A 72,089-nucleotide genomic window follows, 5' to 3' on the forward strand; every position below is an offset into this window, starting at 1 on the left:
GCCATCTCCAGTTAGACCTGACTGAGAAGACTTACAAGGCACAGCCTATTAGGCTGAGCTGTGTGAGGTTTTTGGGCCGACTCAGGATTCAGCCGTGTGGGTGGAAATGTCGGTGGTCACCGATTTGTGTCTTCGTGTCCAACACTGCGCAGTCCAGGCCACAGGGAGAGCGATGGGAGCCATAAAGACGGACAACGAGGCTCTCCGCCTCTGTTTCCTCGAAAATCCCAGCTCTATCCCCACCTACAAAAAAGAAGCATTCGCACAGGTTGCTTCCCGGGACTCGCGGTTTAAGATGCATGAACTGTCTGTGCTCCGGCCCGCCCCACCGTCTCAACACGGTCGTTTGGCTGGTCCAGGAAGCCTTTGACCTCGGCTGCAGCTCTGCTGGCATAGTCCGTGCAGCACACCCACATCTAGAAAAGGAAGAGAGCAGCATGATGAGCAACTGTTATCTTCTCCAGTGACGCAGCTGGATGTTCCCTGTTCTCCAGCTCAACCTGTTCTGCTTTTGAGCTTGCACCTGAGGGCCTCCCACGCCCCTGCCTCCCCGCTACCACGACTCGGCCAAAAGGCTACCGAGAGGCTGTTGCCCCTCTAAAAATTGGGATTCGGGATTCGCCCTATCCTGGCTTGATGTGCTCTGAACAGATATCTCAGAGCGTTTGGTTCATGTCTGTCTGTCTGTAGGGCGCATATTTCTACATCCCGATGTATGTGTGCATAAGTGACGACAGGAAAAGGGCTTGTGTACGCGTGATAAGCTTGTCTGCAATATGGGAACTACGATATCCCATAGTGAGACATCAAAATGAATGTTATGAAATATAACTTTAGGTTATTTGCATAACCCCGGTTCTCTGAGTAATATGAGTGAGATGTCTCACCAGACAGTAGAGGTTTGCTAATTTGAATGGTGCTTTATTCTCCGCCCACTCTACTTATAGTAGGCAGGACTACCTGCGGTGGATGAATACATTTCACCAGCCATTCAGGATTGGTGTAATGAGATCGGGCTTCTGAGATATGACACGGAGGCGTATATCCCATAGTGAGACATATCCCTCATATTACTCAGAGAACCGGGGTTATGCAAATAACCTATAGTTTTTATGGCTTAGTTGGTTGGTACTCGATACAAGTGCAAAGTTTTCAGTCTGCTTTTATTTTAAATAACGTTTTTAAATCAGTGTAATATTGAAGGGAACCGCATATGTAGTTACTCACTGATCACCTGCTTTATGAAGACAAGTCGGACCTACTGTTAGTTTGAGTTCTTACAGGTTATGTAACACACACACACACACCAGAATGAAGCTGATGTCTCTTTAAGTCTGAACACTTATTCAGAATCAGAATCAGAATCAGAAATGTTTTAATGGCCAAGTACAGTTTTTAGGACAGTACAAGGAATTTGACTTGGTAGTCGATGCACGAAACAAAAAACAAAGAAAACAAAGAACAAAGAACCAAACCAGCAACAATCTATCTCTAAAAGCAAGAAACGTCTGAGTGGGTGCGTGCGTGTGTGTGGAGCGAATATCTCCCTGAAGCGGGAAGAGTTCGACCTGAAACTTCCAAATACCCCAAGTGTGTGCATCTGTTATTTTGGAGTAATTTGGTCATTTCCAAATGTTTTTTTTAATTTTATTTCACTTCTGGATGGCAGCTTTCGACCGCAGAGTGTGAGGGGGCGCTAGCGCACCATATGATGAGAGACGACTTCCGGCATCCATCTTGATCACAGTTGAGTCGACTTCCGGTATCCATTTTGATGGCGAAACAGATGAACGGTGATCAACCGCGACACATCTAAAAAAAAAAAAAAATCTATCCACATTAATCAATCTTATTTTTTTAGAGTAATTAGATGTAGCAAAACGGTCAAAATGTTAATTTTATAATTACGGCTCCCTCGATAAGAGAGCGCTACTTCCGGTTTCAGGTTCATGATGTCACCGTGTCGCAGTTTGTTTGGGTAAAAAAAAAAAGGTCAATATTAAAAATGTTTTTGTACCACTAAAAGTCATTTAAGTTAATATTTTATAGCAATGCTTGAGGACAACGCCACCTGGGGGCCTGCACCCCAGGATATAACCCTTTACAAGATGGGCACAACGTCCAGAATAAAACCCACAGGCAGAGAACGTGGTTCCAATCAATTAAAACTACTTTATTAACAATAATTAAAACAAACTAAACACAGGAAAACAGATGGTACGAGGACCTGCAAAGGAAAGAAAGACAGGGCTGGGGCTTACCACGACAGCGGTAACAAAAAGGAGAGGATCCAAACTCAACAACACCCGTGAGACAGCAACCAGAGAAAGTGAAACACATGGAACCACCACCACGGAACCGCTGTCGCCTACAGGCTCCCAGCACACGTCAAACAAGAAGAAAACACAATCAAACATACAGAAATGGCAGCCCTCATACCATCAAAAAAACAAATGAGCACAACCCAAATAAACCATAAAAACAGCACAAATGGAAAATAAGAATGAACAAATATTATATCAAAAACTCAACACATTGGGTTATGAAAACACAAATTATAATGGAAGTAAATGATAAAACGTTGAATCTGCGGCTTTAAGCAGCGGAGGTCAGCTACTGTCCCAGGCACAGAAGGACAGAGTCACAGCAGCCACAGACACCAACTTGAGAATGCCACAGTGATGTGAAATGGATAAAAAGGAGAACCAAAACAGCAGTGTGGACTCAGAAATAGGCAGCTGATGACCACATACTGTAAAATAAACATATCAATAAATCAAGAACTAATCTAAAAGAACAAATACAAGTTTGGGCTGAAATTGTACTTACAACCCGGCTGTCAGGTTGAGTAAACATACGGCTCAGACTCCACAAAGGAGGGCTGGAAAAGAGTTTTAAATTAACTTCTCCAGACCATCCTCCGCTCACCATAAGGCAGACAATCCAGCGCCCTACCTGCAGGATTAGTACAGCGCACACACACGAGCTCCGGGAAGCAGCTCCGCTCCCAGCCACACCACTACAACGGAGGGAAACCGGGGTAAACACAGCGCCCAGAGGATCAAAAACAGTGCACACGTCAACTCCGTGAAGGAGGAAGAGGGAGACAGAAGAAGAGGCCAGCTGGGTGCATTTATATGCAGTGCACTAATTACTTAGTGGCCGCACTGCCCCCCTGTGGTAGGGAGAGTAACTCCCTCTTGCCACATCTACCCCCAGGTTTTGCATCGTCGTCCCGACGATGACCTGCAGGTCGGACACTAGCACCAGGGTCGAAAAACGGCTATTTGGGAATTAGACACAGGCTGCGTTGGCCTACCATCTGTGCCCACAGCTGAGGGGAGATGGTTAACATTAGAATGGTGTCCAGCTGTGGAGCGAGCAGTCCACCGTAAGCCCTGCTGGCTCGGGCCGGGTTGCTCTGAAGGGGCCAACGTGTCGTACCTTGAAACAGGAGGTGCTTCTGAGTTGTCGTGAAACTCCCGCTGAGCTACAGCATAGGAAGTTTTCTGACCTCTACAACTAGGTACTGTAGCAGGTGGCGCAGATGTGTCGGGAATCAAAAGCCACAAATCTCCATCACCGAGGGAGTCACTCTCCACCTGTCCCAGGCCACATGGTGAGGGAATCCTCGGGGGAACAGGAAGAGACTCCGGTCTAAGGACAGCTTTTAGCATGTCCCAATGTACTGTTCGTGCCTTCTGCAGGTCATGCTCTGGAGCAACTGTATATACAGCCCCGTGATTTTCTGGAGCTTTTAACACCTGATGGACTACCGTGCTCCAGATATCCTGGATTTTGTGACGACCGCGAGCACTGTGATCTCTTAAGTAAACCAAATGGCCTGCCTGGAACGGTGCGTCACGAACCCGCTGGTCATGAAAACCCTTCCGGCGGCTAGCCGCGGCCAACAAATGTTTCCGAGCATCCTTGAAAGCCACCTGAAGCCTGGCTTGATGCTCAACAACCCAATCCTTTACTTCTCCACGCACAGGATCTTGAACTCGCCCTAAAAGAAAATCAATGGGAAGACGGGGCTCTCTACCAAACATTAAGTAGAACGGTGACTCTCCTGTCCCTTGATGTGGTGTAGTATTATATGAAAATAATAGTTGAGGCAAACAGACCCAATCCCGTTTCCTAGAGACTGGAACAGTGCGCAGAAGGTTGTGAAGCGTTCTGTTGAACCGTTCGCACTGCCCATTACCGGCAGGATGGTATGGGGTTGTGCGAGACTTCGCCACCTGGTACAAACAGCAGAGCTGGTGGAGTAAAGCACTTTCAAAGCTCCTACCCTGGTCTGAATGGAGCCGTGTCGGGACACCAAACTTATAAAACCACTCTATCAGAAGCACCTGGGCCACTGTAGAGGCCCGTTGGTCTCGAGTCGGGACAGCGACGGTGTATTTGCTAAAAACATCAGTCATTATAAGGACATTTTCAAAACCACTACTGGAGGGCTCCAGCAGAGTGAAATCAATGGCCAATATCTCATTGGGCTCTGAAGCAAGCAGATGGCCCATGAAGCTGTGAGGCACTGACCCAGAGTCTTTAGCGACTTGGCACCGCTCGCATTCCTGGACCCACCTTTTGATGTCTGCTGACATCCCTGGCCAGTAACAGCGTTGTCTGATCAAGTCAGCTGTTCGGTCAATGCCTTGGTGGCCATGGTTTTGATGCAAAGCACTCAAAGTCTCTTGTCTAAGGGCTGCAGGCAAGACTAGCTGGAGGGTTGGAAGACACGCCGGTAAAGAACACCTTCCTGTTCAACAAAGCGGTCCCACTGGCGCAACATTGCTATTGCAAGCTTAGAAACCTGACGTCGATCTTCCTGCGTTGGCCGAGCCTGCCTTCTCCAAAATACCAGAACCTCTTTTAACAGAGGATCAGCCTCCTGCAGGGCACACATGTCAGTAGAAGTAAAAGATGGAAAAACAGACATTGTCTCCTGGGTGGCCACCGTCTTAGGGTCTGGACATGCTACATGCTGGAGGGCCTTGGGGACCAAGGTACCTGGAACAATAGCCTCCTCCAGGCTAGTGGCAGACAGATATTGCCGGGAGAGTGCATCGGCATTTCTGTTACTGCGACCTGACCGATACTTTATATCGAAGTCAAATGCAGCCAGCTGAGCAGCCCAACGATGCTCTGTGGCGCCGAGCTTGGCAGACTGCAAATAGCTCAGTGGGTTGTTGTCTGTAAACACTACACACTTTTGCCCAAGCAGGTATTCACAGAATTTCTCCGTCATGGCCCACTTGAGTGCCAGAAACTCCAGCTTCATGGAGCTGTACTTGTCCATGTTACGCTCGGTTGGTCGTAGAGCACGGCTGGCATAAGCTACAGGTTTAAGTCCTTTGTCCGTCTCCTGTGAGAGCACTGCCCTAAGGCCACGAAGGCTAGCATCTACTTCCAAAACAAAAGGACGAGAAAAGTTGGCGTACGCAAGCACCGGGGCCGAGACCAATTTTGCTTTCAAGGCCTCAAAGCTGGACTCGCACTGTGGTGTCCAAGCTGCACCCAGGTCAAGCCGAGCAATTTCCTAGACCTTTTGCCTGTAACTTCAACCACAAACTGGTGCAAAGGACTGGTCAGTTGGGCAAAGCCCTCAACGAAACGCCGATAATAGCTGGCAAACCCCAAAAAGGAGCGCAGCTCGGAAACATGACAGGGACGCTGCCAGTTAGACACAGCCTCAAGCTTTTCCGGGTCTGTAGACACTCCCTTACTTTCTCCAGTTTGGCCTTTAGACTTTGGTTTTGGAGGCGTCCCGGTACTACCTCCAGCCTCTGCAGATGCTGGGAAACAGAGGAGGAGAAGATGACAATATCATCAAGGTACAGGAGAAGGGACTGACCTTGCTGATCTCCGAACATCCTCTGCATCAGCCGCTGGGAAGTACTGGGGCCGTTACATAGCCCAAAAGGCATCCTATTAAACTCAAAGAGTCCAAAAGGGGTACAAAAAGCTGTTTTAGGCCTGTCTGGTTCTGACACTGGCACCTGGTTGTACCCACTAGCAAGATCAATGGCTGAGAACCAGCGGGCACCACAGAGTGCATCCAAACTCTCCTCGATGCAAGGTAGTGGAAAAGCGTCTTTTCTTGTCTTACTATTCAAAAGACGGTAGTCAACGCACAAACGTAGACTCCCATCTTTCTTTCGGACCAAGACAATGAAGCTGATTGATATGAGCTCTAACAGCTTCATACTCAGAAGGTGGAATACGACAATACCTCTGGCGAACAGGGACGTCTTCAAAAAGTAGAATGTCATGTGCAATAAGATTTGTACAGCCCAGGTCTCCCTCATGGGTTGCAAAGACTGAACTGTATTTTTGCAACACAGACCTCACCTCCCCCTGCTCTTCTTCAGTCAACATTGACAGATCAACAGGTGGGGCCACTTCCAAGGTGGAACTAGTTGCTGACTGTGCAGCAACTGTAGCCATAGTAGGCCTCACTTCAGTTACCCCTCTGGGTAAGCGAATAACCTATGCTCCAACAAGTGCACCTAGACAGGTCCGTGGGTACAAGAGAAGGTTAGCACTACCTACGTTAACCACAGGAATATAAGCCATTCCCTGCATAACTTGGACCAAACAAGGAGACACCAACAATCCCGCTGGCAGTCCAGAGTCCAGGGGCTCAAACAGCACCGGTAGATCGGTTAAGTGTGAGGAGCACGTGCTGGCGACAAACTGCATCACTCCACCCGGGACTCGAAGTGCCCGTTTACCATGTAATGGGTCGTGCACTACACCGGGATGAAAATACTGAACTCACACAGAGCCATTTAGAGAGTTGTTGTTGCAAAACGTTTATTTTTCGTGGTACTTCTGTGTCTCTCTTAACAACCTGCAAGACGTGCGCGAGAGATGGATGGAGACACACGCACACACACAGTATTTATAATAAAAATATACTAAATGAATAAAATAAAACCAAAAATAAACAATATTTATACAAAAATTACACCAAATGACTCCAGAATCACACTAAGATGGCAACAAAAAACTATAATTATACAAAAAAATGCACAAAATGACAACTGATAAATAAAAAAACACATAATGACATTAAACCAGGAAAATTGCACCCACATTTTGCACCTGCAAATATACCCCCCTATGCTCCCACATGAATGCATACTTCCGACGGGCACTGTACTAGTAATAATAATAATGATAAATATAAAGGATGAGGGATAAATGAAGAAGAGATAGAGAATAAAGGATAAATGTGATAAATATAAATATACAGTGCAGCAGGTAATGTGTTCATGGAGCTGGTGATCTGGGGGGGGGGGTCAATCAGTTTGACACCAGTTACAGAACCTTGATGTCATTTGTCACAAGTCTAGATACAAAACTCACAACCAATGATCAAAATGCACATTTTTCAAAACTCTAACACTTTTTACAATTTCTTGGATACAATTCACATAAACCAAAGATCATTTGTCCATTGAACTATAATCACCTGTTCAAAATGACACAATTTAACATCAAAGTATAACCATTTCAAAATGCAATTCACACATTACCTTTGAGATGATGGTCTATTCATTTCTTTACAATCATTTTTTATTGTTTATTTATTCAGTTTATTTCCGACATGGTTACAACCACTTTTTTTTTTTTTTTGTACATGTCGAAAAAGGAGACGAGAGAAGCAGTTTGCTTATCTAAGTCCCGCCCCCTGTTTTGAACACAGAATATATACATCAAAGCTTGTCTCTCTGGTCAAACATTCTTAGGTTGTTCTGAACACAATTTCATTTCTTTTTTTTTTTGTCCTTTTTTATGTTGGATGTATTGTCATCTGTAGTCAGTGTTGTCTTTCCTTCTTCCCTGCAGATTTCATTCCCAGACTTTGTTTGCGTTCCTCCAGTTCAAAAGAAATGTTCATGTTCGAACTTCCTTGTTATCTTCAGAAAGTTTTCTTAGCATATGAAGGATTAGAAAGGCACATACCCCATCATTAGCAGGTCATTGATCATGACCCCTAACAGGTAGAGGTCCTCTACATCTTCCACTGAGAGGATTGAGAGGCACAGCATTTGGGTTTTTCCCTTTCCATCCATGACGTAACCACTCGGGAATGTCTCTTTTGGACACGCTGGTTCATCTTGTTGTGATCTTCTGTTCGTGAAGATTGAGTCGATTGTGTTCATTGACCAGTTGATAAGTTCCATCTCATTGATGTGTTGATCTCGTATTCGTGTAAGAATGTGTTCCGAGTTTTTTCTTTATATCTAGTCAAGTTTGCAGCTTGTTTTGTCTCTACATCAAGGTTATTCCAGCTGGTAATAGCTCTATTTACAGTGTTGTGTTTTCCAATGTTAGATTTAACCCTTTCTTGTATAAACACATTATTATGTCTTAGTTCATAAGCAGTTTGTTTGTATGTGAAACGTTTTTGTATTTGATATGGGAGTGTTTTAAGAGAGGCCCTAAATGCTAGAATTTGTGTGTTGTAGTGTATTATTTCTTGCAGTTTTAAGTATTTTGGCCTTTTCAAATAGTTCATTTGTGTGTGTGTTGTGTGGTGCTTTATATAGAATTATAATTGTTTTTTTTTAAAGTTTAAATAAAGGTTTAAGATACGTTTTGTAGGTGTTTCCCCAGATTTCTGAGCAGTAATTTAAATGTGACCCAACAAGGGAAGAATAGATTGTCTTCAGTGATGTGGTTTGTAGTATTTGTTGTCATTTCCATAGGATGAAGCTGCTTTTAGCAACTTTGTTTTTAACTACTTGTATGTGTTTTTTCCAGGTCAGTTTCTCATCTATCCACACTCCTAGTGCTCTATATTCTTTTACTTGTTCTATTATATCCATGTCTAGTTTCAGTCTAATGTTTTCTGTTATTTTTTTATTTCCAAAGCTGATGAATTTTGTTTTGCTGACGTTTAGGGCTAGTTTATTTACATTGAGCCATGTTTGGATTTTTGATAGTTCCTCATTCGTCATTTCTATTAGAGTTTTAATGTCTTTACCTGAACATAGGATGGTTGTGTCGTCTGCAAACAGCGTTAGTTTAAGGCAATTTGAGACTTTGAAAATGTCGTTTATTTATAGAATGAACAGTTTTGGCCCTAAAATCAAACCCTGTGGTACACCACATTGTATGGTTTGGCATATTGATATGTGTTGTTCAAAGTCCACATATTATCTCCTATTTCTCAAATAACTTTTAACCCAGTTTAGGGCATTGTGGCTAATGCCGTAGTTTTGAAGTTTTTCTTCCAGAATATCATGGTTTATTGTGTCAAATGCCGAATACATATATATTATTTTCTAATGCATCTCTTGTATTTTCCGTGGTATCAGTTATAGCCATTGCTGTTGAACGTCCTTTTCTGAACCCATAATAGCCTTCATGTAATATATTATTCTCTTCTATGAATTTGTCCAGCCTTTTCATGAACAGTTTTTCTAGAATTTTCAATAATTGCGGTAATATTGAAATAGGTCGATAATTGGTGAAATCTCGTTTGTCTCCACTCTTGTGGATCGGTCTGATTTTTGCGATTTTCATTTGGTCTGGGAAAATACCATTTATGAATGAGAGATTTCTGATGTATGTTAATCTAACTATCAATTAATACAACTGCTCAAAATCAACTGTTGCATTCCTCTTAAATCATAGTCTTCAAAAATAACAGAGAAACAACCAAACAACACCAAAAACACACACACTGAAAGAGAATCATTTAAATAAAACTAACAACACACAAAATAAGAGAAAAATCTCATTTTTGGTCACTTTTAACCCATTTTATTTCTGATTACAGTTTTTTTTTTGATTGGTCCAAACGGAAGTCACACGTTCAAAACTCTTAACCCAGTCTGCATATTCATCATGATCTCAGATCAGTTCATCTCATCCCCAAAGGTGTTTCTCACCAATAAAACACTTCATACACAACTCAAAACAAGCTCATTCAACCACCACACCAACAAATAGTGTAACTATGGAAACACACACTGAACTACACAATACTAACAACAAAGAACATTACATAAAATACATCTTATCTTTTAAGCTTGAATGATGTTTGTCTGGTAAATTTGTATTTCATTATAAAATAAGATCTTTGATGGTTCTAAATGATTGTGTGTGTGAACATTGTCAGCACTTATAAAACCTTTTAACCACTTTTACACCTAATGTCACAGACTGTATGTTGACCCATTATTGTCACTTTTAACCTCTTTTCACCATATTTGTCTCCACATGACTGTTCTTCAATGTTCATGTCTGTGTTCAACCACCTTCAGCTACAGTGGGGGTCCCTGCTCTATGGGACCTTTATTTGGAGGGTCCCGAACCTTTATTTTGGAGGGTCCCCGCTCTCTGGGACTTTTATTTTGGAGGGTCCCCGCTCTCTGGGACTTTTATTTTGGAGGTCCCCGCTCTCTGGGACCTTTATTTTGGAGGGTCCCTGCTCTCTGGGACTTTTATTTTGGAGGTCCCCGCTCTCTGGGACTTTTATTTTGGAGGTCCCCGCTCTCTGGGACTGAACGGGTTGAGAACCACTGAGTTAGATAATAGGGGAACATTTATTTTATTTTATTTCTTTACAAATATCAAAGTAAGAGAATCCTTTCAGTGTGATTAAGTATTTACTGTAACATCCATGGTTAATAAAAGCACAGCCAGTGTCTCAGGTTCAGGGATGATAATAATATAATTTGCTTTGCTCAAAGTATTGATCCTAAAATACAATAGAACAATTAAAAATACAATTATTATTTTCCCCCTGAAAGTCAATTAGAATTACATTCTCAGTTATTAATCCTTTAATAAATAACTTTTGTTAACCGTAGCCTTCCTCTTGTGTTACCTGTCTGTTAGCATCTCTCATGCTATAATCAGCTGTAAAATACATTAATAAATATTATCTATCATCAATCAGTTTCTCATTTATTAATTTCCTTGTTTGGCTTCCTAATCAATTAATATATTGGTATTAATCTTTTTGCCTGTGGAGCATTTTTTCTGTCACTATACCACTAGTGTCACGCCCTCCACCTCTAGCGCCACTTAGGGGTGCTGTTTCCCTGTTCTTCTTTTCTTTGTTTCAGTGGTGCTGTGAGTGAGTGGCCTGATTTCTGACATGTTCCACCTGCAGGAGGCAATGAGCAGCCTCATAAAGGCAGCACCTTGGTCTTCAGTCAGTGCCAGATCATTGAATGACTCAGAGCTTCTAACAGAAACCTTCGTTCGCTTGGCTTCTCTTTCTGCCTTGTCCCGCCTCTTCCTGTCCCTGCTCGTCTGTCTGTCTGCCTCCGTCTGCATTGGGTCGTGGAGACTCCCCCAGATACCTGCCTGGATCTTCTGCCTCTCGGAATCCCCAGCCATCCTGTCCCTGTCAGCACCAGACTCTGCCTCCGCTCCGTTGCCTGCCATCCTCACCCTCGGCCCTGCCTCGGCCAGCGACGAGCAGTGTTACAAACACTGCTAGTAGCTGAATTACACTTGTAGGTTATATCATCATAAATACATAGTAAATGAAACAAATGTCTAATCTATTGTTCATTTGAACTGTTCTTATGATTATTATTGTATGTAATAGTGTATTTCTATAGACATTGATTCAGTGAAAAATGACTTGATGTTTGAATGTTTTTTACATGATGATCTTTTTAATGACGTCCTTTCTGTTGCAGACAAGGAGAGCTGAGGTAAAGGTAGCACTGCCTTGGGCCACAGTGTTTTAAGTGGGAGCCTCTGTCATCATCAACATCTGTGATAAACACCTACAACATGAGACATGTCCCCAGATAAATGATGGACAGTTGTTGATATGAAATATTGACAAAAAAATGTATTTTGTCAAAATTCTTGTTAGTTTTCATTTGTAATTTGTGGTTGATTAAAACTAGCATTAGGAGGCCACAGTGCAGGGAGAGATGCTGGTATGGAGGTGATGACATCATTCTGAAGGTAGAAATCAACGTTAAAACAGGACAAAGTCATGTTAAGAAATGACACTTTTTTTTTTTTCGCCGGAACGCATCATGTCATTAAAGTCTCACTCCTGTTATTTTCTGAAACTTGGCAGCCCTGTATGTGTTTCTGGATTATTCAGATTTCAACAATTATTACGATGGTTCTGATTGAAAAGGAAAAAACAACAGAAAATCCCCCCTACGAGCATAGGAGGCGCCATCGCTCAGTAGGGGAGCAAAATTACAACATTGGGGGCCCCTACGCTCAACAGCTCTGGAGAGAACCCTGTAAATGTTATACCTAAATGTTGCATTCAAATCCAAATCTTATATATTTTAATCTAAATACTAAATCTAGTGCATTCACTCCTTCTGAATAGGCCACGGCAAGTGCTCGTTTGCATCGACGAGACTTTACTTAGGGACTTCTGGTGAATTTGCATTTTAGCTAAATATTTAGTTTCACCTGTGACATTTAGATTTAACATTTAATAATTAACATTTAGATTTAAAATTTTGATTTACATTCAACATCTAACATTTAAATTTAACATTGAAATTTAGATTTAATATTTAAAATTTAGCATTTTGATTTAACATTTAATATGTAGATTTAACATTTAGATTAAACATTTAGATTTAAAGTTGACATATTTTACAAGAAAAGTAAACATCACAAATTTCACAAACATTGTTTTAAATCTGGTCAAAATTAACATAAAAAATGTGCTAAACGTTGTGAAAACTTACTGTTTATTTTAGCATGTGCAACGCTTTGATCGGCGCCCCATAAACTCACTTAAATTCTAAGTATGATTACAACAGCAACAGATTTCTTCCAGTTACGATGACTTATGCCATAATTAGAATCAACTATTCATGAGGTGATTCCAGTTGTAACTGCTGGATGAAGTCAGTTGCTCTTGTCCTTCTCCACACTGAAGCTCTTCCTGCTCCTCCAGCGCAGCAGTTTGAGGAAGTTGAGGCTGGCACTGAACACTTTGTCGTGTTCAAACACCATCTTATAGAAAGTGTCGATGGGCAGGTCCCCGCTGGGGTCTGCGTACTTCAGGGTGGTCATGGGGGTGTACAGGGTGTTGGTCTGATGGCGGAACGGAGGGTTCTCACTGGTGATGATCCTCAGGGTGTGCTATGGACACAAACACATCTGGAACCATTAGTGGAACAAAACTATTTGTGTGTACCTCATCTGTGTGTGCGTGTTTCAATCCATGTGTGTAGGATTAGGATTTATAAACAAATGTGTGTGTGTGTGTGTGTGCAATTCATTTTGTGTGTCTGTATTAACGTCCGTATCGAACCGGGACATTCTATTGGCTGTCTCTGTACATGTGACCTTTGGAACACATACGATCTGTAACTGTTTAATACTTGTATCTGCAGTGGTCTCTGGTACCATGTGACAGACCCTCCAATCAGAGACGATCCATGTATTCCATGTATATTCTTTAGTTATTCTGTTTTAAAACCAAAACAAAATAATAAATAAACAATCATTATTTTATTTTATTAATTTCAAACCAAAACAGAAATACAGAAACATCAAATTGGAGGCAAACTTCATAATACACTATTTTAATAAATATTTTTACAACTGTAACTTATAAGTCATACAGTATATATCATGTAGTTATATAGTCATATATAACTACATGATATAACTTAACAAAACACGCTTTTATAAGATATGTTGTTGGCCAACCAAACCACCTCCAAAAACCTGAAGAAGAACAGGAGAAATGGACAATGCTTTTATATATTTTATTTATTATTATTATTATTATTATTATTATTATTATTATTATTATTATTATTATTATTTATTTCCTGTAATAGAGACTTAATTTTCTGGAGATCTGAAGAAAACGAGACATTGTTTTCCCATGATAACGGGTTAATTTAATTTGTTTTTCTGATATAACAGGATAATAAACAAAACAATAGTGCAGTATAATAAATCATTGCAGTGTAAGAAGGTCAGAGTTTCTTTTCAATCAAGGCCTGACACTGAATTAGTCAATTATCTGAATCACAATTTAATTACATTTATAACAGCAAAAGATTTTTTTTTTTTTATTATAATTGTGCCTACCTCAGCGATATCTTCAGCCGTCTGTCCGAGGGTTTCAAAGATCTGTTTGTAGTTTTTCAGGTAAACGTTTGTAAACATGTCGGCCGTGACTTTGTCGGCGTTGCTCAGGTCCGTCTTCATTCCCTCGTCAAAAACCTTACGCTCAAATTCTGTAATGACTGGACCTGGTTCTATGAGGCTGATGCTGAGAAGGAGAACAAGGACATGATGGAAACCAGGTGAGTTGAATTACTGCTGAAGGCTACTTTTAAACACTGTGAAGGAGCAAAGCAAACACTGTTTTTATTCTTTTTGTTCAGTAATAAACAATCAGTGGGACACAAACCATCACAGTAGTGTGTATCATGGGGCGCAGATTGTAAAGTTGCTCATGCTAACATAAACAGTAACAATATTTAACAACAAAACACGTTTAAAAAACTTTTAAACATTTTTGGAAGTTGCTTTTAACCAGATGTACAGCAATATTTATGAAATTTGTAATAATTACTTTTCTTGTAGAAAATGTTAAATCTAAAACTAAATATTAAATATAAATATAAATGTTAAATCTAAATCTAAATTTTGAATCTAAAACTAAATGTAAAATCTAAATCTAAATGTTAAACCTATATCTAAATATTAAATATTAAATCTGAATTGAAATACGTCAATGAGCTTGTAATTTGGTACTTCCGGTTAGCTAAATATTTTGTTTCCCTCGTGATATTTAGATTTAACATTTAACATTCATATTTAAAATTTAGATTTAGATTTTCCAATTTGATTTAGATTTAAGATTTAGATTTACCATTTAATATTCAGATTTAACATTTAGCATTTAGATTTAAATTTAAAATTTAGATTTAGATTTAACATTTAAATTTAACATTGACATTACATTTTTACAAGAAAAGTAAAAATCACAAAACAACAATTGCTGTAAAAACACATTTTTTGAATGTGGTCTGTTGCTAAATGTTGTGAAAAGTAGTTTTCTGTATCGTATTTTGTCCTGTGATGTGTTTTTTTAATGTTCTGAGAATAAAATCAGAATTCTGACTTTCACATGAAAACATTGATAATAATAATAAAAACATTGGACCTTGCTTTTGTGTTGTTTTTCTCAGTGGCCCTAATCCTAATCCTAATCCTAATCCATAGTTTTTAGTGTCCTTGTTCTGTTTAAAACTTCAGACATTTTATTTCATGTATTTTAAAAACTAAACCACTTTTCAGAAACTTTGATTTGAGCGATTCACAGCTTACTTGAGATTAAACCTCAAGGCTTGAACTGCCAGACTTTCACAAAACCCTTCCACTGCAAACTTGGAAGCAGCGTAAACATCATTAAATAAGATTCCTAGAAAAAAACAGAAAAAAATGAAAAATTGTGGTAGAAACAGACTTTTGAAAGGTTTTCCGTGTAGATATAGATATATAGATATGTCTCACCCTGGATTCCCATCACACTGCTGATGACCACAATGTGGCCTTTTTTCCTCCGCTTCATATCCGGTAGAATCTCCTTCAGTAAACGCACCAGGCCAAAGAAGTTGGTGTCCATGACTGTTTTCATCTCATCAATAGACTGACACTCAATGGGTCCAATCAGACCCATCCCAGCATTACTGACTGAGGAAGAACAGGGGAAATATAGAGGAAACTCTTTAGTTTATAGCACAGAGAAGGTTTGGTTCATGCTAATGCTAATGCTAGGTATTTTTCTCCAGATACACTTTTTAAGTTTTTGGTTGAAATTGTCTTTATGTCCTGACGGAAATTAAGATCTTATGTTCTTTGAAAAAGGAACAAAGAAAATCCATCATCTGTAGCGGCTGTAAACCTTTGACCAATGAAAAAAGACGGTTCGTTTTTTTTAACCAATCACGTTTCCACGTCTCCCTGCTCGTTTTCGATCCCTCGCGTGTTAGTGTTGCCTGTGTTTGAGGGGTGTGTTAGTTGGCTATTGTGAGGACATTAGCGGCGTGGGTTACGGCCATAACAGTAGCCCTGTATGCAGCTGTGTTTAACCCTGTAAGCCAAATAAAGCCCGTTTGGTTCAACCTGACCCGTCCGGTGATTAGTAGAATAAGCGGACGTTACAATATATAATGATAATGTTTACTTTCTGCTGAATGAGACAACGTAGTTTCTACACAATACAAGAGATGAGCTGAGGTCTGCTATTGGAGCACGGCGCACGTGCATGTGAGTGAGGGGCGTGGCTTTAGAGGGAGCAGAGAGGGAAGGGGCAAAGGCGGAGCTCTTGGAAGATGCTACATTCAAAATCATGCTAGTTTTTGAAAATGACCTACGCTGCCTTTAAAGTTAGATTAATGCTATTGCTAAACTAATGCTAAAATTAGGCTAATGATAATATTAGGTTAGTGTTAAAGTTAGATTAATGCTATTGCTAAGCTAATGCTAAAATTAGGCTAATGATAATATTAGGCTAATGATAATATTAGGCTAGTGTTAAAGTTAGGTTAATGTTATTACTAAGCCAATGCTAATATTAGGCTAATGATAATGTTAGGTTAGGATTAGCTAGCATCAGCATTAGCATTACCATAGCATGAGTTAGCATTAACCTAGCTTTAGCATTATCCTAGCATTAGCATTAACCTACCATTAACATTAGCCTTGCAATAGCATTAGCCTAGCAATACCATGGACTTAACATTAACCTAGCATTGGCAGTAATGTAGCATTAGCCTAGCATTAACAGTAATGTAACATTTGCCTCACATTAGCAGCATAAACCAAGCAATAGCATTAACTTAGCATTAGCATTAATGCAACATTAACACTAGCTTAGTATTAACATAAACCTATGCCTACTTCATCCTCACTAACAAACTAATAATTTGCTAGTTTCACATTCAGTGTGTTCTTACTGAGGATGTCCACCCGTCGCTCAGGCCTTAATCTACCATTAGCATTAGCCTAGCATTAGCAGTAGCTCTAATGTGATAGTTGTGTATTCAGTGTGTTCTTACTGAGGATGTCCACCCGTCGCTCAGGCCTTAATCTACCATTAGCATTAGCCTAGCATTAGCAGTAGCTCTAATGTGATAGTTGTGTATTCACTGTGTTCTTACTAAGGATGTCCACCCGTCGCTCAGGCCTTAATCTACCATTAGCATTAGCCTAGCATTAGCAGTAGCTCTAATGTGATAGTTGTGTATTCAGTGTGTTCTTACTGAGGATGTCCACCCGTCGCTCAGGCCTTAATCTACCATTAGCATTAGCCTAGCATTAGCAGTAGCTCTAATGTGATAGTTGTGTATTCAGTGTGTTCTTACTGAGGATGTCCACCCGTCGCTCAGGCAGGCTTTCTACACATGCTTTGATGGATTTCTCGTCACAAACGTCCAACTGTTTAATCTCCAAAGTCCGTCCTAGAGTCCGACCAGCGGCTTCAACAAGCCCCTCCCCCTTACTCAAGTTCCTCATGGTGGCATAGACTGCAATGAGAAAAAAGGACTCAAAAAAGTAGAAAAGTTGCTCAAAAATCCACATTGGTAGACAGTATATTCTGATATCTTGTTAAAAACTAATGCTAATGCTAGGTAAATATTAATGCTAGGTGATGGTAATGCTATGCTATTGTTTTGCAAATGCTAATGTTAGGTAATGCTAATGCTAGGTAATGCTTAACGGGGTCAGATATAATTGTATTTGTGTCATTGATAATTATTACAATTATGGTGTAATTTTAATTGTAATTTTTAAATTATGTTGCTGTCGTATTTGTAATTAATTTGTTATTGACTTTGGATATTGTCTTTGTAATTGTAATTGACCTTTGACAGCATGTGCAGACAAAGTAAAAAAATAAAATAAAATAAAAAGTAATTGTAATTGCCATTACAATTCCATAAAAATATCCATTATAATTTAACACAAACACATGTTACAGTTCTATGTACAGTTCTACACATATGTAATCTAAGGGTATAGAAACAGAAAAAAGGCTCAGACGCCCACAACAAAAACATTAAAACCTATATTATCATTGATTATGAATCCTAACAAGGTCATCAATAGATGAGAAACTAATTAGATGATAGATCATATTTATTAGTGTATTTTACAACTGATTTAAGACATGGATCAAATTGACCTGTTAGCATTAGAGATGCTAACAGAAAGCTAACACAGGAAGAAGGTCACTTTTAATAAGGAATATTTATCAAAGGATCAGTAATTGTGATTAATTGTAATTGAAGTTTAGTAATTGAGAACGTATTTGTAAATGACTTTTTGTTAATAAAGAATAATTGTGTTTTTGAGTTGTGATTAAACATGGATAATTTAAATGGTAATTATAACTGAAAAATGTAATTGACCCCAACTCTTGAGTGAAAATCATGAATGTGATTGACTAAATAAAACAACTTTAGACTTGACCAAAAGAATAAAAACGTTACCCATGAACCTCTTCTTGTCGTCCTTGGCGATGTGAGCGGCGAGGGCCAGGCCGATACCAGAGGAGCAGCCTGTGACCAGCACCACTTTCTGGTTCATCGTCACTATGTCACACAACAACAACAATAGAAGGAACACAGAAGAAAACACGTGGACTTTATAAGCTTCTTAATCCACACGCCTGCTTCTTCAGCACAAGATGAAGATTAGTGCACACGTGGCCCTGCTCAGGGATTTAAAAACTATCATAGGACACTAGATTATACAGCGTTTTAAATCCCAGAGCAGTTTTAGGATTTAAAAAGACATATTGATGCTAAATATATATTAGCATCAATATACGTATATTGACCAAAAATATACATATTTTGTGTTTGATATATACATATATACATATATATATATATATATATATATATATGTATACATTATATCAATCAATCTTTATTTGTATAGCGCCAAATCATAACCAACGGTATCTCAAGGCACTTTACAGTAGAGCAGTCTTAAGGACGGACTCTTCATTTTATGGATACACACATATGCATATATACGTATATACACATACATATGTGATGATGAACATGATGAATTCATGTTGGGTGTATACATACACATGATATATTTAAAAATGTTAATGAAATATTAAAAAATAAATATTGATGCTATCTATATATATATCTATATATCTACTATATATTGTTAACAATACAATATATCAATTTATATATATTTGATGTGTTTTTATATATATATTCTGACCCACTTTCTCCTTTTATTAGGGTCACGGGGGTCTGCTGGTGCCTATCTATATACCTATGTATAGAATGAAATAGAATAATTTATTGTCATTGAACAAGCCCCTCCCACAACATTCAAGTTCACTTCAAAGATTTAGGCCAAACAGACACAATCATCATAAAAACAACAACGGCTTTATTTAATAGCACTCCATACATTCATTATACACTCAGGGCATAGGGAAGTGCCTCTCCATTGGGGAATGGAGAGGCACCATAACAGGGTGGTGGGTAGTTTCACACATATTTGGGCCTGTCGGGTGGGGGCCCGGCCCCTCTGTTGATGGCTGGGCCGCCGTGTAGAGTACAAACACATCAGGAGGGTGCGGTCGGGCATGGCGGGGCGGTGGGTCTCTGGGGGGCTGTTGCTGGGGGCTCTCTTTGTGGGGTCTCTTCGGGCAGTGCCGGCCTGGCGGGGCGTGGGGGTGCCTCTTCCTATCGAGTGTGGCTTGGTGCTTGTCTCGTCTCCTGGTTGCCTTGGGGGCGTTCCCCACGATGTGCGGGTCCGGAGCGGCCTGCTGGGGTGTGGGCGTGCTGGGGGGTGCTGGTGTCTGAACCGGGGTTGGGGTGGGGTTGCTTGGCACTCCAGGATAATTCTCTTTGCTGGGGGGCAGCTCCAGCTCTTCCGGTGGTTGAGGTCGGTATCGGCCGCTTGGTAGGTCTGTCCTGCTAACTGCGGACTGATGGGTGGGTCCAGGGCGCCTTTAGCTGGGGGCTGCCGCTCCGTACTGGTTGTGTGCCTCCTTCCCGCAGTGGCGGCCCCTGCTCGCACGGGCACCGGTGGGAGGCATTGCCCCGTGGCCTACGCTGTCCAGTGGGGGGCGGGGCCTGGGCTGCTGTTCTTGCGCCGGCTGGGGCTATGTGGTCCTGCTGGGCTGGTGCCGGTTCGCGGGGTTGGGGGTTGGGGCTGGGTGCTCGGCTCCTTGGAGCTTTCTCGGATGTGTGTGTGGGGGCGGTGGCTGCTTCTCGGCCTGGGATCCCCACTGTTTCTGGTGGCCTGACTGCATCTGCGGGCCCGGGGCGGCTCCTGGGTTTACAATCTTGGTTCTTACACTTATGATGCACTGACATGTCTTAGACTGTGGATAAAACTCGTACTGGGCTTAACTTTAGACACGTTGATCCTAAATACCTGCTTTAGGTACTACCACTCACTCATTCCCCCTGTCCACAGACACCACCATTATACATAAGCTTCACACTGGACACTATACTGGTTTGATTACACAACATAATAAACACAACATGTTCTACAACTTCACATCTCACTCTCACTGTAAAATAATCTATTCTTCTCCACCCTTTCTATTTCCTGCCTTGAGTCTCTCCTCCCTGCTCCCTCCCCCTTCCCCTCCACCCAGGTGTAACACTGCTCTCCCTTTTTATATCCTCCCTATAATAATATTTCTTACCCTTCCTTAAGGAGGGCTGGTGATGGTCACAATTAAGCAATAAAATAAATAAATTTATTTCATTGCAATAACAAAACGTTTTAATCCCAAAGGAGATTTGGGATTTTGAAATATTTATTAATGCTAAATATATATTAGCATCAATATACTGATTATTGATTAAATTATTTAGGTTTTTTATTTGATGTAATTATATACATATATTTATATGTATACAATATTATATACAAACATATGTACACATACACATTTAAAATGTATATAAAATATTAAAAATAAAATGTTATCAAAACAAATATATATTGAACTAAATATATATTAGTATCTTTATATATATACCAATTGAAATATAGTTGATGTATTTATATACAAATACATTTATATGTATACATTATATACATACACACAAAAAATTTTTTACTTGTAAATAAAATACATTAAGAAATAATATATATAAGAAATATATATTAAGAAATAATATATATTCATATGTATACATTATATACATACATCTATTGATATATTTGATGCTTTTTAATATTTAGCATCAAAAATACACATTGATGATAAATATAAGACTCTAGCCTAAAATAAAAATAGAAAGCCATCAATATTTGGTCAAATGCTTTATTTTAGAGATAAAAAACTATCCAAATTCTTCAGTGCAATGAAAACAGTGCAGAAAACCACAGGCTAATGCTATGCTAGGCTACTACAGCAGGACAGGGAACAAAAGAGGCTAATTTCCTGTTAATAATTGCTCCTTTGCATTTAATGTATACATTATATACATACACACAAAAATTTTTTTACTTGTAAATAAAATACATTAAGAAATAATATATATAAGAAATATATATTAAGAAATAATATATATTCATATGTATACATTATTGTCGTTAGCCCGCGGGACTTTATAACGGTAGGGGATCTAAAACTGCCGTTCTTAATACAAGAATTCCCCCTCTACCTTGTCACCGAGGCTGGCTGCCTATCCTTTATTATTGTTTTCTAATAAAAGATAAGACTAATTGTACCTCCTCTTATAGGAAGTCTAAGAGTCGTCTCGCTATTTTGTGGGATTGATATTAAGACCCACCGAGTGTAGGTCAAAGCTGGAAACAATTCTTTTTTACAACAGTATGAGCTAGCCCCCCCCCTTTCCCTTCTCTGTGAGGAAAGGAACCGAGGGGGCTTTCACTTACCAGAGGTCTAGGAGTGTATCTTTTTCAAAACCCGGGCGCTGTCTCAGGTGGATGATTGCAGGCGGTTAATTTACTCAAGAAGGCTTCTTAATAGTTAATATATTTTATTAAAGGTTTCACAAAAATTAAACAAAAAGAAAATCAAAAGTCAATCACAAGTTTCAAAGTATCAAAGTCCTGAACTGACAGCCGACAAGAACGGACAGGGGCCTGCCGAACAACTAGAATGTCCGTCTCTAAAAAGCTCTCCCTCTAAAAGCTCCCGTTCTTAAAAATCAGTGAGATATATATAGCAAGAAGCGTGGCGTGATAGTGTGTCATAATTCATGCCCTGACCGCCTTAGCGAATAGGAAAAGAGAATACAAGTTCATTTTTTTTTTTTCAATGCCTTACTGGTGTAACAGATGCTTCAAGTTCACTCAGATGTCATGGCATACAAGAGTACAAAAGGTTATGCATATATGCAGATGTCATGGTTCAACGGGAGTACAACAGTGTAAAAGGTTGCACAAGGCGTTTTAGCAAAACACAGTATCCCTTTTTTATGAAAATAGAAGTATTAGCACCAGATGGTCATAACTTTTCTTGTGTAACATTTTTCCTATCATTTTTTATAATAATGGCAGTTTAATAGGCGTGACACATCAGGACAGGCATATAGCTGTAGTGGTTAAATAAACACTTCTTTGCAGAATAATGAATGAATGATTAATACACACAACGTACAACATCCTCCTTATTAATCATCATGAGCATATATGACCGGCATCGGTCAGAGCTGTCGCCCGCCGGGTGTTTCCAGAGTAGCCACCCCCGTCTAGGGTGTCAACCCCTTACGGAATTACTTCTCAGAGCCTGCTGGCATCCGAGGCCCCTTGTGGCGGGGTGAGACCCTCCTTCACAACCGACATAACGACACCCCTGACGTCTTCCAGTATGACGCTGAGAACCGAGAACGCCCGCTCCAGTCTTTCCAGACTGTCATCAGTCGGGGCAGGTGTCACTGTCTCTATGCCTTCATTGGGGGCCTCCCCCCCCCCTTTCACCCACGAATGTCTCTGCACCCAACAGCTCCGCCCCATCATCATCCGATTCATTTTCCAGCGGGGGAAAGCAGTCAGCCACTTCTTCAGCAGACTCGACTTTCATCACAGTGGGGAAGGGGGATATTCTGGCCACCCTTTCGGCAAAGAAGATCTCTCCTGTGTTGTCATCTCTCTCCCATTCCATCTCCATACACGCAGGAGACTGTGAGACAGCACGAGGAGGTGACACAGACAGGGCCTCAGTCAGAGTCATTCTCTCCTTTTTCCACTCCGGACCCATATCATCTCCATCCTCTCCTCGTCTTTTAGCGGGGGAACCAACTCCAGCTTTTTCATCTCCTGAAGAAGAATCACTTCCCTCCCCGTCCTCAATGCTAAGTTTCTCTTCTATGTCTTTATCATCACTCATGCTCCACCCTAATGCCAGGAACCGAGCCACGGCAGGAATTTTGGACATATCCCCACATCTGTTTTTTTCAAGGATGTTGTTTTTTCTGTTTTGTTTTTGGTAACGTTTCTGGTAAAACGAGATGTAGTCACTCCCGATGTTAATTGTCTCCATTCCATCGCCTAACTCCCTCACCTGTCTGAGTGCAGTAAAATTAACTTTCCTTGCTTCTGCTCTCGTCATTAGGTAAAGATGGGGGTTCAGGTAACTCATCCTTCCCTCAGTAATTTCACTGAAGAAATAAGGAGTATCCCTGTCCGGATAGGGGTAATTCCCCAGGGTCAAGGGTGTCTCATAGACTTTTTTATTGCGGGGCACCCAAGCATCCCCCCAGTACGTTAAATCAGGACCCCCGCAATCAGTGGATCTAAGATCCCGCGAGTTCAGGGGGTCGCTTTCCATTCTGACCCTGTCACATGTCATAGAAGCAGACCACCTCCTCCCCGTGTGGCACCAGCGTGTGCTGCCTCGTAAACCCCAGCTTATCCTTTCCGATTGCTTTTTGTAATCGGGGTGCCTAGCGGCCATTTCCCTATCGTTCCATCTCACTGAAGGTTCTGGTGTCATTAAAAATAACCTCTGCCCGAAAAGCCAAAATGGGCACCCCCCATCCTGTGGGTTGATTAACACTTCCCACAACTCTATTCCCATTCGAGGATGCAACTCATACAAGGGCAAAAAGCCAGTTGTATCAGTTTCAAAAGCCTCTGCCATTGTGGCCCCATTTGGTATCATCACGTCACACGGTAGAACCCCTGGGTGCCAATGCAGGGGTTTGTCTTCTGAAATAAAGGGATCACCGTCAACATCTAATTCCAAACAGGCAGATCTGTACTCTCTGTTTTCGTTTTGGATCAATAAACCTTTGGACATGATCATTGTAGTCTTTATATTCTTATTTTCTCTTTGGGCCCCATTAATTCTAATCCATGCTGGTGTAGGGAGATTTAGTCCCACGCACCTACGGAAAGGGTATGGCGTGTCATTTAAATATCCATCTTGTCCCCTTATTCCTGAGGTATCCCAAATCACTTTGCGCAACTCTCCATTTCTCCCATCAGATCTATACTTGTTAAGCCTGAAAGACATCCAAAACCAGGCATCGTCATTAATTTCTCTCATTTTACTGACGCCCACAGGAGCATAATCCCTTGGGGATCTCTCGTGCTCTGCATCCGCAATCCTTATTTGTTTGGTGTACCATTCTGCTTTTTCTGGTAGAAGTGTCATGTCGCGGGGCACCAATTTTCCGTCCTATGATGGGGGAGGAGAATTCAAACATTAGCATGAAATTAAATATTATGCAAGGGGATTCCTCCCCTGTCAATAACATTTCTATCCCGTACTATCAATCTTTTATGGTGATTTATTCCTATGACGAACCCCACAAAGGCTATGGCCAAAACTTGTGTAGGTTGTCCCATAGTTATCATGATGATTCCTGAGAAGATAAAAAACCCCCATGTTATTGCTAAATTTTTTGTCATTTTTTTGCTGAGGGCCGATCCCTTTTTGTACATAGCTATTAATATTAATAGAAAACAAATTGAATATATACCTGCGCCTATAAAACGAAAGTGGTTAACTCTTGTTGTCTTTATCCTAACTATAGTTAAAATTATATCTAGGATGTATATAACTGTGGTCGCAATCCAGAATTCATCCTGCCAATTGCGGGTAGGGAGGCCACCAAATAAAATGTAAAAAATTACTAAGGAGGTATGTAAAGGTGTGATTCTCAGCAGGAATCTTCTGAGAATACCCACCACAATTATCATAATTGATGAGGTTAAAACTTTTATCCATTCAATTAAGTTGTTTCTCCTCGCTATCAAAATCAATAGACATGCTATTATGGCCAGCAGAAAGAAGTCTGCGTTAATTTTTAGAATTATATTCTCATGGCTGACAGCTGGGTTTTCGTTAAGTGCCAGTGTCATTGCCTCACAATTTTCCAATTGCTTTGCACAAAGTTGCCAGTCTATTATTCTTTCTGTGTTATTTTGAATTTCACTGTCATGACACAACATCAGTTGTATTAAACAGCGGAACACAAGTGTATCATCCGAAGGGACATAGTGGTGGCAGTAGGCAGTTAGTGCCTCAGTTGTTGTCAGTCGATTTTTCTCACACTTTTCCCATTCCTTACTACAAAATTCCCAATCCATATTCGTATTTGTGTTGTTTCTTAATATTTTTGTTGTATTAGCATAGCACAATATCAGTTGTATTAAACAGCTGAAAACCAGTGTACCCTCTAAAGGTTTATTTAGTGCCGTGCTGCAAGGCATAGGTGTGGATGTGAGAGTTGTTGTTATATTTACCGGATGGTAGAAATTGGGTGTTGCTTCAGCCATTTCTATTCTCCTTTTATCTGGTCAGGTCTCTGTCAGTCGCCTGTTAGCTGCTTATCAGTTCTCCTGCAGGTCGTTTCCTTGTGCAAGAGTAACGAAAGGCGCCTCATGGGCAGTATATATCTCTTGAGAGGAGCCCTCTATTCCCCCCCCGTGGGCGGGGAACGCCCTGTCAACGCCCAATCTTATGATGTTTTTTACGCCTTTGCTGAGCAGGAGGCCCCTGGTTAAAGGGCCTCTCCTTTCTTCCTAAAACGATGCCTTTTCTTCTTCTTTTGTATTTCTTTGTCCAACTTCCTGGCAGACTGAGTCACTAATGTTTCGTGTCTTCTATCTGCTCTACTAAATGCCCAGTTGCACATTTTTCTGCAGCAATTTAAAATTGCTAATATTTTTCCTACTACTGCCAAAAATATTATACCCCCAATAGCTAGCATTATCCATTTAAGGTACCACATTATTTCTTTGGTCCACCACCAAACATTTTGAGCAGTTTCAACCACTCCCTTTTTTACTCCCTGTACGGCGACCCCGATCATCATAGCCCCAAACATCCTCCAACCTGGCAGGCCTGTCCCCCTTTTTTCCATACTCTTTTCTCTATAACTATGCTTCCCTATTGCTTCACAGTTAAAAACATCATCCGAGGCCTCCAGTACAATTCTTGAGTTATCGATTTCTGTCACTGCACAATTCCTCACAGTATCAGTTGGGATATACCATGGGCTATCTTCTTTTAGTTTCATTTTTGTATTATCATTTTTCCATTCCTGAAAAATTGGAACAGTTTTCTCCCTATTTTTTAATTTGTTTCCATCACAAAGCACATTTCTAACAAACCTCAATCTATCATACATCAATCCTCCTATGTCTATTCCCTGTAACCATCCGACAGACGCCACATGGGATGGCCAGTGAGGTACCCTCACATGCTTTCCGGGAATCACACACATCCCTCTTCTGTTCTCTGTCAGCATATCGTGTGATGCAAAGGCATATGTGGAATTTACAGTTTTCTTTAGTTCCTGTATTAGAGTTTCATCTTTAAGACACTCCCATTCGCCTCCTCTCATCCTACAAGGTTGCCATTCAACTTCAGCTGTATTCCATATATTTTCTACATAAGTCTCACCATTCTTTATTACTGGTTTCTTTCCAATTATTCTCGCACCTGCCGCCTCTGTAATCGTCAGATTCCATGATTCATCTTCGTGAGACCAGCGAAGCTGATGCCATTGAGCATCAGGAGTTAGTGGCAACCATTTCTTAAATATTGTCTCATTATCCTTTTCGCCGTTCCAATCATTTATGGGTGCCGTGAGGAATAATGATCTCTCGGTGGTATAGAGGAAAGTCATTTGATAGGGGAACGGTGACTGTATGAAGTCTTGCCAATTCCATTCACCCTGGTGTTTGTGATGCTTTTTAATTGTGTGCAAAAAGTCTGGGAGTAGATGGCGGATTTTCCTATCTTCATTTGTTAATGTATATTTTTTTGCAGCTAATTTTTCTGCCCAAGGTTTAATCCAGATTTCACCTGTACTCTCTGTATTCTCATATTCTATTCTTTGTAAAAATGCTTTGTATGCCTTATACATTTTCATCACATCCATCCACTCTTGTCTCTTTCCAAAAGTAGTTTTTGTCAGGTACGAATAAAAGAACTGCATCTGCCAACGTATATGCATGTCCTCTATTAATATGCGCATCTCTTCTGGCAAAAACTCCTTCCTTGCTTCTCCCCATTCTGTCATATTTTCTACCCTGATCTCATCAGAGAAACTCCCCAAATCCTTCTTAACTTCTATTTTTCCTTTCCAATCAAAGGTGTTCCTCTCATTAAAAAATTCCAAACCGTCATGGTCTTCGGGAGGCAATGGATAAGCCAAAAATTTATGTAACACCGACCCATCCTCCCTAGGGATTGCTATCAGGTGCGGAATCACTAAGACTCCCATTACAGCCGAATCAAAACTATTCCAGCCTTCATTCTGTCCCAGTAATAAACCTGCTAATTGACTCCATTCCCAGGCTTCAAAGAATGCAGAGGGCCTCATCTTTGCTTCCTTTCTTAGTTCTGTGAGATTTATAGGTAGGTGTCCGCTGCAGTTCCACATCGCCTCTTCCCATAAATCACTTCTAAACGGTTCTTCAGCTACCTTTCTGCTGGTGTTGCTGAAGACCACTTCCAGTATTAATTTATATGCATTCGTAGCCTGCGTCAAATCAACCCCAAGTGTGAGAGACATACATCTCCTTGCCTTTACCCACCATGCTGTTTGGTTAATTTCTACCCATTTTTTGTATTTATTTTGTGTCATCATAGGTACCGTTATCCCAACAATTTGCCTAAAACAGCTACCCCCTTTGTCGGTGGGATTAAGATTCCTTCCATTTTTTGCATATCTACTCTGGCATAACAGATCATTTTCCTGATGCTCATCCGTCTCATACCACATGATTCTTTGTTGAACCTTAGGAAATTTCTGAAGAAATTTCATCATCTCAGGACCTTTTGTATGTCTTTTGTGACGAGCAGGATTTTCCCCTGCGTTATGCTTTTCTGAAGGTAATACAAACAATAGCCACTTCCAATAGACTCCTCTAAGCGCGGAATTAGCAGTAAAACAGTCTTCACTACTTCTATTGCATATTCCTAATCCTTCGGCAGTATTGATATGTGGGTATAACGTTGGTATCACATGGGTGTCAGGTGCCACACTGGATGCCCACATTGGCGTTGTATTATAGGCATTAAGGTAAAAACATTGTTTGACTTCCTCCTCCTTATAAAGTCCCAACTCAACTGACTTATCGCCATTGGTCAATCTTCTCACCGGAATTTGGTTGTAATAGAAAACGCAATGTCTTAAAGGATTTCTGTCATCGTTTCCCTGTGTAATCCAATATTTCCTCCCTTGAATCCGTGACAGACTATCATTCCTTGTACGATATTGGTTCCCATTTAATTCTTTATCCCAAAATTCCTGCATCATTATTTTGTCCAAAATAGTCTCCTGTAACTTTATTGATTTACACTGCGTCCCATTACCATATGTGAAATTCCTAGTCCAATTACTTGTCACATCTTTCCATTTCTGGAAAATGTTGACATACCATTTTACGGCGTCCACGCTACATTTTTGTCCCCTATATTTTCCAATACCACGTTTCCATCTAATTTTCTTTGAGCTCTCCTTGTCTTTTTGTATTGCAAACCCCGGGGTCACCAATGGCATAGTCCTAATGTCATAAACCAGAGCCTTATTTTCTAAAGATTCTATTTTAAAATTACCAAAAACCTCTTCATTAATCGCATACGGATATTTTACAATGCTATACTGTTCTTCTGTGATCTCATCATGAGATGGAACATTCCACACGGAGTGTTCGTCTATTTTTTGGCATGTTTTATACATACCGAACTTCTCTTTAGTTATTTCCCATTTTTTCCTTATTATCTGGCTATAAGCTTGATACCTGCATTCTATTGAAGTATTCCTCCTTTCTATCCCTGACAGGATCAAATATCCCTCCTTTTCACTAATACGACTCTTTCTCACAACAAATCCTTCTTTATTAGTATTGCCATAAATCTCCTCATAATCTTCCCACGTGTATATTTTCATGTCCCCACTTACTGCCTCACACATGTTTTTATAGGCCACTCTTGAGAGTTGTTCCATTATCCTCATTATCATTTCCTCACAGCATGGCCCCTGATAAGCCTCAAAGGTTATCTTGCATCCGTTAAGTTTCATTGTTTCCATTTTCTTTACACACTTCTTACTTCCTTTATTTGTTATATTACCATTTGTACTGTCTAATGCAGCCGTCGGGGGAGTTGTTGTGTTTATCTTCCTTATAGGTGACTCAGGTGAAATTTTACTTTGTGGCTTTGTAATGTTTATACTCACTAATCCCGTTGGAGACAGTGTTTGCTCCTCCTTTGACCTTACACCCCGTGGGTGCGGGAACAGAGAAATACATCCCTCTATTGCATAGCCTATTTCTCCTTTATAGTCACTCAGGCCCCTTTTAACCATTTCTAACTTTATAAGTCTTATTTTCCTGCATATTTCCTCCCCTTTATCCATAAGATTTTCCATTAAAGCTGTGTTGTTTCTTAGCACCAGCTTTTTCCACATTAATTCCTTTAGGCATTTGTCAGGCCGATTTGACCTCGGGTGTTGGTCATATTCAATGCAGCTAAGCCGCCTATTCTCATCTCCCTCATTATGCCCTTGTTTTAATTTATGATCCGTAATTTCAGGGAGAAAAAATTCCCTGTCACATCTTCCCACCAAGCCTCGGGTGAGAGCTAGGAATTGGATCCCTCCTCTTATGTATCTCTCTTGATCAAAGACCATCTTTCTCCCAGTGCCAAAAGGGATGGGGATCTCTACCTCTGCCCTGGGTGTATATACATTACATGATTTACACCTAACCAGTTTCTCTTTAACCACTCGTTTAATGGAACCTGTCCTCCCTAGTTCCATCCATGTCCTGACTCCAATTGCCGTTAATAGGCCGAGGAGTGTCAATATCAGAAAGATTACAACGGCCTTACTGATTATCCCTATTTTTGATTTTTCATCCCATCTCCGCCTCCATTCCTTTCTTTTCCTATTCTTTTCGGCTATGGCGTAAGGTTTAAGTCTGTTTTCTTTGATATCCTTGATATAATCTCTTTCCCATAATACCTTTCTAGCCTCCTTATCATAATGTCTTTTATTCCAAATTAGGTGGAGCCGTTCCATTCTTCCGATGGGATGACTTCTCTCTCTGTAACGAGAATAGTACCACAATTATTTCCTTATATTATTCACATCTTTCCATTTCTATTTTTATCTCTCTATATTTTTTTTTTTTTTTGACGCTATTCATTATCAGATTCGTTTTCCTGTGGTCTTTTTACATCTCTTTCTTCACTAAAGACAAGCTTTCTCCTCGATCCTTCCTTTTCCTTATTATTATGTGCATTCACAGGAGCATCCACCCAAGTCTCCCTTGGTTTTTCATCTACTCCCGTGATGCCATCATCATTTCTCCTAGCTTTTCACCTATGTTTGTGAGTTCTACTTTATCTTTAGCAAACCTCCGTTTAGTTTTAGAAATTCGGCAGGCCCCAGCCAACTCTATCCCTGCCATCTTTCTCATCCATCTGAGACAGAACACTCCTTCCATACACAGACAACACTTTCCCGGTTGATACTCCCTCTCCGTGGGAAGAGAACCAGGAAAATGTCCTGGAAACAGCACACGTACCGTTATTATCTCATCCACGGAGCAGAGAGCATCACCAATCCCATGGTCAGGTGGGCTCGGTCCAGTAAGACCTGGTAAAACTCATCAGCCTCCGAAGGGTGATATGGAACCTCCCAAGTGGGGAGAACCGCTTCTTCCACCTCAGTTTTTTGAAGTCATAAGTTCGGAGGCCCTGTTGGAATTGTGTCCTGCCTATCAATCCCTTTTACATCATTATTCCTTAAACCGCCTTTTAACTCGGACTTGCTGGGGGTGATATTTTTCCTCCATCCGTAATGTATATTACGTTACCTTCCTGTCGGTCGATTACCCGGAATTCTTTTCCGTTTTTTATCCACCTGTCTTTTGCCTGTAACACAGGATAATTCTGGGTCAATCTGGTAACTGTTTTTGATGTTTAGGCTGGCTTAATATTTGGTTGATGTAAAATAAATTGTCATGGCTCCACCAGTCTTTCCCTATCGCGGCTATTGCTTCTTTCGCTGATCTAACAGCTCGTTCCGCAACACCGTTTGTATTGGATTGGTATGTGATCGCAAGAACGTATTCTATTTGAAGATCATACAACAGTTTCTGGAACTTTGACTCAGAGAACATTGTGGCATTATCACTTTTTACTTCTGTTATTGTCATCTTTCCCTGTAGATATGACAGCGAGCATTTTTCTGCCTCTTCTTCCTGCATTTTTACTATCTGACCATAATGTCTCAATTTTTTCTCCGTATAGCTTAGCTCCTGTCTGTACTGATCTACTTGTTCCTGGAAAGATTGTTTTTGTAATTCTGAATCAAGCCTTCTCTTTTCCTCAGCTGATCTATTTACTATTTCTCCTTCCCTTATTTGAATATCCTTTTCAGCTTCTAATTTCTGCAAATCCTGGAGATGTCGTTCCTGATCCACTTTCTCTTTTTTCCTCCTTTCCTTATCAGCATTCCTTTGCTCTTCCTCTGCCGTTTCACATCTTAATTTTAATTGCTCTAATTTACTCTCTAGGAGAGCTTCTCTTTCTCTGCTCTCATTATTGTTTGGCCTTGTCTTATCTTTACACTGACGATAGGCTTCTGCAGCTCTCCTCTCTAACCACATCTGTTGTGCATTATCCTCCCTGAAAGGCACAAGCCCTTCATCATCCTCCTCTTCACTCCCGGAGCTGCCTCCCTCATCCTCAGTAGTTACTAAGTATTTACTACTTAGACCTCCGTCTCCCTCTTCTATTAGTGCATCTATTATGCCCTCGTCTGTGAAATAAGGGGCTGAGGGAGTAAGAGGCATTATTTGTGTAATTATTGTACTGTACGGCGATGCTCCCGCTTGTGGTTCTTCATATGGAGGTGGCTTTGCTGTTTTTATTTGACCCTTGCCTCCGTCTCTTCCTATTGTATCAGGCCTTGCGCCCCTCTCTGCTGATTTTGACCTTGGCCGCGTCTTTGACAACACCTTTAATCCTTCTATTTTGTAGCCGAGGTCCTCCTCAGGTATTTTTGCTATTTTTGTATGATGCAGAGACAGGAGGGTGTTTGCTTCTTGAAATTTTTCTCTGGTTTGTAGGACCCATATAATTCGACGTCCTGCACCTTTGCTTAACCAATTCCTCATAGCTTCATATATCATTATCCTGGCCATATTGTCGGGATATCCGAACAATCCGTCTCCCCACGTAGTGGTTACCACTGTTTTTGTTTCTACCGCTTCGAAGACAGCTTCCAATGTTTCTCCTAATTCGTCCCAACTTAATTTTGGATCTTTATCATAAAAACGAGAGTAATACCCATTAACTATCGCTATTACCCCATCATTTTTAATTTCCTCTTTTTCTATCCTTACTTCGTTTGCCGTTTTTCTGGAATACTTTCCTGTCTTAATATCTCTCCTGTTTATATCCTTATTGACTGAGATGGGCCATCGTGTGGCTACCCATCTTGCTACTCCGCCACCGTCTTCCCCACTGGGATTTCTCGGGTTTAGAATAGTACATTTTGGCCCTGATATTTCTGCCACCAATGTGTCTCCTAGGTTTGCTCTTACTGTTGTAATCACGTCATTGAATCTCACAGTTTCAATCTCTCTGCTAAGTACCCTAGTACCGGTGGAGCCTGTTGACAATCCTCCTGTCGAAACTCTTCGAACAGGAGAAAAAAATGGGGAGGTAACTCCCTCCGCCATTGCTTTATCTTACGTTCGTGTCAAAGTATTCCCGTAAGCGGAGACTGAGGTATCTCCTTGAGAAGAGGGCTTCAATAGCCTTTTTCCCCTCTGATTCCACGCGTGTTTGAATAGGCTTACCTCAACCTGATTCTTTTAATAAAGGAAACCTTTCTGATTTCGTGTTCAAAGTGTTAGACCTCACACTTCTAATCTCTCACTCTTTTTCTTTGCACACTCTGCTGTCCAGGGTGATCAGTCCTGCCAGAGTAACAATTACTAAAGAGCTGGAGATTTTTCCACTACTTTCGTACTGAGTTATCCTTTATTCCTCATAGGGTGAAAGTCAATCGATTCACCCTCCTCCTACCAAGCAGTATGGTAGGGAAATGAGACTCTCTCTCTACTCCTTTATTTAGGGACACTCCGTAGGTTTTCTAATTAGACTCGGTACTCGTTTTATTTTTCCCGGACTAATAGGTTAACTTAGTCGAGCTCCACGTATGGGCGCCATGTCGTTAGCCCGCGGGACTTTATAACGGTAGGGGATCTAAAACTGCCGTTCTTAATACAAGAATTCCCCCTCTACCTTGTCACCGAGGCTGGCTGCCTATCCTTTATTATTGTTTTCTAATAAAAGATAAGACTAATTGTACCTCCTCTTATAGGAAGTCTAAGAGTCGTCTCGCTATTTTGTGGGATTGATATTAAGACCCACCGAGTGTAGGTCAAAGCTGGAAACAATTCTTTTTTACAACAGTATGAGCTAGCCCCCCCCCTTTCCCTTCTCTGTGAGGAAAGGAACCGAGGGGGCTTTCACTTACCAGAGGTCTAGGAGTGTATCTTTTTCAAAACCCGGGCGCTGTCTCAGGTGGATGATTGCAGGCGGTTAATTTACTCAAGAAGGCTTCTTAATAGTTAATATATTTTATTAAAGGTTTCACAAAAATTAAACAAAAAGAAAATCAAAAGTCAATCACAAGTTTCAAAGTATCAAAGTCCTGAACTGACAGCCGACAAGAACGGACAGGGGCCTGCCGAACAACTAGAATGTCCGTCTCTAAAAAGCTCTCCCTCTAAAAAGCTCCCGTTCTTAAAAATCAGTGAGATATATATAGCAAGAAGCGTGGCGTGATAGTGTGTCATAATTCATGCCCTGACCGCCTTAGCGAATAGGAAAAGAGAATACAAGTTCATTTTTTTTTTTTCAATGCCTTACTGGTGTAACAGATGCTTCAAGTTCACTCAGATGTCATGGCATACAAGAGTACAAAAGGTTATGCATATATGCAGATGTCATGGTTCAACGGGAGTACAACAGTGTAAAAGGTTGCACAAGGCGTTTTAGCAAAACACAGTATCCCTTTTTTATGAAAATAGAAGTATTAGCACCAGATGGTCATAACTTTTCTTGTGTAACATTTTTCCTATCATTTTTTATAATAATGGCAGTTTAATAGGCGTGACACATCAGGACAGGCATATAGCTGTAGTGGTTAAATAAACACTTCTTTGCAGAATAATGAATGAATGATTAATACACACAACGTACAACAATTATATACATACATCTATTGATATATTTGATGCTTTTTAATATTTAGCATCAAAAATACACATTGATGATAAATATAAGACTCTAGCCTAAAATAAAAATAGAAAGCCATCAATATTTGGTCAAATGCTTTATTTTAGAGATAAAAAACTATCCAAATTCTTCAGTGCAATGAAAACAGTGCAGAAAACCACAGGCTAATGCTATGCTAGGCTACTACAGCAGGACAGGGAACAAAAGAGGCTAATTTCCTGTTAATAATTGCTCCTTTGCATTGTAAAGCTCAGCCAAGTCCCGCCCCACCTCCTTAAGCTCAGCCCCGCCCCTAAAGCTAGTGATTTACCTCCCCATTACACCACTACTTGAGGTTTTAGTTTTTCCACCCTATCTAACTTTGTAGCTGGCGTTGGATGTTGTCCAGGAATGTGTTGTCCCACGCATCCGGGTTCCAGGCCTGGAACCAGCCGGTGAAGGTCAGAGGCTCCTCCCCCTGCTTCACGATGGTGATGGGGATGTCCTTACGGCCCGCGGGGTCTGAACTCAGGTAATCTGCAGCTGAGTAGAATCAAAACATTAGCATCTGGAACAGAAACCTACGCAGTAGCATTTATAGAACTAAAAGTATTTCACATGTAGGCTGTTAGTGTCACGATGGGGTTTTATTTTGGAGGGCAGGCAGGAGATCTTGGACCTGCTGACATGAGTATAAATGTGGAGGCTTGGGTTCACTTCAGTGCTGGGACATTACTTTTGCTGTGACTATGGTTCTTGGTTTTGCTTTTTGTGTTTTTCTGATTACCTCTGTCTCCCTGGAATGACCATGCCTATGAGAACAATAAATACGGGTATGATGCACCTGAGCTCCGCCTCCGTCCCTGCATTTGGGTCTGCACCCACACATGCCCATGACAGTTAGGGTAATAAAGCGTTTTAACCCCTTAACGCAAATGTGTCAAACTCAAGACCCGGGGGCCAAATGTGGTCCATTTAGCATGCAATTTGTCCCGCAGGAGAAAGTAAAAATAAAAACAGAGAAATCATGAATCATTGTATAAATAAAAATCTACAATATTTGCTGATGCTCACAGTTTTCCCGGTGCTTAATATACCACATGATTGCAGTCATTTTTTATGTTAAACTGTTGGGAAAAAAACTCAATTCTTACAAAAATCCTTCAATTTTTCTCAAATGACGACATAATTTTTCCCTTAATTTAATAGAAATTGGTCACAAATCCAGTTGGGCCTGATATCTGTCACTGATTGATCTGATAGTTTGGTTTCTTACATATTTTGTATTTTATGTATACGTAGAAGTGTAAACTATGGCACAATAATGTTGAAATGACTTGTTTCCCTGCATTAAATCTGTGGAACACTAGAGATCAAACTTCTCCATATTTGGCCCCCGAACTAAATGAGTTTGATGCCCTGACTAAACGTGAGGGTTTTTACCAGCGCTGTGATTTTGATCCTCCACGCTGTGATGAGTGGCTGTTCGACCAAATTGGAGAGAATTTACAAAATGTAGAACCTTGTACCGCCCCACATAAGCCGTCAGATGGGTCATGTCTAAATAATCATGAATAAAAGACGTAGTGGACGATGCCCCATATACCGGATGACCAGTCCACCACTGGTCACATGTGTAAGAAATAGAAGAATTCTTACCAATCTCCTGTGCCCCTTCTCTCTCAGTCTTATTGGCATTTTTCCCAATCCACAGAAACAGCTGAGGGGAAAAATAAAATAACCACATCAATCAAAGTCAATGGAAACACAGGTGATGTGATTTACCTGATCCCAGGTATCCAAAAGCATGACATCATCAGGAGCCAGATCCAACTGCTGGAATACTTCCGCCACCTCCTCGGCCTGGAGAAGGAACAGCACATTTCTAGTAACAGCATTTCTCAACTAAAGCAATAAAAGACTAGACCTGACAACCAAGAACATCAGAGAACATCAGGTTGGTCCTGAGATTAGGCAAATATTTAGTTTTAGACCTGCTATCATATCCTGCTCTAAAGCAGTGGTTCTCAATCTTTTTTACCCCCCAACCCCCAAAATAAAGGTCTCAGAGAGCGGGGACCCTCCAAAATAAAGGTCTCAGAGAGTGGGGACCCCCACTGTAGCTGAAGGTGGTTGAACACAGACATGAACATTGAAGAACAGTCATGTGGAGACAGGACCATCTATAAGGGGGAATAAAGGAGAGATTTTTGGGGTCCATCCATAAAGTCAGTAAAATGATGGTCTATTGTTCTATGAATCTGTGATAACCACATTTATTTATTCATCTGAATAATATCCACTGTTATCCAGGAACGTTAATTATTATTATTACAGTCATCTTAAAGATGACTATAATAACTGACATTAACCGTTAAAATATGGTGAGTTTGGTGGAGTTTCAGAAAAAGGATAAAAACTAGCAAAAATATGCTCAAATTGTTCAAAAAATAATCTTAGTTTCTTGAAGACAACTGGCAACTCTGAATAGGGTCCTAATCCCAAGACTGAGAACCCCTGCTCTAAACTAGCATAGCGTTATGCTCTAAACTAGCATAGCGTTATGCTCTAAACTAGCATAGCGTTATGCTCTAAACTAGCATACAGTTATGCTCTAAACTAGCATACAGTTATGCTCTAAACTAGCATACAGTTATGCTCTAAACTCGCATAGCGTTATGCTCTAAACTCGCATACAGTAATGCTCTAAACTCGCATACAGTTATGCTCTAAACTCGCATACAGTTATGCTCTAAACTCGCATACAGTTATGCTCTAAACTCGCATAGCGTTATGCTCTAAACTCGCATAGCGTTATGCTCTAAACTAGCATACAGTTATGCTCTAAACTCGCATAGCGTTATGCTCTAAACTCGCATACAGTTATGCTCTAAACTAGCATACAGTTATGCTCTAAACTAGCATAGAGTTATGCTCTAAACTCGCATAGCGTTATGCTCTAAACTCGCATACAGTTATGCTCTAAACTCGCATAGCGTTATGCTCTAAACTCGCATACAGTTATGCTCTAAACTAGCATACAGTTATGCTCTAAACTCGCATACAGTTATGCTCTAAACTCGCATACAGTTATGCTCTAAACTCGCATACAGTTATGCTCTAAACTAGCATACAGTTATGCTCTAAACTAGCATACAGTTATGCTCTAAACTAGCATACAGTTATGCTCTAAACTAGCATACAGTTATGCTCTAAACTAGCATACAGTTATGCTCTAAACTAGCATAGAGTTATGCTCTAAACTCGCATAGAGTTATGCTCTAAACTAGCATAGAGTTATGCTCTAAACTCGCATAGAGTTATGCTCTAAACTCGCATAGTTATGCTCTAAACTCGCATAGAATTATGCTCTAAACTCGCATAGAATTATGCTCTAAACTCGCATAGAGTTATGCTCTAAACTAGCATAGAGTTATGCTCTAAACTAGCATAGAGTTATGCTCTAAACTAGCATAGAGTTATGCTCTAAACTAGCATAGAGTTATGCTCTAAACTAGCATAGAGTTATGCTCTAAACTAGCATAGAGTTATGCTCTAAACTAGCATAGAGTTATGCTCTAAACTAGCATACAGTTATGCTCTAAACTAGCATACAGTTATGCTCTAAACTAGCATACAGTTATGCTCTAAACTAGCCTACAGTTATGCGCTAAACTAGCATAGAGTTATGCTCTAAACTAGCATAGAGTTATGCTCTAAACTAGCATAGAGTTATGCTCTAAACTAGCATAGAGTTATGCTCTAAACTAGCATACAGTTATGCTCTAAACTAGCATAGAGTTATGCTCTAAACTAGCATAGAGTTATGCTCTAAACTAGCATAGAGTTATGCTCTAAACTAGCATAGAGTTATGCTCTAAACTAGCATAGAGTTATGCTCTAAACTAGCATAGAGTTATGCTCTAAACTAGCATAGAGTTATGCTCTAAACTAGCATAGAGTTATGCTCTAAACTAGCATAGAGTTATGCTCTAAACTAGCATAGAGTTATGCTCTAAACTAGCATAGAGTTATGCTCTAAACTAGCATAGAGTTATGCTCTAAACTAGCATAGAGTTATGCTCTAAACTAGCATAGAGTTATGCTCTAAACTAGCCTACAGTTATGCGCTAAACTAGCATAGAGTTATGCTCTAAACTAGCATACAGTTATGCTCTAAACTAGCATACAGTTATGCTCTAAACTAGCATACAGTTATGCTCTAAACTAGCATAGAGTTATGCTCTAAACTAGCATACAGTTATGCTCTAAACTAGCATACAGTTATGCTCTAAACTAGCATAGAGTTATGCTCTAAACTAGCATAGAGTTATGCTCTAAACTAGCATAGAGTTATGCTCTAAACTAGCATAGAGTTATGCTCTAAACTAGCATAGAGTTATGCTCTAAACTAGCATACAGTTATGCTCTAAACTAGCATAGAGTTATGCTCTAAACTAGCATAGAGTTTAAAGCATTAAAAGTGAGGCTACCTAAAGTACTTACAATCAGTCTGCCGGTCTTGTTTGAACATCCAAAAAGTCGTGGAGGTATGACGATGTTCCTCAGGGCTCTAGAGGTCTGGTATGGCTTTTTCCCACCCAGTGCTTCCCAGAACTCATCTACAGTAGTCGGCAAAGAGAAAGTACACTATTGTCCACTGGCGTCTTCTATGAGCAGCACCAGTACTGAAGCTCACCTGGTTCCTGGTTCTCCTCCACGTCAGTGAGACTTCCACCCAACATGTTGGCCACATACTCAGCAGCCTCCAGCTCCTCCTCGTTGGATCCTTTCCCCTTCCACAGGAACAGGGACTCAGGGGTTTTCAGCACAAACACGTCATTGGTGTTCAGACACGTGGCAGTGGGCTCCACCTGACACACACACACGCACACACACACACACACACACTTGTAAAGTGGCCCATTTCACACCAGCGTCAGATAATATGCTGAGTGGAGTAAAGCAGTAGCACCTCAACAGCTCTTCCAACTTTGGTGGAGCTTTGGCGGATGTGGAAGAGTCGAGTACTTCCAGCCGGTGAGTCCTCAGCTTGATCGCGACTTGTTCCACCAAGATGGATGACCAGCGTCCTGTCCTTAAATAAGCTGACCAGATGAGCTGGCTCTTTGCCTTGTGGGACTCGAACCTGCAGAGACGACAACCTGTGAGCCTGCAACCGTCATGGTTGACATGACTCTGCAGCATCATGTGGACATCGAGGGCGGGGCCTCTGGACTGACAGACCGAGGTGGTCCTTCTATTGAACCTCTTAAGCCCCAGCATCTTTTCTCTGGACATCACATACCCTACATGGCTAAGTCATGTAGGGTATGTAGGGCACCTTAGAAGTTACAGACATTAAAATTACAATCCAGCTAGAACATAGAGTATTTTATTTTGAAAATAAGCAGCACCTCCAGATCTCAATCTATGGTTCTAGACCAGAAAATGATGGAGTGTCTTCTCTGGGTTGGGGATGAGATCCTGCACCCAGTTGTTGTTCATGAGTGAGGGAAGGAGAGTGAGAGACCTACAGGTGGATTGGTGCACCATCTACACTGATCAGTCTTGGTAAAGAGGGACAGCTCTGGATTTATTGGCGGATCTACGTTCCTACCCTCACCGACTGTATGTCATGAACTTTGGGTCGTGACCCAAAGAACAAGACGGTGGGTACAAGCGTTTCCTCCGTAGGGTGTCTGAGCTCTGCCTTAGAGATGGGGTGAGAAGCTCAGTCATCAGGAGGAGCTCAGAGTAGAGCCGCTGCTCCTCCGGATTGAGAAGAGCCAGATGAGATGGCTCGGGCACCTAAGTATGCCCCCTGTATGCCTCCCTGGTGAGGTGTTCAGGATAGAGACCCTGAGAAAGACCCAGGACACGCTGCAGAAACGATTGGCACGTTTCCATTGAGCAGAAACCTGACACGTGAAACTACCAGACTCTACGGATTGCACTTTTTTGCTGCCATCTTCACAAGATCGCCAAGAGAAATCAATGGTGGCCAAATGCTTCCTCTGTGTGTGTGAGTTGATGACTACGCTGGGATGATTCTCTGAACCAATCAGTGTCTGCTTTGAGCCTACGTCACATTTTCAGACCAGGGCTGCTTTTTATGGAACCTCAACAAAGGAGGTACTAAAAAAGCAGCCCTGGTACCATGAAGGAGAAACGGGAAAAAGGAGAGTAGAGCTGATACCGGCAGTGGAAATGCTCCATGTGTCTCTCTGCTGGTCTGGGAATGCATCGGAATCCCCCGAGAGGAGCTGGAAGAAGTGGGTAGGGAGAGGAAAGCCTGGGCCTCCCTGCTAAGAATGCTGCCCCTATGACCCGACCACAGATGAGCAGCAGAAGATAGAATCATTGTCCTAGTGCCAGGTAGTTTCTCACCTGTGTAGGAGCTCCATTCATGGAATCGTCCAGGTAGACGGTGAGAATGGCCGAGGCCGCCAACTCATCTTGGCTGCAGTTTAGGCCCTGCCTGAACCAAAGTAGGGGGTAGTGAGTGAGATGGTCAGAATTCAGCTTTAGAGGAAAATGTTTCACCAACCAAGTATAGATGATGTGCTTCTTTCTCCCATCATCAGTGTACGTGTACAGTACCAAGTAACAGTCGCCTCCAAAGAACTGTCCATAGGTGGATGGATCCACAAGCTTTTTATCATCACCTTCCACACGCCAGATCTGCACAGGATCACCGCTGTTAAACACACACAATCGCACCCAGAGGAGATCCCAGTGTTTAAATCTGTACCGTAACTTCTCCAGATCCATCATCCACCATCCCATGCTGGGCAGCCATTTTTTTGTTGTCATGGAGCGCTTCAGCGTCAAAAGGAATCTGCTCCACCTGGGCGATGCGCCCCCTGTTGACAGGCTTGGTTGGATCTGTGGTCTCATCTTTGTCCAACCAATCAGGGAAGAACTGTTTAAAAGTAGCATCCTCACTTCCTCCTTTTTGTACATAAATCTGTTCATGGCACAAAAACATAAAGAAACACCTTCATGAAAACATCAGCATGTCAGGACGGACAAAAGTTGGATCATAAACTGATCACATGACCTTACCGAAGTCTCCTTGCTGCAATTCTTCTGGCTCACAAACTGCTGTGCTCTTTTGATCGCTGCTACGCGCTCCTCAGTGTCCGCTTCCTTCCCTGCAGTTGAAGAGATGTGAGATTGGAAATGAAGTCATTCAGGATTTACAAAGAAAAGACAAATAAATGAGATAAAAAGATTTAGTATCAAGTACCGATCCAGACGTGTATGTCAGAACCACTGTCCAAGATGAAACAATTGTCTTGGGCAAGTGAGTCTTGATCGAAAGGGCTTTTGTCTGCCACCAACTCTATTTCCATTTCACCGGATTCGTCCTTAATCTAATAAAAGGATCATTAAAATATCTGCAGTTATCAAATAACATTTACATCAAATGTGTTACAAGTCTTGTCCAGAATACTGATTAGAGAGGTATCAGGGTCCTCACCAGCATTGTTGATTTTAATCCCCTACACAGTGATTTTGATCTTCGACGCCAAACATAGGCAACCCAGTCTAATTTTGTGTAGCCGCCAAAACAATTCCCCAAAAATTGTAATACAAGACGTTGGAAGAAATATAAAGCCCAACATAATACACAAAATAAATCCCAAAACACACAAATCGACAGCAAATTACACATAGTACACAAACACTCAGAAATTCCAAAAATACACAAAATAACTGATAAAACACAAAATGACAAAGACAACACAACATCCACTTAAACAACACATTACAGAATAGCTCTAAAGACACAAAAACTGTAAAAAAAAAAAAAAGGTACAAAATGACAGGAAAATACAGAAACGACTAAAATACACAGTGACCTCAAAAACGCACAACATAAATGCAGAAAAGGACAGAAAATAACACAAAATTACAAGAAGAACACAATGACTAAAAACTGACAAAACATCAAAACCACAGAAATAAAAAAAAAGAAAAAAACTTTTTTTCCGTGTATTAATGTTCAGATAAATCATTATTCTAATGCTGACATAAATGTTGATAATGTGGCTGTTAGGTCACTCCTACTCTGTGTCCTAACCACTGTAGGGGTCTTTTCTGTACTTTATTAATGTGAACCATGTGGTAATAATCATTTCACACTTTCACGAGTTGTTTTAACTCTTTTTAATCTGAATAAATCAGAAACACATACAGACACACCGTCTATTTACTACAGGAGATCTGCTGGGATGGCCACGCCTTCACCCGAGGACCCCTGCAGCCACTTGGCTGTCCTGATACTGCCTGTGTGCTGCATCCTCTTTGTAACCCATAACCACCTCCAATATAAAATATAAATATATATATATAAAAATATTAAATGAATGAGTTGGGGAGGGGACACTGTGTACCCTTCATTCTTTGGTTATTCCTTATTCCTTATATATATATATATATATATATATATATATATATATATATAGGGAAACTAGGAAAGAGCTTCATGTTTTCAGATCACCACACAGAGGGACCACAGACGGGAGTTTCAGCATCAATAACTCTTTAACATCATGGACACATAAACTACACCTGTTTACCATCAGTGTGAGGTGGACAACATGATACAAGATCATTTTATCACACACTGTATTTATAGCAGTAGAAACAACATGTGTGTCAATGTGCTGTAAATAACAACAAAAACAAACAATAAAATATGTAACACCGTCACTAATCACTATAACCTTCACTTGTCTCCTGCTGATCAAACTACAGCACTTAGTTTGAGAAGAAACTTTTTAAATCATTTTAATGGATTTTTATTAGTGAGAAAAATCAATAACCTAATTCTTTTGTACAGTAGACTGATGAAACTGTCCAACAGTCAGAGCGCTTCTGCTTATCATTGCAAAAATATGAATTTTTATATTTTTAATGATTTCTTCTTATTAAAAATCAATAACTATAATTACAGTATGTAGGACCTTTCTGTTGGTTGGACAGTGTCATTAGTCTACTGTACATAATTATGAAGTCATTGATTTTTTTTACTAATAAAAATTTGATAAAATGATTTAAAGAACATTTTTGTGTTGTAGTTTGATCAGCAGACACTAGTGAATATGAAGTATTTGTGTGTCTGTAACACACAGATTATTGTTATTTCTGCTGTTACTGTATGTCGTCCACCTCACACTGATGGTAAACAGGTGTAGTTTATGTATCGATGATATTTCATTAATGAGTTATTGATGCTGGAAGTCTGACTCTGTGAACTCGTCATAGTTTACCTTTAATATCCAAATATCACTGTTTTGGTTTAAAGTCAGTAAAATAAAATAACCACACTGTTTATTTGTTATAGTTTTAATAACTAAAGAACGAAGGGTTCACAGCGTGAGAAAATAAAGATACGGTCTTTGGAGAACAACAGAATTAACACCAGTTTGTGGTTCTCTGTTTATACCAACACAGCTGTCAATCACAACAGTTGCCATAGTAAAGCTTGCATTATAAACCAATTAAAAACTCAGAAGGCTTCCACGCGATTGCAACTGAACGCTGATTGGTCGATGGCATTGACAATATTATTGTTCGCTTCCTCATGTTTTCTCCTTCAACATGACAAAAACTAAAATTTTAATGTAGTGCTCCCTTTAAAGCCACGCCCCTCACTCACATGCACGAGCGCCGTGCTCCAATAGCAGACCTCAGCTCATCTCCTGTATTGTGTAGAAACTACGTTGTCTCATTCAGCAGAAAGTAAACATTATCATTACACTGTATATGTGAATAAACGTGACTAAAACACTTTCAGTGTGAACTCATTTATGTGAGGGGTTGAGAACGAGCAGAGAAACGTGATTGGTTAAAAAAACAAACAGTCTTTTTCTATTGGTCAATGTTATTACAGGTTTACAGCTGCTACAGATGATTTTCTTCATTCCTTTTTCAGAGAACATAAGATCTTAATTTCTGTCAGGACATAAAGACAACTTCAACCAAAAACTTAAAAAGTGTATCTGGAGAAAATTACCTCCCCTAGCTTTATGTACAGTAACAAAGTATTTGTACCTATGCTTACGTTCCTGGTGAGAACCCTTGTGAATGATGATTCCTCTGTGGTCATTGTCTGCTCATTATGGACAAACTAAAAAATACCTAAAAACTGATCAATTCAGAATCTTTTATCTTTTGTTTTACCTCGTAGAGAGACACCTTCCTTTTGTCAGCAGCTTTATCACTGGTTCCTGGTGGAAGGTCAGGCTTTGGTCCAAGCAGCTACAATAAAACAAGTTCAAATTATTCTGAACTGAAACAAAATCAAGAAAAGTCAAAACAAACCCAAACTTAGTTACTTCAATGACGACTTCTGGCTCTTCTCCCTCCAGGATGTTTTCCACACTGCCACGCCCCGCTCGCTCACTGTCACGGATGTCTTTGGCGATCATAGTGCATTTCATACGCTCAAAGGCGTTGCTTTCACTGCCGCTCCACACGTATATTTTCTGTCATTTCACATGAAGAACAAAAGAGGAGAAATACATTGATGGAGTTCTGCAACAACCAGTGTTTCCAGTGATGACGTCACCTCTCCCAGGTCGATGATGAAGCTGTCTCCTGTGTTGAACGATAACCAGGAAAATTCCCTCTCAGTGGCTCTGATGGAACGACGTCCTTTCACATGCAGCAGCCGTTGCACATCCACCAAGTTGGTCTCCACATCGTTAAAAGCAGACTCTTTCCCACCTTTCTGTAACAAAATGATTTCAATTATGTCACCATTCTCAGTTGTTACATTTATTTAAAGGAACGCTCCACTCTTTTTACAGGTTTGGTCTAAAATATTATAGTAGAACTGTCTAATAAAACACATTATTATTCATTTTATTACCTTGTGAAAACAGGACTACGTTACAGTTTTACAACCTGTGTTCCTCCATCTTTAAATCATGTGATTGATGATGTCACACGGCCCCACTGCCTGTAAACATCCATTGTTTTCTATTGAAGTGAAACATTCAGCCTGATTTTTACATAATTTAACAGATTTATAGATTATTTAGTAACTTTTTACATCATTTAGTAGCTTTTTAGTCAAAATGACAACTTGTGTCTAACCCTAACCCCAAAACACATTTACAAATACCATAACAAATTTACACACATTTACATACATAATAAAACACATTTACATACATAATAACCTTTACGTTGATACCACGTCTGTCTGATCCAAGCACTTTTAAAATTGTATTTTACATATAAATATTGCATTTATCTCTGGTTGAATCATATATACAGAGGTGGGTGATGAAGGACAGCAAATTACGCTGCAGTCACGCAGCGGAGCAGGATGTGAATCTGCTGAAGGAGAAGTCTTCATTTTGTGTAAAATCAACCAACAGGTTTTATTCCCCTGAGACTGAATATTGATCAGGTCAGTGTTTTCCTGTTCAGGGTAACCTCTGTCAATTTACCATCCACCTTAAATATGAAGTATTTTATTTTGAAAATAATCCCCCCCCCTTTCCGTACACAACACATTAACAAATGACTGCAAAACTTTTACAAAAGGTCAAAACAAATGAACAAATATGGAAACAGTAGCTGGGTTTACATTACACATTTTGGCAAAAAAAAAGCAATATTTTTAAATGTCGACAAAGTAAGTTTGTGTTTTAAACGTGTTTCTGTCAAAGGTTAAAACCTCTGAAATCTGATCCTGTGACACTTCTCTACAGGAAGATGGACGCTCCAAACCTCCTTAGAACTCTCTTCATGTCTAATAATCACTAATTATTAATAAGTCTAATAATAATAAATATCTGTGTTTACTCTAATGTCCACACGTATAACGTCATGTTTAGAGAAGTGGTCATGTGACCAGGTACGTCACGTCTTGTGACGTGTATTTGAAATTTAATAACGATTATTACACCCAACAATTACAAAAACAATGTCACGGCAAATTTGCGGTTGACCTCATTTGGAGACATGATTTATTTATCTGGTTGAATGATGGAGTCCAGGCGAGGCATTGATGATTTTATGAAAAAGGTTTATTATAAAACGAGTACAAAGATGGACAAAATTAGTGACCGCCCCGGGCGGACGTCCGATGATCGAGTGGCCCACAGTTCTAACTCATCACGTATATTCCCCCTCAGTCCCCCTCACTCCTCCCCCCAGGAGATAAAGAGGACAGAGGAGGTGAAAGAAGAGGGTGAAAAGAGACAGTTTCTTCTTTAGGTCAAAACAACCAGTTCTCTGGTATCTCCTGATTGTCGTGAGTGTTGGAGTTGTGTGCGTGTATGGTGTTTGTGTGTATGAATGGATGTGTATGTGTGACTATGTGAGTGTGTGTAGGCATGTGAGTGTGTGATGCCTCTGTGTCTGAGGGATAAGATGTGTTTTGGGAAGCTGACCTCGAGAAGAGAGCAGAAAACATGAGACAGCAGAAATGAAAAGTCTCAACTTAAAGCCTTAAAAAGAATAAGGTCTATGAGTAAATATGTTAATAAACATAACTAACAATTTTTGCCCCGACAACAACAATCAAAAAAAAATATGTATTTAAAACAAACATATATATATTTTTTTTTTACATGTTTTATTCCTTAAATAAAACAAATCCACTATTTCAAACATCTACAAATAATAAAGCTTGACACAAGTTATTAATACTAACTTTGAGTTGTTTAATCCATGCACATGCAAGCTCCTCCCCTCCGCCCCACCCCTCTCAAAGCTAAAGCTAGCTTACAGGCTAACACGAGTAGAGTTCTTGCTAATGGTCTGAAACACTAATAAACAAGAGGAAAGTTATATTCTGTAGATCTAGAACATAGACACGTCACATGTAACAAGTGTTTGGTTTTATACAAACGTGAACAAACTTGATTTTAGTGTTTGAAAGATTTTATTTATGTATAAAGAATTTATTTTACTTTTTTTGTACAAAGAAATTACTTTTTGGTTGACCAATAATCTTGATTTCAATTATGACTAAAATAATTGTGGTTTTTTTTTTTTTTTTCAAAATTCAGCGTTTCATCACCAGTTTTTATTGAGATATTTAGATTTTGCACATTTCAGAGGGTCATTTTGTAATTATATAAAAATAATGTAAATTTAAAAAAGTACATTTGTAAATGTGTTTAACACTTCTCAGCCACACGTAAATCACAGACTGTTGAAAACACACAAACCTGAGAATAAAAGTTCTTCCACACTCTGTGATTTACTCTAACTTCTCAAATATGAATGCATGCTATATTTGGTATATTATATTTACCAGGAACTTGATTCCATTCTTGCCATGCGGCCCCTGCCTGAAGAGGCTGACGAAGCTGCTGGGTTCATGACCCTGACACACCATGACCTGCACCGCAGGACGCTGCAGATAATCATCCATCTGAATTGTTAAAATGACACCAGCTCCGCTCTCATCCTGGGACGTTTCTGCACCTGTGAACGAATGTGTTTTACACTCACAATGAGGACAAGTGAAATATTGAAATATTCTACCTTTCCACAGGTAGATGTGGTGATTTCTCTCCATGGTGTGCAGCACTATGTAGGTATCACCCGTGTAGAAATTCCCATATTCCTCAACGGGTATTGGTACCAATTTCCCCATATCTTCAATCCTCCACACCTGCACCCCAGGTTGCTTACCAGCTTTGTCAAACTCATCCTGTACTTGGGCCATGATCCAAATCTGAGGTTTAACACAAGACTTATTAATATTTAACCATGACGACCAAAGGAACAGTCACACCTTACATCATCAAATATTCAACACTGTGCCCCACACTTATCAAATATACATTAGAATGATATATTCACAGAGCTTACCTGATACTATACTACTGCTCAAATTACACACTTTCAAATTAAATAGAAAAATAATCCTTAAATTACACGTGTGATTAGATTAAAGTGGTTTCCCGCTCATCTATGGTAAATATTAGGTTGTTTATATATAATTACCTTTTATTTGTAATGATGAGAATTCAGACTGAGAAACAGCGACACCTGTTGGAAAACAAACAAATTCAATTAAACATAAAATGACATTTGAAATTATTCTGAGGTTAAGAAACCAAAGCATTCAGTGTTTAAGGGCCACATTAAAATAATAACTCTGGCCACGACAAGATTAAAGTCATGACATATTTGTAACTTTATGAGAATAAAGTAATAATATTTCTAGATTAAAGTGGTAATTTTATGATATTACTACTTTAATGAAATAAAATTTTAAACTTTAATCTAGTAGTGCTCAGATTTCTTTGTATAGTAATGTGGTTATAATACTCAATCATAAGATTAACATTTTAGCGTGATTTATTGTACATGTACATGTCACCTCTAATAAACTGTGTTTAATATGCATTAAAGCTTCCAGGGACACAAACCCCGCCCTGACCAGACTAACCTGTAATATGAGACAACAGAAGGTCATTAAATAGCACCACCTGATGCTTCTGGGTGTGTCCTAATGCAATGTGAACATGTGGCACATCTGGGCATGAACAGACAGTGGCCCTGGGGAGGGACACACCCATCATTGTGTGCTAATGTGGAACACAACAACACCTAACTTACACAATCATATCTACAGTCAACACAAAACATGAGAAAAGCACAAATATCTTCTATCTAAACAAAAAAAAGAACATTGAATGATTAGGAGGTCATTCAGGAAACAAAATCACAATCATTAAATCAATATAATTCAGCAAGTTTGAATTGAATATGTGTCATATTAATATTATTAATTCATTAAGAAACATAAGGTTTAAAAAAAATACATAGGACTGAATTATATGCACTTAATATTGGAAAACTCAATTATAGACAGAATTTTACAACAAAAAAAGCATTTTTTTTAATTTTTTTTATTTTAAATAAACCTGTACAAAATATATGTGTTTTGTTTTCACAGTTGTAATGACAAATGAAACAGTAACTTAAAGCAATATATAAATAAAAACATTGGAAGGAAAAAACGTCCAAGAAATGAATCTTCTTTAAATAAAGTTTACATGGAGGAGACTAGATGCCCTTTCATTGTTTAAAAAAAAACCAATAATTAATAAAATGCATTTACACTTGTTTTATATTTATATTCTCTTTCATTTAAAACCAAACACAATTTCATTGATCAATCAAGTCGACTGAGAAAATGTCCTGAAAAGAAAAGACTTAAAGAAAGAAGCAAATAAAAAGAAAGATTCCTTGTATTTCTTGTAAATAGAGCTTTATTTAAGAAGTGAGCAGTGATTAAAAAGTGTTAAAGCGGTTAGTTTTACCTGCAGAGGAGTGAAGGAGCAGCAGATCCGCTCTAACCTGCCCGATACTCACCTTTTATTCGCCATACACGCACTTCCGCATTCCCAGTGGGGGGCGTGGCCTGCTGCTGCCTCGCCCAATGTGACGTGGTCACTGGCGTCACACCTGTGGAGGATTGCGTCACTGTGCTGCAGTGGATGGAACTAAAAAAATAAATAAATAAATGAAAATAGAAATTGAAATAAATATAAACATAAATATATAAAAATCTGAATATATAAATATGAAGCAAGCAAAGGTGCACTTTCAAAGAGTTGCAGAAAAGATTTTTAGAGAGAGAGGAGAATATCATTTAAGAGGAAAATTACATTTAAAGATCAAACATGCCAGAACATCACATTGCAAATGTATTCATTTATCAGAGGACACGCCCCTTGAGATAAATCATCTCATTTTTGAGGAGATCCTAAAAATTTAATCAAATGACAGATACAGCAAAACAGACAATAAGTAATTATAAAATACATAAGGAAAAAAAAAACAAAACACAATGCACACACACACACTTGACTGCAGTTCATCATATCATATATATATATATATATATATATATATATATATATATACACACACACACACACACACAGTGGGTACGGAAAGTATTCAAACCCCTTTAAATATGTGTCTGTTTGTTTCATTGCAGCCATTTGATAAAATAAAAAAAGTTCATTTTATTTCTCATTAATATAAACTCAGCACCACATCTGGACAGAAAAAAAAAACAGAAATGTAGAACTTTTTGCAAATGTATTAAAAAAGAAAAAGTGAAATATCACATGGTCATAAGTATTCAGACCCTTTGCTCAGTATTGAGTAGAAACATCTTCTGAGCTCGTACAGACAGTCTTCTTGGGACTGATGTAACAAGTTTTTCACAGCTGGATTTGGGGATCCTCTGACATTCCTCCTTGTAGATCTTCTCCAGTTCTGTCAGGTTGGATGGTGAACGTTGGTGGACAGACATTTTCAGGTCTCACCAGAGATGTTCAGTTGGGTTTAGGTCAGGGCTCTGGTTGGACCAGTCAACAATGGTCACAGAGTTGTTCTGAAGCCACTCCTTTGTTATTGTAGCTGTGTGCTTAGGGTCATTGTCTTGTTGGAAGGTGAACCTTCTGCCCAGCCTGAGGTCCTGAGAACTCTGGAAGAGGTTTTCTTCCAGGATATCTCTGTACTTGGTCACATTCATCTTTCCTTCAATTGCAACCAGTCATCCTGTCCCTGCAGCTGAAAAACACCCCCATAGCATGATGCTACCACCACCATGTTTCACTGTTGGGATTGTATTGGGCAGGTGATGAGCAGTGACTGGTTTTCTCCACACATACCGCTTAGAATTAAAAAAACAAAAAGTTCAATCTTGGTCTGATCAGAGAATCTTATTTCTCATAGTCTGGGAGTCTTTCATGTGTTTTTTGACAAACTCTATGCAGGCTTTCATATGTCTTGCTTTGAGGAGAAGCTTCTGTTGGGCCACTCTACCATAAAGTCCTGACTGGTGGAGGGCTGCAGTGATAGTTGACTTTGTGGAACTTTCTTCTATCTTCATACTGCATCTCTGGAGCTCAGCCACAGTGATCTTTGGGTTCTTCTTTACCTCTCTCACCAAGGCTCTTCTCACACGATTGCTCTATTTGTCTGGACGACCAGGTCTAGTTAGAGTTCTGGTGGTCCCAAACTTCTTCCATTTAAGGATTATGGTGGTGCTCTTAGGAACCTTCAGTGCTGCAGAAGCTCTTTTATAACCTTGCCCAGATCTTTGCCTTACCACAATTCTGTCTCTGAGCTCCTTGGACAGTTCCTTCAACCTCATGATTGTCATTTGCTCTGACATGCACTGTGAGCTGTAAGGTCTTAATCAATCAATCAATCAATCAATCAATCAATCAATCAATCAATCAGTTTAATTAAACACAGCTGGACTCCAATGAAGGAGCAGAACCATCTCAAGGAGGATCAGAAGAAATGGACAGTGTGTGAGTTAAATATGAGTGTCACAGCAAAGTGTCTGAATACTAATGACCATGTGATATTTCACTTTTTGTTTTTTAATACATTTACAAAAATGTCTACATTTCAGTTTTTTTCTGTTCTGATGGGGTGCTGAGTGTGCATTAATGAGAAATAAAATGAACTTTTTGATTTTAGCAAATGTCTGCAATGAAACAAAGAGTGAAACATTTAAAGAAGTCTGAATACGTTCCGTACCCACTGAATCTCTATACACACATAAATAGAAACATATACATACACAGGGCTCGAGACTGCGATCAAAATGGTTGCATATGCGAGTACGATTTCAGTGTGTGAGTGAAAATTTTGTCTGGTCGCATCCGTGCGAGTTCGTATGATGACCTTATTTTGGACGGAGTAGCTGAGCTCTTCATCACGTCCACAGAGTGCATCTCTCTCTCTCTCTCTCTCTCCGCGATGCTGGTGATGAGACGGTGCACGCTGTGGATAATGTAACGGTGAATGAGTATAAAGACCATTGTGCTCCTTTGGATTGCTCACGGTCCACTATGAACAGAGCCAGGCATAACGAGTCGTTCACTGAGTGCACGCTCACATTGAGAGCAGCAGTAAAAAGGAAGAACGCGCTGCACTCAGCGATAGTGTACACACTCATCAGAATCATTTTGGAGGCACCAGAACTGATGGACTATGATACCAGGACAGATGTTCAACTGTGGTTCTCCCAGAGCAGGGGTCTACAACCTGCGGCTCTGGGGCTTAATGTGGCCCTTTGACTCTTATACAATGGCTCTCTATAGCTTTAAAAAAAAAAAAAAAAAAATGTTTTACAGAGGCTATTAATGATTAACTCCCTCAGTGCCATTGACGAGATAACTCGTCATTTGCGTTTTTTCACTGGGATTATAGAAAACAAGATATAACAATTTAGTAACCTAAAATAAATCACGTTGTACAATGACTCAGCACATTCCTACTTCACCTCCTACAACATCTACAGACCATCAACTTTCCTGCACCTGTGGCTAACCTTAAGTTTTAAATCCCTGATAAGAAACTAAACCAACAAAAAACACTATTTCTGGAAGAAAATACAGATTTTAATTGTGTGGGAACAGATTCATTTAACCACCAATGTACAGGTTAAATATGTATGTTTTATGTGTGGCAAGAAATGAGTAATTAGCATGTGTTGATCACATGATCATGTGTTATTATATTCATGTTACTTTTTATAGCCTTTCATATACATTAACTATAAAGTCTTCTTTATATAACAATGTGTTTATGTAAACTGAGATGTGTAAGAATGTGACAAGTCTTTACTTCAACTATTCCTCAGCATACATGGCAACTATTATTAAACTAATGTTTCAATATTGACACTTTGAACCTTAGAACAATGGACCATCATTTTGCTGACTTTATGGATGGACTCCAAAAAGCTATCTGAGTGTGTATTTTATGATATGTAATATTGTTGTGTTTTTGTGAATTTTTCTCTCTTTTTGTGTTGTGGCTTTGTGTATTTTGGAGTCATTTTGTTGTTTAGTGTATTTTTCTCTCATTTAGTGTACACAGGGCCAGCCCTAGCAACTTTGGCGTGTTTTTTAGACCAAATAATTGTTATGTACATTATTGTTATAATATTAATATCAGAATAATTCATACCACTTGTCCAGTGGTCTTCACCATACCCACAAGGACAAAGGAGCAAAATTACTTTTGATTTTTGTTTTATTTTGATAAAAGGGTTTCACATACAAAGAAGAACACAAATGTAAATATACATCTTAGTAACAGGTTCAGGCTCAGTCAATTAGCATTTGTCTATATTACATATACTGTATATATAAGGGGCTGAGCGTACATTTTATGGTTGTTTTTATGTGATATTGTTGTCATTTGGGCAATTTTCCTCTTGTTTTGTGATTTTCTGTTGTCGCTTTGAGTATTTTTCATCATTTTGCTGACTTTACGGATGTTCAACCACCTTCAGCTAGAGTGGGGGTCCTTTCTGGGACCTTCATTTTGGGGGTCATGGCCTGAACAGGTTGAGGACCACTGGTTTAGGCAGTTCCATAATTTAACCCCTGCTTCTCAAACAAAGACCCTTCAGAAGTGTGGACAGGCCTGCGTGAGGTCACTAACTACAGGAAACCCTCCCCCCACCCTGCAGGTAACAAAAGACTGGCTGAAGACCTGAAAAGCTTCTACTGCAGGTTTTCACACCCACCCCCCAGCTCATCAGCATCAGCCCATCACCTGGACTCTGCCCTTCCTGCTCCCCCCACTTCCCCCCATCCCTCACCCTCTGACCCCCCACCTGCCCTGAAGATCAATGACAGAGATGTGTACCAGTTATTCAAGAAACAAAAGATCAAAAAGGCTCCAGGACCAGACGGAGTGTCTCCCTCCTGCCTGAAAGCCTGTGCTGAGCAGCTGGTCCACATCTTCACACGGATCTTCAACACATCACTGGAGCTGTGTGAAGTACCTTCCTGCTTCAAAAGTTCCAGCATCATCTCAGTCCCAAAGAAACCTGCCATCACAGGACTCAATGACTAAGATAAGATAAGATAATCCTTTATTGATGTCACAATAGAGAAATTCACTTATTACATTTGGCATAAGATCACTCAGGGTGTGCAGAATATACAAGAAATGTGCAGACAGTTAAATAGTAAAAAGAGGTATCTTACGTAAAGTAGGTAAAAGCAAACATCTTGAAGGGATGTAGTTATAACAATTGGGAAATATGAATAAATACAAATGAATAAAACAGACTATACAAACTAGAGTATCAAGGTGCAAAGTTTAGAGTTCTAGGGCAGGTTGTCAGTAAGTGACGCTGATACAGGGAATAAAGTGGCGCTGATACGACCCATTGCCCTGACGTCTGTAGTCATGAAGTCCTTTGAGAGGCTGGTGCTGAGCCACCTGAAGGACATCACAGGACCCCTGCTGGACCCCCTGCAGTTTGTATCACCTCCACTCCCCAGGGACCTACGCTAGGATCCTGTTTGTGGATTTCAGCTCTGCGTTCAACATCCTTCACCAGAAACTCACCCAGCTCACAGTGCCAGCCTCCACCTGTCAGTGGATCACCAACTTCCTGTCTGACAGGAAACAGCAAGTAAGGCTGGGAAGCATCACATCCAGCACCCGGTCACTCAGCACTGGCGCCCCTCAGGGGTGTGTTCTCTCCCCACTTCTATTCTCCCTCTTCACCAATGACTGCACCTCAGGGGACCCCTCTGTGAAACTCCTGAAGTTTGCAGACGACACCACCGTCATCGGTCTCATCTGGGACGAGGACGAGTTGTCTTCAGACGGAGGTGAAACAGCTGGCTCTCTGGTGCAGTCAGAAACATCTGGAACTGAACCCGCTCAAGACTGTGGAGATGACAGTGGACTTCAGGAGAAATCCCCCCCACTCCCCCCCCCACCATTCTGAACAGCAAAGTGTCTACCGTGGACTCCTTCAGGTTCCTGGGATCCACAATCTCACAGGACCTGAAGTGGACCTCCCACATAGACTCAAACAGAAAAAAGGCACAGCAGAGGAAGTACTTCCTGTATCAGCTGAGGAAGTTCAACCTGCCCCAGGAGCTGCTGATCATGTTCTACACCTCCATCATTCAGTCTGTTCTGTGCACCTCCATCACTGTCTGGTTTGGATCTACAACCAAACTAGACAAACACAGACTACAACGAATAATCAGGACTGTAGAAAAGATTATTAAAGATTAAAGATTAAATCAGGGCTTTCGCCTTTAATTGGCCATGTAATGTTAGTACATTAATGGAATTCGTCCTCTGCATTTAACCCATCCCTGAGGAGCAGTGGGCAGCCATTTTGCGGCGCCTGGGGAGCAGTTCGGGGTTAAGGGACTTGCTCAACATCCCACAGTGATGGCCCAGGTGAGGCTTGAACCGGCAACCCTCCGATTACAAGCCCAGCGTCCTTAACCACTAGGCCACCACGACCCCGAGATTAAGAGCCTCATGCTCTACCTTGGTGTTGATCTGCCCTCCATCCAAGACTTATACCTGTCCAGGGTCAGGAAACGGGCAGGTATCATCACTGCAGACCCCTCCCACCTTGCAAACAATCTGTTTAAACTCCTCCCCTCCGGCAGACGCTACAGATCACTGTACGCCAAAATTACCCTCCATAAAAACAGTTTGTTCCCCCAGGCTGTCACTGTGATCAACTCTAAACAGTCATAGAGTGTCAGACCTGTTTCTGTTACTGTGAAATAACCCTGGAACTAAACATGTATCAACCCTGGAACTAAACATGTAATAACACTGGAACTAAACATGTAATAACCCTAGAACTAAACATGTAATAACCCTGGAACTAAACATGTAATAACCCTAGAACTAAACATGTAATAGCCCTGGAACTAAACATGTAATAACCCTGGAACTAAACATCTAAAAACCCTGGAACTAAACATGTAACAACCCTGGAACTAAACATGTAATAACACTGGAACTAAACATGTAATAACCCTGGAACTAAACATGTAATAACCCTGGAACTAAACATGTAATAACACTGGAACTAAACATGTAATAACCCTAGAACTAAACATGTGATAACCCTGGAACTAAACATGTAATAACCCTGGAACTAAACATGTAATAACCCTGGAACTAAACATGTAATAACCCTGGAACTAAACATGTAATAACACTGGAACTAAACATGTAATAACCCTAGAACTAAACATGTAATAACCCTGGAACTAAACATGTAATAACCCTGGAACTAAACATGTATCAACCCTGGAACAAAACATGTAATAACCCTGGAACTAAACATGTATCAACCCTGGAACTAAACATGTAATAACACTGGAACTAAACATGTAATAACCCTAGAACTAAACATGTAATAACCCTGGAACTAAACATCTAAAAACCCTGGAACTAAACATATAATAATCCTGGAACTAAACATCTAAAAACCCTGGAACTAAACATGTAAAAACCCTGGAACTAAACATGTAATAACCCTGGAACTAAACATGTATCAACCCTGGAATTACACATGTAATAACACTGGAACTAAACATGTAATAACCCTAGAACTAAACATGTAATAACCCTGGAACTAAACATGTAATAACACTGGAACTAAACATGTAATAACCCTAGAACTAAACATGTAATAACCCTGGAACTAACCATATAATAATCCTGGAACTAAACATCTAAAAACCCTGGAACTAAACATGTAATAACCCTGGAACTAAACATGTAATAACACTGGAACTAAACATGTAATAACCCTGGAACTAAACATGTATCAACCCTGGAACAAAACATGTAATAACCCTGGAACTAAACATGTATCAACCCTGGAACTAAACATGTAATAACACTGGAACTAAACATGTAATAACCCTAGAACTAAACATGTAATAACCCTGGAACTAAACATCTAAAAACCCTGGAACTAAACATATAATAATCCTGGAACTAAACATCTAAAAACCTTGGAACTAAACATGTAAAAACCCTGGAACTAAACATGTAACAACCCTGGAACTAAACATGTATCAACCCTGGAATTACACATGTAATAACACTGGAACTAAACATGTAATAACCCTAGAACTAAACATGTAATAACCCTGGAACTAAACATGTAATAACACTGGAACTAAACATGTAATAACCCTAGAACTAAACATGTAATAACCCTGGAACTAACCATATAATAATCCTGGAACTAAACATCTAAAAACCCTGGAACTAAACATGTAATAACCCTGGAACTAAACATGTAATAACACTGGAACTAAACATGTATCAACCCTGGAACTAAACATGTAATAACCCTGGAACTAAACATGTAATAACCCTGGAACTAAACATGTAATAACCCTGGAACTAAACATGTAATAACACTGGAACTAAACATGTATCAACCCTGGAACTAAACATGTAATAACACTGGAACTAAACATGTAATAACCCTAGAACTAAACATGTAATAACCCTGGAACTAAACATCTAAAAACCCTGGAACTAAACATGTAATAACCCTGGAACTAAACATATAATAACCCTAGAACTAAACATGTAAAAACCCTGGAACTAAACATGTAATAACCCTGGAACTAAACATGTAATAACCCTGGAACTAAACATGTAATAACCCTGGAACTAAACATGTAATAACCCTGGAACTAAACATGTAATAACACTGGAACTAAACATGTATCAACCCTGGAACTAAACATGTAATAACACTGGAACTAAACATGTAATAACCCTAGAACTAAACATGTAATAACCCTGGAACTAAACATCTAAAAACCCTGGAACTAAACATGTAAAAACCCTGGAACTAAACATGTAATAACCCTGGAACTAAACATGTAATAACCCTGGAACTAACCATGTAATAACCCTGGAACTAAACATGTAATAACCCTGGAACTAAACATGTATCAACCCTGGAACTAAACATGTAATAACACTGGAACTAACCATATAATAATCCTGGAACTAAACATCTAAAAACCCTGGAACTAAACATGTAATAACCCTGGAACTAAACATGTAATAACCCTGGAACTAAACATGTAATAACCCTGGAACTAAACATGTAATAACCCTGGAACTAAACATGTAATAACACTGGAACTAAACATGTAATAACCCTAGAACTAAACATGTATCAACCCTGGAACTAAACATGTATCAACCCTGGAACTAAACATGTAATAACCCTGGAACTAAACATGTATCAACCGTGGAACTAAACATGTAATAATCCTGGAACTAAACATGTAATAACACTGGAACTAAACATGTAATAACCCTAGAACTAAACATGTAATAACCCTGGAACTAAACATGTAATAACCCTGGAACTAAACATGTAATAACCCTGGAACTAAACATGTAATAACCCTGGAACTAAACATGTATCAACCCTGGAACTAAACATGTAATAACACTGGAACTAAACATGTAATAACCCTAGAACTAAACATGTAATAACCCTGGAACTAAACATGTAATAACCCTGGAACTAAACATGTAATAACCCTGGAACTAAACATGTAATAACACTGGAACTAAACATGTAATAACCCTAGAACTAAACATGTAATAACCCTGGAACTAAACATGTAATAACCCTGGAACTAAACATGTATCAACCCTGGAACTAAACATGTAATAACACTGGAACTAAACATGTAATAACCCTAGAACTAAACATGTAATAATCCTGGAACTAAACATCTAAAAACCCTGGAACTAAACATGTAAAAACCCTGGAACTAAACATCTAAAAACCCTGGAACTAAACATGTAAAAACCCTGGAACTAAACATGTATCAACCCTGGAACTAAACATGTAACAACCCTGGAACTAAACATGTATCAACCCTGGAACTAAACATGTAATAACCCTGGAACTAAACATGTATCAACCCTGGAACTAAACATGTAATAACACTGGAACTAAACATGTAATAACCCTAGAACTAAACATGTAATAACCCTGGAACTAAACATCTAAAAACCCTGGAACTAAACATATAATAATCCTGGAACTAAACATCTAAAAACCCTGGAACTAAACATGTAATAACCCTGGAACTAAACATGTATCAACCCTGGAATTACACATGTAATAACACTGGAACTAAACATGTAATTACCCGAGAACTAAACATGTAATAACCCTGGAACTAAACATGTAATAACCCTGGAACTAAACATGTAACAACCCTGGAACTAAACATGTAATAACCCTGGAACTAAACATGTAACAACCCTGGAACTAAACATGTATCAACCCTGGAATTACACATGTAATAACACTGGAACTAAACATGTAATTACCCGAGAACTAAACATGTAATAACCCTGGAACTAAACATGTAAAAACCCTGGAACTAAACATGTAATAACCCTGGAACTAAACATGTAACAACCCTGGAACTAAACATGTATCAACCCTGGAACTAAACATGTAATAACCCGAGAACTAAACATGTAATAACCCTGGAACTAAACATCTAAAAACCCTGGAACTAAACATGTAATAACCCTGGAACTAAACATGTAATAACCGTGGAATAAACTGTCACTGAGAATGTTCATTTACAAAAACGTATTCTATTTAAATTAAATGTTCACCAGAGGTTTATTCCATAAAACAGGTTTTGTTCAAACTCTGAGTATCTCATTCCTAAACGCGAGGTATGTTCTTCTCTGAGTATGTTACCATGGCAACATTGTCCGTGAACTAAACCTGGTCACTGACAGGTTTTATCAAAGAAACCCTGGGTTTCTACCTGGCTCCGCCCACCTGAACACCGTTTCTTAAAACTTTAGTAAACTTCAACACTTTTCTCTGAAACACATTAGTAACATCCCACACCATAGACGTGTTCACATCATTACTAATGTTGTGTTGATTTACGTCTTTTTTTTTTTTTTTTTTTTTTTGTGCAAACACTAGTTTTCTTTCTAACATTGTAGATGTAGATCATTTAGTGAAACACACTGAGAGGTTGATCTACATTAAAACATCTACTGACGTCTGTAGTAAAGTTCACTGAATACAAACCTGTAGATAATATAAAGGAGGAGATGATCATTTAAATTAATACACTTTTAAGGCTCAATTGTTGTTTTATATTGTTATACAGTTAAATCTGTAGATCACGCATCTATGAAGGTATGATGTCACAGTGAAGTGTGATGCTGCTCTTGAAAGTGATGAGTCATGGGTTCGCGTCCCGCTTCAGTGTTTTTTTTATGACATTTTTTATGACGTATAGATGACTCTGGTGATAATATTACATTAAAAATCAATATAAATGATTAGATATGAAGCATCAGTCACTGTGTTTATATCCAGTGTAACAGGAGGACTCTCTATACAGACATCCTATGATGCTGACACGTCTCCTCAGACACATTTTATTATTATTATTCACCACTCGTCACATCACTGAAGAGATAAAGTGAAGTGATCATAAAGTGTTATTAATTACAGGTGATTTAATCACTATAATCACTGAAGACTGAACACATCTTTAGAACAGGATCATATTCATTAAACACAGGTTTATTTCACCATCAGGGTGAATAAATCACTCTATTCCAGGTGGTTGTCATGGCAGTTTGAGTAAATCTCTGATCCATTGATGATGGCTTTTTATCGCACACATGCACGTCAGTAACCCAAGGTTTACATACTCAGGGTTGATTGATCCACTTCATACCAGCTGTAATGAATCAGATACACAGAGTTTACCATGGAGGGTATGTTGACCTAAAGTTTATGGATAGACTCAGAGTTTGTTTTTTGTTTTTTTTTGTTGTTTTTTGTTTGTTTGTTTTTTCTACAGGAAGTGCAATCATTATGAGACAGCAATGCATGTTTTGTTATTGCAATAAAATAAATTGATTTATTTTATTGCTTAATTGTGACCATCACCAGCCCTCCCTAAGGAAGGGTAAGAAATCTTTTATTATAGGGAGGAAATAAAAAGGGAGAACAGTGTTATACCTAAGTGGAGGGGGAGGGGAAGGGGAAAGGGAGCAGGGAGGAAAAACTCAAGATAGGAAATAGAAAGGGTGGGAAGAATAGATTATTTTACAGTGAGGGTGAGATGTGAAGTTGTAGAATATATTGTTTATTATGTTGTGTAATCAAGCCAGGATAGTGACAAGTGTGAAGCTTAGCTATAATGGTGGTGTCTGTGGACTGGGGGAATGAGTGAGTGGTAGTACCTATGCAGGTATTTGGATTAAAGCCCAGTATGAGTTTTATCCCACATCCCAAGACGTGCCAGTGCATCGTATACCAGTATATGTGCAAAAACCGCTACCGCAAATCCAGGAACTGCCCCGGGCCCCGCAGCTGCAGCCAGGCCAGCAGAAAGAGCGAGGGCCAAGGAGCCCCAGGCCACCCCCCCACGGCCGAGCAGCCCCCCAGACGCCCTAGAGATCGCAGGCCGAGAGGCAGCCACCGCCCCCACACACACATCAGAGGAAGCCCCAAGCAGCCGAGCACCCGGCGCATCCCGCCACTGACCCCAACTCCCAACCCCAAGGCCCCCCACCAGCATCCCGCCACCCCCACCCACCCACACCCAAGCACCCAACCCCCCGAGGGGAGGGCCCAGAGAGCCCCCCGCCCGAGACCCCAGCAGAGGAGCCAAGGCCCACGCCCAGTAGACGGCCAAAGCCACGCCAAATGGGCAGCTGGCGGGCGTCCGCCGGTGGGCCCAGAGCCAGCAGGGACCGGTCCCCAGGCCAGAAGGACCCGGAATGGAAGCAGCACCGAGAGCAGCGCCTCCAGGGACAACGACCACACCCATAGTCACCGAGGGTACCAAGAGGATGCTGCAAGTCGCCCCGCCGGCCCCCAGGCGCACTGACCGAGCACCCCAGAGCACGCCAGATTGCCTTTCCTTGATGCAGCATGCGCGATGAGCCCTAGACAGCCCCTCAGAGACCCACCGCCCCGCCACGCCTGACCGCAGCCTCCCGATCTCTACATGGCGGCCCAGCCATCAACAGAAGGGCCGGGCCCCCACCCAACAGACCCAAATGTGTGAAACTACCACCCTGTTATGGTGCATCTCCATTCCCCAATAGAGAGGCACTTCCCTAACCCCTGACTGAATGTGTGTGTTTAGTGAATGTATGAAGTGCTATTGAACAAAGGTGGATGGAGGAGAGCGGTGCTCCCCTTCCAAACTATGTGTATATAAGTGTTTGTGGTGCAATAGCTCCGGAGGGTGGAAGTGGTAGTCCCACCCTCCGGGGGGTAGTGTGTTGAGGTGTAATTAAAATTGGAGGGATTAGTAGGGCAGCCAGAGGTGGGAGTGCCATCCCCGCGCCACTACTTAGTAGCACAGGCGGCGGCCCACTCCACCCCCAGCCCCATCATCCAGCCCCCCAAGTGTTGGGTATGTGAGTGTGGTGCAACAAGTGGGTGAGCCAGACCAGCAGGGAGTGAGTGATGTGAAGTGTCCATATAGGAGGCCTGTCTGGTAGGAGCCCGGCCCGTCTGCATGGCGGGTCATCGGTGAGGGTAGATGGCGCAGACGGGCACGCGGCACTGCGGGCCCCAGGGACGCGCTGAGCCGCACAACCGGAGACCCCCCGCGGCACACCCCCGTGCTCCGAGTGGAGCTCTGTGCTATTTGGTGAAAGGCTCAGATTTACAAGCTGTAATATATTAGTCAACGGATTTCTACAATGTTACACAACAGCATCAAACATCTACATCTGGGTCTGAACCAGAACATAGAGGTCAGAGGTCATTAGTCCAGTTTGGCTCCCAGTCAGCCTCACCCCCAATTTCTACAGGATGCGGCTATGCTGCGTTACGTCACCACTGCGTCACCAGAGCTGATAGGTTTCACTTTAGTCTATGTATTCATTTCTACCAGGTCTGCTGTGCTGCGTGTCTGTTCCTTCCCAGATGTGGTAGTCCGGTGTCCTCCACCAGATATACACAGGACTTCTATTTCTGACAGACACCAGAGCACGATGCACCAATCAGCACAGAGCAAATGAAGCTAAACAGGAAGTTAAGCACGTACTCCGCAATAAAATAACGGGTTACTTTTCAAAATAAAACACTTCAGATTATATTACAAGTAACTACATCACCAAAACGACATAATGTGTAAAAACAAATTCACATCCACTATATTGTTTCCTCTCATACTGTAACTCACTGTAAACTGCAGCAACTTTGATTTAGTTCATGTTTTACTGGTGTTACAGTTTTATCTCTTCTCTGTTGATAAAAATGTGTCTATGACAAATCCAGAGTCCAACCTTGTTGTTCTCCTTCATTAGGAACACTGACCTGTTTATCTGTTTATTGTTTATAACACATACATTTAACTGCGTTCTCAAGCGATTATATAAATATCATGAGAACTGATCTGTCTCGTGATGTCACAGTCGTTCAAACGGAGAGCACCGCGGCGCACTCAAAACGCAACCGGTGTGAATTACCGGACGGCGGACAGCGGTGAAATACCGGATCGGTGCCGTGGAGCAGTGGAGACGTATCCAGTGGAAACCCCGGGTTAGTGGAGACTGTGAAGTAGTGCTGCTGGTTATAAATGTGGTGGTGAATCCATCAGTAAACTGTTAGTCAGGTCTGAACCCATCTATGGACACAGGTCAGATAGTCAAGCTCAGAGTTCACAGCAAACATTTTAGTTGTTATGCTGCAGCAGAGCTGAAGTCAACATCACATGAAACATTTTTAAATCTCAGTCTCTGACTTTTACTGAGCGAGATTTAACATCACATTATTGTTGATTTAATGTTTTTACTGCTGATTTTAATGTTCTTATTGATTTGTAAACTGTTTAATGTTTTCTGTTGCATTTTTTTTTATCATATAAAGCACATTGAATGGCCTTGTGGTTGAAATGCACTATACAAATAAGTTGCATTGTGGCCAAGTCACAATGATTTTTGATTCAAAATGACAAATTGTGCTGCATTTGGTTGCTCTAAAGAATCAGAAAAGTTAAAGATGTCAAAGTAAATCTTTTTTTTTTTTTTACCAAAAGAATATAAAGAGACCCTCTAATGGCCAAAGTTTGGGAGTAATCATGGACTTTTGACGACACACATACTCTGATGATAGAAGGACTTTTGGGTGAGTGTCCTTCAACTGTGATATATGTTTACATCGACATCTTTATCTTTTTTATGGTTTTTTAGAGCAACCAAAAGCTGCACAAGGTGTCATTGTGACTTAAAAAGCTAGTAAAAAGCTACTAAATGATCTATTAATCAGGCTGAATGTTTCACTCAAATAATAAAACAATGTGATGTTTACAGGCAGTGGGGCCGTGTGACATCATCAATCACATGATTTAAAGATGGAGGAACACAGGCTCTAAAACTGTAAAGTCCTGTTTTAAAAAGGTAATGAAATAAATGTGGTTCATAATAATGTGTTTTGTTAGACATAGATCTACTAATAAGGACATTTAGAAGATTTTAGACTAAAACTGAAAACAGTGGAGGATCCCTGTTTATCACTTATGTATTGTAATGTAATTGTTTTGGCTTTTTTTATCATTATATAAAAAAATCCAGCTATTCTTAGTATAAGAAAAAGCAAAAGTAAAAAAATGTGTACTTGCTTTAAAATGTAATTTAATTATTCCAGCAGAGACTGGAACCAATAGATGCAACGAGTCAGAAACATTGGATCACATATCTGCACTACGCTATCATTATTATGTCAAAATGTAATGTTTCAAACCACAAGTATCTGTTTATTTTATTTTTAAATAACACTAAACAAGTGAGGCTGCACTGGAAACCTTTAATAGTCACTGTTTTATTGTTGATCAGATAAAGGTAATGTTGAAGAATAACCAGCAGGGGTCGCTATCGTCTTTTTAATTAAACCATTTTCCCCATTTGCTTTAGCTCTTCATTCCTATATCTTAATAAATGAAATAAAACTCCTAACTTATTTGAAACCTTTTGCTTGAAATATTTATTTATTTATTTATTTGTTTTTTAATGCTGTCCTAATATTTAATTAATTTACAATAGAGATACCAAAAAAACAAAAACACACACATTTCAAGACTCAACAAAACCAGTAAAAATACAGAATAATCTCAAACCTGTAGCACACTGAATACAAGTCTGAAATAAATGAGAGCTAAGAATCCCATTATATGTAAAAACAAATAAAACACAACAAAAATAATCAAATATTTTGGTTTGAGTTTAATTAATGTGTATGGATTTTTATTTGTAATAAAGTTGAATAATTTCACTCTAATGTAGTGTAGACCAGTGTTTCCCAACCAGGGGTGAGCGTACCCCCAAGGGTACGTGAGTACATTGCAGGGGGTTAGAGGAAAAATGTAATTTCATAAGTCCATCAATAAAAAGGTACGTGTGCGCTATGACTTGTTTTGAAAGTTTAAATGCCTGTTTAAAGGGGACATATTCAAATAAGCTCCTTTTGTGGGAAATGTCATATGTCACAGGCAGGTTATATATTTGTTTTGTATTTATTTATTTATATTACTTATTATTTTTATTTATTCTTATTTTTTTTTCTAATTTCAACTATTATTTTTCTTCAATGACAATATAATCATAATATGATAGTATTAATAATACAAACGTTTACTATAATATTCTTTCTTATATTTGAATAAGTTAAATAAGAAGATAATGCCTGAATATTAACACGTATGAGTGAGGGGGTTCTCATGGTATGACAAAAAGGCTAAAGGGGTTCACAAGACAAGAAAGGTTGGGAACCACTGCTGTAGACTAATCAACCTCTATCCAACCATCAAAGGGGTTCTGTTGATCACATGACAACACTTTTCTCATCATTTTAATGGGTTTTTAAACCTGTAGACATTTTACTGTCATAAAAAAATATAGCATCACATAAATCTACGAATACAAATCTATCTATAAAATAAAAAAAAGGTCTGTGTGTGTGCGTGTGTGTGTGTGTGTGGAGCAAATATCTCCTCGATGTGCTGCCTTTTTGACCTGAAACTTAGTCAACGGGTTCCAAATATCCCGAGTTTGTGCATCTGTTATTTTGGAGTAATTTGGTGCAGCAAAATGTTCAAAACGTTAATTTCAAGATTAAGGCCCTCTCTGTAATGAGCGCGGTATTGAGCGCACTACTTCCAAGACGTCACTGTGTCACAGTTTGTTTGGATTTTTTAAAAAAAGTCAATATCAAAAATGTTTTTGTACTGCTAAAAGTTATTCAAGTTAATATTTCATGGTTATTCAATCAATTGAAACCATCAGCCACTGGTGAATCTTTTACAGACAAGTTTCCCATTGTTTAACCATAGAACTGTCTATGTAATTATTCACTAACGCACTGTTTCACTAGAGTCAGTATTGAACTCAACCTGTTCAATTCTCCATCTGGAAAACTGCAGATTCTCTGTGTCATCGCACATGAAAGCTAAGCTCTGACCACTCGGTTTGAAGGTAAACAATGATTTTTGTTTTTTAAAAAAGCTAAATTGTAGATAATACTTTAATTTACTTACTCACTCATGTAGTTTGGAGCTTTACTTTTTTTTGCGCCGTTTTGTTACTTTGATGACTCTAGAATCACATTACAGTGGCAACCAAAAACAATTATACAAAAAATGCACAAAAAGACAACAGAAAGCTACACAAAAACATACAATACAAAAAAATAAATAAAAGTGAGTAAAAAAAGACAACAAACACATTTATCATGCACATGTCCCACAGAATTAAACCAGCGAAATTGCACCCACATTTTGCACCCGCAAATATACCCCTTATGCTCCCACATGAATGCATACTTCCGACAGGCACTGTACTAGTCCATTAAAATTATGAAAAAAGTATTTTTTTTGTCAAACCAAGAGTGGTACTGTGATAATCAGTGAAGGCTGCAGTGATTTTGGTGTCCGTGACGTTATTAAACATTATTGTAGTATCTGTTTTTGTTTCAATAAATTGAATTAATTAACAGCAGATACTTTAATACTGCCCCCTTGGGGATGGTGGTGCTAATTACAGTAAACCCAAAAACAATAAAGGAAACAGCAGCTGAATCCATCAATGTGTTGTCTTGACACAAAACCCTGAAACTTCTTTAAAACTGCTATAAAAAGTCACTGATTTGTGTCAGATAATTAACTGCTCATTCCATTCAGGCACTGTACCAAAATCCCCAAAAGTAGCTGCTGTGAAACCTCTGTTAAACAAGTTCTGATGAACTACAGCTGGGCCCGCGGAACATCTCTGTGCCGAATAACACGTACCACCTTCCCAAAAATTCACACGACTATGTTCCAAAAATTTAGAAATTACCCCCCTTCAGAAAGGTCGCCGAGAGGCTCTTGACATCCGCTCATAGAATATCCATGTCAAATTACAGCATTAAAGGAGGAATAATGGGCCCCATTTATATAATGGTATGTGCCAATGACTCGGTTATACCAACTGTCGCAATATTTGACTTGCAAATAAATGAGAAATCGACTTTTGCTTTTTTTTTTTTTTGGGGCTCCGAGCATCAATACGTACACATCATACATTATAGCTACCAAATTTCAGCCCGATCCGTTAACGAATAACAGAGGAGTAGTGATTTTAACTAGTGTACACAATAAGAAGAAGAAGAAGAAGAAGAACAAAGTGAGGGCGTGGTGAGTCCGGTAGCCCCGCCCTATTAAAAAGAAAACACTGGATGCCTCTATACTGGGTTAACCCTAACCCTATAGACCAATCAGAACCTTCCATTCATGGCCAAGATCATTGAGAAGGTGGTCTTCAACCAACTGAGTCAATTCTTAACATTCAACAAAATATTTGATAAATTTCAGTCAGGTTTTGGTTCTCATCACATCACAGAAACTGATCTGATCAAAGTGTTCAATGACATAAGGTTGAACACTGATTCAGGAAAAGTATCTGTTCTCATTCTATTGGATCTAAGTCTACATTTGACACTGTAGATCATACAAGTTTGTTGCACAGATTGTAAACATGGGTTGGACTAAATGTTAAAGTAATGGTTTAAGTTCTACTTGGAGGATCAAAGTTATTTTGTAAACATAGTAAACTTTGAATCTGACAGATTACCAATGTCCTGTGGGGTTCCTCAGGGATCTGTTCTTGGACCTCTTCTGTTTAGCCTTTATATGCTTCCTTTAGGACACATTTTACACAACTGTAAGGTTGATTATCAGAGCTACGCAGATGACACACAACTATATCTATCACTGAACCCAGATGACTATGGTCCCATTGAGGTGTTGTGTGACTGCTTAGAAAAAGTGAAAACTTCCTTCAACTAAACCATGACAAGATGGAGGTGATTGTCTTTGGTAACAATGAAAAGAGGACTGCTGTCAGCAAGTATCTGAGTCTGGATCTTTAGAAGATAAAGACCAAGTCAAAAACCTTGGTGTTCTGATTGACTCAGATCTGACATTCAGCATCAGATCAAATCTATCACAAAAACATCTTCTACCACCTAAAGAACATCTCCAGAGTGAAAGGTTTAATGACTCAGAAAGATCAGGAGAAACTGGTCCATGCTTTTATCTCCAGCAGACTGGACTATTGTAATGGTCTTCATCAAACATCTACAGCTGGTTTAGAACGCTGCAGCTCAGGTCTGAACCAGAACAAAGAGGTCAGAACACATTACACTGGCTCCCAGTCAGCCTCAGAGGAGACTGTAAAGTTCTGCTGCTGGTTATAAATGTGTGAATGGGTTTGGTCCAGAATACATCAGTGAGATGTTAGTCAGGTATGAACCCAGCAGGTCTCTGAGATCTATGGACACATAATTATTATTATTAATAATAATAATAATTATGTGTCTCTAGATCTGTGAGCTCTATTATTATTATTATTATTATTATTATTATTATTATTATTATTATTATTATTATTATTATTATTATTATTATTATTATTATTATTATCTGTGGGGCAAAAGTCACAATGATGATACAGAGAATTGTGCAGCTGAACAGAAAGTTAAAATAAATCTTAATAAATACTCTTTGCTTGGCCTGAGACACTGATAGAACTAGTACAAGTTTAGCTCCACAGCATGTGACAGAGTAGCAGATTAGGTGTGATCACATCTCCACCACAATGACTCACACCATTGGTTCAGAAAGATCTGGAACACTAAAATCCTTCTGATTGTGTCCAACTAAAGCCGAACTAAACAGGAAAAACATACTTAAAAATTACTCCTGGTGAAGTTGAATTCATGAAAAACATATATTTACCTTTTTTTTTTAAGCCCCCACATTCTCTTGTTGTAATAAATGGTTACAGTGCCATTCAGGGGCGTTGGGCTGGGGGGTAAAGGGTCCTGAGTACCCAGGGCCCAAGACTTTTGAGTGTCCAGTGTCCCCATGATTCTAATCATTTTATTAACCTTTGTACATGTTTGTTTGCTTTGTGTGTGTATATACAGTATATATACAGTATATACCTTTTTGTTTAAAGTGACTGATGTAGCCCAGCAGATATGCCAAAAAGGTGTTCACTTGTTATTATTATTATTATTATTATTATTATTATTATTATTATTATTATTATTATTATTATTATTATTATTTTATACCCCCACCAAAAATGTTTTTTAAATTACCAGCTGCCCCTAAATTGTAGCAAAAATATGTCACAAACACACAGGCATCTTTTATCAAAATCAGATCTAGAACTGGTCATACACACATTTATATCATCTCGTATTGACTACTGTAATTCTGTTTTTACTTGTTTTAATAAGTCGACCCTAAACAGACTCCAGATCGTTCAGAAGCTGCTGCCAGACTTTTAACTGGTGCTTCTAGAACATCCCACATCACCCCCATTCTAGCTACTCTGCACTGGCTTCCAGTTAAGTTTCACATAGAATATAAAATATTAGTTCTCAGGCCCCTAAATATATCTCAGACTTGTTGTGCCCCTACTCATCAGGGCGATGCCTTCGGTCTTCAGGTCAGGGTCTCCTAAAGACCCCAAAAACTAAATGTAAAACCAGAGGAGACCTGGTGTTCCAGGCTGTAGCTCCCAGACTCTGGAATAACCTGCACCAGTCTCTCAGGGAGCTCAACTGTGTGGTCACTTTTAAAAACTGTAAAGCTTTTAGTTACTGGATTTTAATTTTTATTATCCTTTAATGTTGCTGTTCTTATGATATTTATGCACTCTTGTTTTATTATTCTATTGTGTTGCACTTGTACTTTTACCACAACTCTGTACAGCACTTTGTGATTTTATCTGCAAAAAGCGTTTTATAAATAAACTACTTAATACTTACAATATTAAATAGATCAATAAATTATACTAGAACAAAGTCATTAGGTTATTACACTTTTTTTCAACCTCTAGGTCAGGGCCCAGTGTGGGGTCGCCTATAATGTCTAGTAATTGGTAAAAAAAAAAAAAAATTATTAAATAAGTAAAAAATTCTCTTTTTAAAAATTTTCTGAATTATTATTATTTTTCAAATACACATCACACACAATAAATATCAAATAACTGTATCCTATACTTATTATCTAAGGTGTCACTGTGTCACTAATCCTGGCTACTTTGTATGTATAACACTTTAATAAACATCATCAAAAACTAATTCTAGAAAAAAAAACATCGCTGGGGTTACCGGATATTAGTGATATTCAATATGGGGTCACGACCCAAAAAAGGGTTGGAAACTTCTGGGTTAATGTGAAGAAAAAATAAAGTTTATATAATAATGATAGAATAGTGTACATAACAGTAGGGGCCCAACAACATGGTTGGTATCCTCAGCCCAAAATGTGGTGCTACGGCCCTGGCACCATCGCACCTCTATCTTCATTACGTTCTGCAGGTAGTCATCAAACATCACCTTTTTCTGCTAAAACAACCCTCACTCTCTTCTTCTTCCTCTTCCTCTTCCTCTTCCTCCTCCTCCTTCTTCTTCAGTTAAAGTCGGGGCTTTTTGTGGAAATACAAACTCAGCATGTTTTCATGGTCCTTGTTTAGCGCACTAACCCACAGTCACGCCCTCCACAAACTGTTCACACACAAGGTTGGAAGAATTGAACAAAAAAACTTTGTATGCTGAAGCATTCTGATTGGCTGTTAGGGTGCGTTCACACAGATGAACCCTAGAGTGTTTAAAGGTCCAGTATTATGCTATTTTTCACTGATCTCTATTTGTTCTAAGAACCCCAGCAACATATTATTTAAGGTTTATCACCTGTTTTCTGGAGTTTTATCCTCTGAAAAGTCACTTTCAGAGCGCTTCTAAAAACAGGCTGTTTTAGGGCCTTCATGCATATGAATGAGTAGCAGCAGTAAATCATTAACAGTCTTTCTCCTCCTCCTCACCTCTACTGACCACAGGAATAATCCATTTAAGACGATAGTCCATAATTTTGTCCAACCGCTGCGTCGCATTGGGTCACAAACACGTCATCCCATAAACGAGATATAACAGCTA

General features: G+C 39.7%; 4 protein-coding genes across 5 annotated transcripts; all 4 read right to left on the reverse strand.

Moving 5' to 3' along the window:
- Positions 1-12,870: 12,870 nt before the first annotated feature.
- LOC114462187 (retinol dehydrogenase 8) lies at positions 12,871-18,588 on the reverse strand. Its single transcript, XM_028444883.1, has 6 exons — positions 18,486-18,588; positions 17,358-17,519; positions 15,505-15,684; positions 15,319-15,412; positions 14,071-14,254; positions 12,871-13,107 (listed from the first exon to the last, which is right to left on the reverse strand). The coding sequence occupies exons 1-6, from the start codon at positions 18,580-18,582 to the stop codon at positions 12,871-12,873; spliced, it is 954 nt and encodes a 317-aa protein (XP_028300684.1). The 5' UTR covers positions 18,583-18,588.
- A 3,399-nt stretch (positions 18,589-21,987) lies between these two features.
- LOC114461417 (uncharacterized) lies at positions 21,988-26,295 on the reverse strand. Its single transcript, XM_028443456.1, has 2 exons — positions 25,720-26,295; positions 21,988-24,649 (listed from the first exon to the last, which is right to left on the reverse strand). Exons 1-2 carry the CDS (start codon positions 25,750-25,752, stop codon positions 22,919-22,921), a joined length of 1,764 nt encoding a protein of 587 aa, XP_028299257.1. The 5' UTR covers positions 25,753-26,295; the 3' UTR covers positions 21,988-22,918.
- Positions 25,807-34,096, reverse strand: LOC114462214 (uncharacterized). The gene is made up of 3 exons (XM_028444910.1): positions 33,984-34,096; positions 26,590-30,534; positions 25,807-25,918 (listed from the first exon to the last, which is right to left on the reverse strand). The coding sequence occupies exons 2-3, from the start codon at positions 30,507-30,509 to the stop codon at positions 25,807-25,809; spliced, it is 4,032 nt and encodes a 1,343-aa protein (XP_028300711.1). The 5' UTR covers positions 30,510-30,534; positions 33,984-34,096.
- On the reverse strand, positions 34,071-50,132 carry scinla (scinderin like a). Of its 2 annotated transcripts, XM_028443454.1 has the most exons (19): positions 50,038-50,112; positions 49,161-49,270; positions 48,713-48,757; positions 48,248-48,440; positions 48,015-48,187; positions 45,309-45,470; positions 45,076-45,225; positions 44,921-44,998; positions 41,979-42,105; positions 41,795-41,883; positions 41,481-41,696; positions 41,277-41,410; positions 41,117-41,207; positions 39,702-39,875; positions 39,426-39,600; positions 39,233-39,348; positions 36,512-36,589; positions 36,386-36,446; positions 34,071-35,269 (listed from the first exon to the last, which is right to left on the reverse strand). In XM_028443454.1, exons 4-19 carry the CDS (start codon positions 48,429-48,431, stop codon positions 35,103-35,105), a joined length of 2,175 nt encoding a protein of 724 aa, XP_028299255.1. In that variant the 5' UTR covers positions 48,432-48,440; positions 48,713-48,757; positions 49,161-49,270; positions 50,038-50,112; the 3' UTR covers positions 34,071-35,102. The 2 variants fall into 2 exon arrangements, with proteins under 2 accessions (XP_028299255.1, XP_028299256.1); XM_028443455.1 differs by lacking the exon at positions 49,161-49,270 and having other exon boundaries at positions 50,038-50,132.
- Between the last annotated feature and the right edge of the window lie 21,957 nt (positions 50,133-72,089).

Source organism: Gouania willdenowi, chromosome 4 (assembly GCF_900634775.1).
Source record: "Gouania willdenowi chromosome 4, fGouWil2.1, whole genome shotgun sequence".
NCBI classification, from domain to species: domain Eukaryota; kingdom Metazoa; phylum Chordata; class Actinopteri; order Blenniiformes; family Gobiesocidae; genus Gouania; species Gouania willdenowi.

What these genes read in the sequence shown, in the direction of transcription:
- LOC114462187 (XM_028444883.1), bottom strand. Translation starts at nt 18,582, where the DNA reads ATGAACCAGAAAGTGGTGCTGGTCACAGGCTGCTCCTCTGGTATCGGC. An exon ending in CGACAAGAAGAGGTTCATGG is followed by an intron (nt 17,520 to 18,485) that starts GTAACGTTTTTA and finishes TTCTCATTGCAG; the next exon opens with TCTATGCCACCATGAGGAAC. An exon ending in GCGACGGGTGGACATCCTCA is followed by an intron (nt 15,685 to 17,357) that starts GTAAGAACACAC and finishes GTTCTTCCTCAG; the next exon opens with TCAGTAATGCTGGGATGGGT.
- LOC114461417 (XM_028443456.1), bottom strand. Translation starts at nt 25,752, where the DNA reads ATGGCTGAAGCAACACCCAATTTCTACCATCCG. An exon ending in CACCCAATTTCTACCATCCG is followed by an intron (nt 24,650 to 25,719) that starts GTAAATATAACA and finishes CCCCCATCATAG; the next exon opens with GACGGAAAATTGGTGCCCCG.
- LOC114462214 (XM_028444910.1), bottom strand. Translation starts at nt 30,509, where the DNA reads ATGGAACGGCTCCACCTAATTTGGAATAAAAGACATTATGATAAGGAG. An exon ending in TTGATGTATGATAGATTGAG is followed by an intron (nt 25,919 to 26,589) that starts GTTTGTTAGAAA and finishes GGGCGTTGACAG; the next exon opens with GGCGTTCCCCGCCCACGGGG.
- scinla (XM_028443455.1), bottom strand. Translation starts at nt 48,431, where the DNA reads ATGGCCCAAGTACAGGATGAGTTTGACAAAGCTGGTAAGCAACCTGGG. An exon ending in ATTGCAGCAAGGAGACTTCG is followed by an intron (nt 41,697 to 41,794) that starts GTAAGGTCATGT and finishes TGCCATGAACAG; the next exon opens with ATTTATGTACAAAAAGGAGG. An exon ending in GGAGGAGAACCAGGAACCAG is followed by an intron (nt 39,349 to 39,425) that starts GTGAGCTTCAGT and finishes CGACTACTGTAG; the next exon opens with ATGAGTTCTGGGAAGCACTG.